The sequence below is a fragment of the Ixodes scapularis genome, unplaced genomic scaffold (genome assembly GCF_016920785.2).
Source record: "Ixodes scapularis isolate PalLabHiFi unplaced genomic scaffold, ASM1692078v2 PGA_scaffold8__174_contigs__length_109621045, whole genome shotgun sequence".
Classification (NCBI taxonomy): domain Eukaryota; kingdom Metazoa; phylum Arthropoda; class Arachnida; order Ixodida; family Ixodidae; genus Ixodes; species Ixodes scapularis.
Genome location: NW_024609883.1, coordinates 17732531 through 17804619, shown reverse-complemented (window position 1 = coordinate 17804619; position 72089 = coordinate 17732531). Strand labels below are relative to the sequence as shown.

General features: G+C 43.9%; 3 non-coding genes across 3 annotated transcripts; all 3 read left to right on the top strand.

Annotated features, from left to right (window-relative positions):
- The first annotated feature begins 34884 nt into the window (after positions 1-34884).
- On the top strand, positions 34885-34959 carry Trnak-uuu. The gene has a single exon. It is a non-coding gene; the product is annotated as a tRNA-Lys (tRNA).
- A 19565-nt stretch (positions 34960-54524) lies between these two features.
- On the top strand, positions 54525-54597 carry Trnat-cgu. The gene has a single exon. It is a non-coding gene; the product is annotated as a tRNA-Thr (tRNA).
- Positions 54598-57546: 2949 nt separating this feature from the next.
- Trnat-cgu lies at positions 57547-57619 on the top strand. The gene has a single exon. It is a non-coding gene; the product is annotated as a tRNA-Thr (tRNA).
- The last annotated feature ends 14470 nt before the right edge of the window (positions 57620-72089 follow it).

Sequence of the window (72089 nt, the reverse complement as noted above, 5' to 3'; positions counted from 1 at the left end):
TAATTTATTAACGAATATTAGTTAATTATCCAGTTTGCCATGAGGATTATTGACATGTCCAGTGTCCGCGGTACCTGATAAATAAATATTGCAGAGGTCACTTTTCTTACTCTCACTTTTGTTTAATAATATGTTTTAATTAAATAAAATAATCGTTTATTTTGAGCATCAATATGGTATTTTAATAATATCGTGTAGAACTCTTTCTTGAACACCTTCACAAACTTGAAATACTTGGCAGATTAGGAACTATCTTTAAACGATACAGGAAAAAAATAAGAGAGAGTGCGCATCAGTTAGAAGAAGAAACAAAAACCTCCATATGGAGGCAGCAAATTACACCATAACGTAGAGTGTATTTTTAGATAAAAACCTGTCTTTGTTTTTATTGTAAAATGCACGGTGTACCTGATATTGTACATTTCTGTAGAAATCGTCTCCCAAGAACGCCGTGTAGGAAGTCAACCCCAATGCAGACTGCATAAGATCAGATACATATTTTGTTGCACATGTTTCAATAATGCTCTCCTAAATGGCCGCCATCTGGCTGTCCGGCACTCGGAAAAATATTTTGATCACATCGGCAAATGTGTGCGCAAAGCCCAACTAAGAGGCCGCTCTCCAAACTTCCAGGCTGTGCAGTCCTGACGTTCGAAGATTCCGAGATATGTACGGCTGCGTTGTGCTTAAAGAAAAAAAAAAGACTAAAAAAAAAAAAAAAAAGACTGCGTTTCCCGTTTTCAGGATTGATGAGGTACCAATGCGTCATGTATCAGATAATTTGCAGACTCTTTAATGTATTAACAAGAAAAGCAACCAAACCGTGTTCCGAGCTTTTTGCACAAAGCTAGCCCGTGATGAGCAGCTTGTGTGGAAGGCTATAACGCGTTTTTGTTTTTCAGGTGGCACATACCTGGAGTTTCTCGATACACCTGAAAAGTAGACATGATCAGGTTGACGATCTTGCGCCTTTCGGTCGTACTTCTCGCTGCGCGAGGTTATTTACATGGTAAGTAGCCTGTTCAATGCTGAACATTGGCTCCTGCAGACTTTTTTCTATATGTCATACGTTTATTGTTCTCATTAAGTAGTAAAACAATTGACTCACTTGACAGGCCCAAACGGCTTCCTAATTGTAAGTCATAATTACCTTATCTGTTTTTACGATTCTGATCTTGGAGGTAAGTGAAACGAGTGCAAGAATGTGTGATTTGGGGCCTTCCCCAAATCACACATTCTGTGTAAACACACATTCACACATTCTGTATAAACCCCAAATCACACAAGAATGTGTGATTTGGGGTTTATACAGCCTAGAACCAAGTTCTAGGCTGTATAAACACACACACAACGCAATTTTTTTTTTCTTGGGCGTTTGTAATAGCTCGTCCAAAAAGGCTTAGCGAAGAGTAGGGGACGCTTGTTAGGGCTTCCGTCGCTAGCCGATCTCAGCACTTGCGAAAACGTAATCTTCTGTCAGCATAATATTTGAGTGAGAGATATATGATGACACGATGAAGACATCATAGTAACCATTGTGCAGTAGTGTGGTAGAATTTATTGCGTTTCCTTAAAAGTTCATGCGTCAAGGCTGGGCTCAATCTTTGATACTCCTGTGAGGGTGCGGCTTGCTTTTCGCCCAATGAAGTAACAAGAAGCGGACGTTTGGCAAACAAACTGTGTGTAAGGCTCCAGATGACCAAATTTCAGTTTTAGTTCACTGGGACTAGACGGGATTTTTGAAATTAAAATCAAAGATGCACCCGCGCTGTGATGTGACTAAGCCACGTCTTACTACGTTTGCATACGCACTCATAATATCCGGTGTTTCGGGAACCGAGGAAAGTGCCCCGGTCTTCGTTTTGTATCGCTCGAGAATGAGCGTATTGTACGTTCGTAAGCAGTCAGATAATCGAAAACGCAAGCAGCGCGTTCGTTCGCGGCGTGATACCATGAGATGAAGCTGCCCAGTGGAAACCGAAACTGAGTGGCCAACTAGTTCCCAGAGTGCACTGCGTCGTATCTCGCCGCGATGGGGCGCGTCGATTTTGGAAGAAGTGCATTCCGATGGACTCCGTGACAGTGATATATGCAATACCACATTGTTTTGTAATATCAACCCTATCTCTTTTTTTTTTAATATAGGGACAAGTGCTAATGATTTACAATATTAAACTAAGGTAAAATAATGTTTTATTTAAAAAAGATATTCAATACCTCTATTTAAATATCGCGTAGTTTGCTATGAAGGCGAAATCCTTATATGTCCCATTACGCGAAAAGGCGGCGTCTATGTTGTGCCCGAAAGCTGAACATAAAAATAAGTCATCAAGTACACGCCGCTCAAAGTCAACGCGGACGCGTCTCAGAAATAGAACACAAAGAAAAGCACAGCAACGCGGATGCTTCGTCACAGAAGCCGTGAAGCCGGCGGAAGCGTTCAATGTCAAAGCGTGCGCGCCTCAGAAATAAACAACAAAAAAAAGCACAGCAATGCAGATGCTTCGTCACGGAAGCCGTGAAGCCGGCGGGACCACCGCGTTAGCTCCTTGGGAGAGCCTGATGTTACCGCAGGAGCGCCGTGTGCAAAAGGAAGACGTGGCGTGCTGCGTGTTGGAATGCTTTTGCATTCCTACACTTAAGCAATCATAAATGTCTTCCGCGCGATATTTTTTTTTTTAGTTTTATTGTTGTGCCTGGATAAACCAGCAAACAAAGCTTATAGAAAAAAAGGATTTTGTAACTCTTACTTCTAAAGTTCATGCCGCGGTTTAACGGAAATTCGCATGGAATGCCCTGTTTTATAATCACTTAGGTTTCGTGGTTCCTACGATAGAAAACAGAGTAGTTTTTTTTTTTTTATGAAATGAAAGTGCGTAAATTTTTTAACTGCTCAGATAAACGAATCAATTATCGGCTCGGACAGATATTGCCTCTGCACTCTGAGCATAGCTGTCAATATGACATTATTGAGTACATTGAGCTACACCGGGTGCCTTGTTCAGCTCGCTTTTCAGAGAACTTGGTGTTTACCCAACATAAGCCCCATGGACGGGATGCTTCGAGTTATCTCTATCGATGAAGTGCGAGGCACAAATCGGAGTAACACTTCGTTACACGCACAACCAAAGCACGGCAGAAGGAACGATCGTGTACTGAAGGGGAAGTATCGATCTACGCAGTTCATGAGTTGTCATTGACTGTAAGCGAACGGTGATGTACAAAAGGTCATTAACAAAACTGTAGCGATGAATTTTGCCAAGGGGATTTCACTGGGGGCCGTGTAGGGCACATATATGACACCAGATTGAGGCAGCGTTCGGCTGGAACATGCCAATGACCACTGAGCGAACAGGCCCTGTTTCTGAAGTCGTCGCCAGCGGGCCACCTAGCCCTACAAGCAAGAAATTGTAAGTCCTCGGCAAGGGTTTAACAACAGCAGACTCTTAAGACGATTTAGGGCCAAAAGGACTTGGTAGTTGTACGAGGCGTTAATCATTTTGTCTAGTGGGGATGCCTGCGTCAAAGCGCCGACAATTGCCGTGACACACAAATAACTCAATCACTCCAGCCTCATAGCATAATGGACTGCGTCCTGCTGGGGCCTTTTAGTTCATATTTTTCCCAAACTTTATATATATATATATTTGTGAGGAAGACAGAGGATTGACGACTGGTTTCAATTATGTTTATTTTCGAACTGACCCGCGCTGCCCCGAGCGGGCAGCGCGAGCTATTGGCGATGGGGATGATGATGACGATAATGAGGGTAATGGCTGCACGGGACGATGAATGGGTCACATTACCTCCCCCCTCCCCGGGAGGGGAGGAGGTTTAGGAGGGTGTGGTGGTTAGGGGTGAAGGGATGTGATGGGTAGCGGTGGGTGGTAGGGTTTCAAGCGGTTCACATACAGAACCCCTGAAGTACGACGGCGGCCATCGCAGGAGGAGGACACGAATTCGGCAAGATACGACACGATGGATGTTTGCGCGATGACTCGGTAGGGGCCGATGTACTTGTGAACGAACTTGTGAATTCGGGCGGGTTGTGAGGCGGGGGTTCAAACCCACACAAGGGCACCCGGATCGTAGGAGGTATGCGTATGATGCTTGTCGTGGCGATACATGGCATATGTTTTTGTCGCGATGTGCGTAGCTGTGCGAGCTGGCGGCACTCGTCGGCACGGGAGATGAAATTGGTGAGGAAGTCATTTTGGTCAGCTGTCAGAGCAACGGGAAAGATGGCGTCCATAGTGCACGAAGCTTCGCGACCGTACAGTAATTGGAAAGCGAAGTAGCCTGTAGTAGAGTGGAGAGCAGTATTGTAAGCGAAAGTTACAAATGAGAGTATTGTGTCCCAGTTTGAATGATCACTGGAGATAGACATAGGTATCATCTCAGCGAGAGTCTTAGGAAAACGTTCGGTGAGCCCGTTTGTCTGAGGATGATATGATTATGTTGTCTTAAGAACTACCCGATAGGCTTTCAAAATGGCTGCAAGTGTGCTCAAAAGAAACTGCCGTCCGAGGTCGCTTAAGAGAACTGGTGGCGCGCCGTGACGTAGGAGTATATTATGTACAATGAATTGAGCTATTTATTCAGATGTCGCAGAGGTCAGCGTGGCGGTCTAAGCGTGTCTAGTCAAGTGGTCAATGGCTGTGACAATCCAACGATGACCGTGAAAGAAAACTGAGAATGGGCCAAACAAATCAATCCCCACTCTTTCGAAGGGCGCACTGGGGCAAACTAAAGGTTGGAGTAGTCCAGCAGGTGCTGTGGTTGGGCGTTTTCTACGCAGGCATATCAAGCAGAACTGGACGTATTTAAAAACGGACATCTGAAGGTGGGGCCGAAAGTAGCGTCGTCTAATTCGAGCGTATGTTTTTTTTTTTTTTCCCATGTGTTTTGAGGTGGGATCATCATGAAACGATTGAAGAATATCATTGCGTATTTGGCGAGGAACGACGACTAGCCATCTGTTGCATTCAGGGGAAAAGTTATGCCAGTAGAATACACCATCGTCACGGGAAAAATGCTGTAACTGTTTGCGCAACATTTTATTAAGAAAGTGAGTCGGTTTATTGAGGTGCTCGATTATTTCTTTGATAAATGGATCCTTGGATTGCTCTAAAGTAATATGTTCTCAGTTGACAGCGGAAACATAAAATGCGTCATCCATGTTTTCGAGACCTTCAGCAGGGTCGTCTACGGGGCATCGAGAGAGGCCGTCAGCGTCTGTATGTTGGCGACCAGATTTGTGTACTACTGTATAATTGTACTCCTGGAGTGCAAGAGTCCATCGGCCAAGTCTTCCAGTGAGGTCATTTAGGGGAGAGAGCCAACATAAGGTGTGGTGGTGTGTAACGATAGTGAAATGCCTACCATCAAGGTATGGCCGGAACATGTTTACGGCCCAAACGACAGCCAGACATCTTTTTTCTGTTAAGGTGTAATTTTCTTCAGCGGTAGAGTGCATTCGACTTGCACAAGCGATGACGTATTCTTTTGTTGTGTTGTGGTAACGCTGCAATATGACGACACCAAGGTCATAACTACTGGCATCGGTATGCAACTCCGTATGCGCAAAGTCATTAAGGTGCCCCAGGATGCGATCGGACTGGAGAGTGGTTTTAAGAGGATAAAATGAGTTAAGACATTCAGGGGACCAGATAAATTCTGTATTGGCTCGTAACAAACGAGTAAGTGGAGCAGCCAACTGTGCAAACTGAGGAAAAAAACGACGAAAATAAGATCAAAGTTCTAGAAAACTGCGAAGTTATTAGCCATCTTTATTTACAAGGTGGCAAAGGATCTTAATTTGTCGAGAGGCAAAGCGGCACTTTTTTGTGGTGAATACAAGGATAGCTTTCTTGAGACAAACGAGCACATTGGAGAGTCGACGGAGATGGTCGTCAAATGTACGATAAAAGATAATAATATCATCAAAGTAGCAAAGGCATATGTGCCATTTAAGACCACGGAGGACGTTATCTATCACTCCCTTAAACGTTGCCGGAGCGTTCCAAAGCCCGAAAGGCATAACATTGAACTTGAAAAGACCGTTCGATGTAATAAAATCAGTTTTTTTTTGTCCTCTTCCTTCATTGGTATTTGCCAGTAGCAGTACTTTAAACCTAGAAATGAAAAATATTCAGCTCCGTGTAACGTGTCTAATGTGTCATCTATCCGAGGAGTAGGGTATGCGTCCTTGCGAGTGATATTATTCAGTCTGCGATAATCAACACGGCAACGTATCCTGCCATCTTTCTTTTTTACAAGGACTACTGGTGAGGACCGGGGGCTCGATGATTGGCGAATAATACCTTTACGCAACATACCTGACACTTCTTGGTCTGTAACACGGCGTTCTGTAGGAGATACGCAATATGGACACTGATACACGATTTCTCCGCAAGGCGTATTAATCTCATGTGCCACTGACTTTGTCGAACCCGTAAAGGACGTATAAACATCGAAGCACTATGTGAAGCGATTGATTAAATGAATTATTTGCATTTTAGGAGTCTCTGCAAGGTTCGGATCGACGGCGTTCAATAATATTTCGTTGGAGGTAATGGGAAGCGCTGGAGGATCAAAATTACATGTAGATTAAAGTGACGCAAGTTCCAAACAGGCATAAAGTTCGATATTTGCGACGATTGTACTCTTTACGAAAACCAGTGGCAGATGTGTTACGTTACAGACAGGCAGCACTGTGCTCCCATGGGTAAGTGTAGAAATAGAATTGGGTATAATGAACCCGTGCGATACTAAGAGGTTTGAAAAAGGATTTACTAGAAAAGTGCCTGCAACACTTGGTTCACTCGAGAAATTCGTGACAAAAAATGCTTGAGGGGGAATAACTGTGCCTTCAAGGCAGGTAATTTGGTTTTAGGAATATTGGAGTTAGATTCGCAGCTATTTGAATCTCCCAAAACGAACCCTTTGCAGCTAACGACAGCTTTTGCAGAGTTAAGAAAATCCCAGCCGAGAATGAGATCGTGCGTACCAGATGATAAAACAACGAATTGAATGGTGTGGCACGTACGCTGTATGAAAACACGTGCCGTGCACTGGGCTATTGAGTGAATCATGTCAGTTGACGCTGCCCGCAATGAACAACCATGAAGGGGTGTTCTTTCTTTATGAAGACGGATGCAGATGTCCTCTCTAATCACAGAAGTAGCCGCCCTGTGTCAACCAAGGCGTACAGAAGTAAGCCGTCCATGTATATTTCAATGAGCTTAGATGGGTAGGGAGGAGGATGATGAAGACGTTTTTCTGACGCCGTTGCTCCTCCGGCAACTACGGTGACTAGTTTTCCGTGTTACACCTCGCGTCTCTGCTTGAGACCATGGGCGATTAGGATCGGGGATATGGGGACGGGGAGCGGCGGCGAGCAGCCTGTGGACGACGTGCTCGATAAGCGTCCCCGGGCGGGGATTGATCGCGCGGCTCCCTCCTGAACTGTCGGCGGCTTCGGTCTGGGTTGTATTAGCAGTGCCGGATTGCATGGTTCTGTTGTAGACTCCGGCAAACTCGTGCGATGTGGCCGGTAATTCCACAGTAACAGCAGACTGGCCTCTGTCGATATCCCCAAGATGCTTTGTTATCATAAGTGGGGCGACTGCGTCAGGCGGGTAAAGAACCCCCAGTGAAGGCAGGGGAGATGGCAGCCAGAGCAAGAGTATTCCAGATCATTTGAGGAATTCCTGAACGAAGAGTTTCATCGGAAGAACAGACGCTGTCCGTGATGAAAAAAGGAGTCGCTGTCGGTGGTACTACGGAAGCAAGCTCCTGTTGGATAGTACGTCGCAACCCGGTGTCGTCGTTCTCAGGCGTGGAGTTCCTTGTAGTTGGTCAGAGAAAAGGGGCAAGTTCGTCTGGTGCAATTTTTTTGTATTATCTGCTTGAGAGAGTCAGTGGGTATAGAATGCAGTACAATTGATGAGCTGTCATTCAGAGCTCGGACTTGAAGGCGGGAATTCCGGGCCTCATTTAGCCGCTGACAGTGCGTAGTGATGTCCTTCACTGTCGTCGGGATTTGCACGAGAAGGGCAATAAATGCCTCTTCAGAGATGCCTTTCATAACATGACGGACTCGGTCGGCCTCAGACATGTCTTTGTCATATCGGCGCCAAAGCGAAAGAATGTCTTCAATATGCGAAGTGTACGTCTCGCTAGATGTCTGGATCCTGGCTGCCAATTTACGCGGAGCTATAGCTTTACAATTAGTGGGTTTTTCGAAAATTTCTGGCAGCTGAGTTTTGAATCGGAGCCACGTCGCCATTTCATCTTCGTGGTTCGTGAATCGTATTTTCGCCACATCGGAGAGATAAAAATAGCGTTGCGCACCTTTGCTTGGTCGTCCCACTTGTTGTAAAGGCTCACCCGCTCATAGACGCCCAGCCAGTCCTCTACGTCATCCTCGCGGAGTCCCGCGAACGTTTTGGGATGTCGCAGCTGGCTGGGGGCAGGACTGACGGCAGCTGCAGGGACACCGGAGGTGGATTGGTTAGTGCTGGTCATCGTCGCTGGTCGCATTCTCGGACGAAGCTCCAGAGTGATAGGAACGCCGGTACTGGGATGTGGCTACCCCGGCACCTCCACCAATAATGTGAGGAAGACAGAGGCTTGACGATCGGTTTCAATTATGTTTATATTCGAACTGACCCGCGCTACCCGAGCGGGTGGCGTGAGCTATCGGCGATGGTGGTGCTGATGACGATAATGAGGCTGGTGGCTGCTTTCGTGCTTTCGTGCCTTTTTTGAAAAAGTATTTTTGATTATTTATTTATTTAATTTTGATCACGCATTGCTAAAAACCTTGTACCCTCAATAATTTCCCCTTATATGATACAAATGTAATTCACATTACGTGTAATATGTGTTTTCGAAGTATTTTTCTTTTCTTCTTTAGTTGCCCATTGATAGCACCGCGAACATCCTTATTCTCCTACTCTTTCGGGAGTTTTAGACGACAGTTGTTGGTTAGCGCACTTTCCTGTCAGCCTCCTTTTTCTTTCCTCGTCGTTTTGCGCTCTAATATATTAACTTGTACCCAATCACTGAGAACACGAGTGTCAGGGTTCGGCTGGCACACATTAAGTGGATAGGCGTGTCGTGTGAACAGGGAGAAGGACAGAGAAGGGAGGCAGGGGAGAGAAAGGGGTACAGAAGGCATTGCAGAAAGGGAAGGAGTGGGGAGTAAGTAAGAGACACGGAGAAGAAGGTGGAAGGAGAGAAGAAAAAAAAAATCGGGATACGGTGTGTCCTGTGACGTAAATTTCCCCCTAAGATTTGGTGTGGGAACTTGAATTGGTGTCAGGTGACAACTGAGAGGAAGGGAGCGAATGTGATGAGGCTACCACAGAAGGAAGGGGAAGATGAAGAGAAGGAGGAAATAGGGGAGGGAGAAGTAGGGTACTTGAGAAGCGAACTAGGAGGGATGGAAGAGGGTGGTGTGGTGAACGGAGGTAGATGGAAAGGACACCAAGAAGGGGGGGGGGGGGGGGAGGGGTATGGTTAGGATGGGAGGGGAGGCGGGAAACTGGATTGAGACTGGAGAGAGGTGTGTCAGACGACATATCTCTGCTCGGAACGTTTAGTGGAGATAATTCTTTGAACTCAGAAAAAAAAACCTACTCCAACAAGGTCGAAATAAATGCTGCGAAAAATTGTTCATTTATTAGAGCTAATATATCTGAAATTTTATGTTAAGGTATTATGTGGTAGTCAATAGTTCTGAACACTAAAGCCCAGAGCACGGCAGTGCGGGTAGAATCACAATTCTTTTCAGCACAAGCACATAAATACATAAAAATATTAGCCTCTCTTCATATCATTGTGGTCCTCTAGTAGCGAAACCCCAGTTCAACAGTAGAAGTTGTCACTTATCACGGGCTTAAGTTGGAAGCTTTTTCGTTTGTTAGTGACCCCGCAAAATATATATATATTTATATATATATATATATATGTGTGTGTGTGTGTGTGTGTGTGTGTGTGTGTGTGTGTGTGTGTGCGAACCAGAGTACTTTGAGAACAATGAACCGGGAAAATGTAATAAGTCAAAGATCTGTACTTTCGGAGTTGCTATGCTAGGAGTTTATTGTACGTACTACGACAGTTTCGCCGAGAGGCTCGGCTTCGTCAGGAGATGGGCCCCCCATACCATCTCATATTCCTCCTCCTGACGAAGCCGAGTCTCTCGGCGAAACTGTCGTAATACATACAATAAACTCCGAGCATAACAACTCCGAAAGTACGGATCTTTGACTTCTATATATTGTGCAAACCTGATTCCCTGATTCTCCTTCCGATGAGCATTCACATTTAAACCCTCGATTTTTAATAGCTGCTCCACCGTGTCAACCTCGTCATGTGGCAAAATCGAGGATATGTGTAGAAACCGTCCGACAGTTTGATAAAGCATCATTGCCAGTGGGTTAATATTTTAAGGAATGAAATACTTTTTCAAGGAATCCCCAATGCCAAAATTTGTTCGTCCGGGATCTATATACCAAAAGGGTTTCGCTGTCAAAGTCCGCCGGGTAATTGATGTCACGTTACTTGACGACACGTGAATTGCGCAACATGACCGATGCAGTTTCCCCCCTAAATATTGCAGAAAAATTGACTTAACATAACCTGACATCGCGTGACTTACACACTAATTCACTTTCTCCGCTAAATATAGCGTGAAATTTGATGTTACGGAACATGATGTCACGAGACTTATGCACCGACGCTTATTTTCCCCGCCATGTTTCCCGAAAAAAATTACGTCACTGGAACCGATGACTCATGACCTATACACCAATTCAGTTTCCCACTATATTTGGCTGGAAAATCGATGTCACGTGATATAATCATCTTCACCTTCTCCGTTAAATTAAGCGGGGGAACTCACGTCACGTGCCCTGACGACACGTGACACATGAATAATATTTCCCCACTAAAACTACTATAAAAAAAATTGCGGTGGCTTAGCTCGGCTCTGCCAGGATATACGTAGCGTGAGCTTATACGCACAAAATGAGTGGCGCTATCAAGCGGCTCCGGTGCAGTGTCAGACTTAGCTACTGCGCAACGGAGGCGCACAGCTGGGCAAGCGGCGGCGCCAGTGCGTCTTCCGCGGCTATGACGTCACTCCTCTGGAATGCGCAGACCGGCGAGGCGGGCGAGGCGGGCGCGGCGGCGGAGCGTGGCTTCCATAATGAGCCGTGCTCATTATGCGGAGCGCGCGGCGCCGTGCGCCGTTCTTAGAATGCGGAGCTCCGCCGCCGCCGCCGCGCACTTCGCATAATGAGCACGGCTCGCATAATGAGCACGTCTCATTATCAGGGCCACGCGAAACTGTTCAACCTCGGCCAGTGTAGCTAAGGCTACATAATGTATGTCCCGTGACCTTTAGAGCAATTTAGTTCGTCAGCTAAATTGAAAGTGGGAATCCAGGGAACCTGAAATACACCAACTTCTCCTGCTGACTGTACCGGGGATATTAATAAAAATAAAGGTTTTTCTTCATTTTCCGAAATGACGGTTTAATGTCTTCCTAATCCTGTAAAACAATCTCATCTTAAATAATTATTTTATGCATTATAGGGCTTTGGAGTAATGGTCGATGCCACATTTTTTAAAGTTCTTGCTATTAGTTCTATGTCCTAGTTTTATTGCACCTAAAAAGAAATGACTGAACAATGGTCAAGTCGGTTACCACTGTTGCGGTACTTCATACAATATATATATATATAAATATAAATATACATATATATATATATATATATATATATATATATATATATATATATATATTTATATATATATATATATATATATATATATTTGCCCGGCTTCGACCGTTTTAGTGTGGGAAATAGCCAGCTACGGCAAAGTTCATCAAAAGTTAAATCACGAAGTTGAATATTTGAGTGCCTACCATCAGGAACTGACAAAACTTCGAGTTAAAATTCACTCACAAAATAAGTTAATTTTGATAGTTTGTAAGAAAATGTTTCCCGATTTGAAGGTATGGAGCCGAGTCGCAGTAAAGTGTGTTTGGCCATTAAGGCACCACAAACAACAACGACGAAGATCAGAGATATGTTTCACCCAATTGTTAGTTCTAGGAGTGATTGGCCGCTGTAATGTCCAGAAAGAATTTAAATACAGTGAAGAAAATGTTTAATCTTGTTTCAACATAAAGGAGTCATTATATGAAAAGTCTCATCGAGGAGTCAAGTAGTGAATGCCCTATATTAATAGGAAAGTACGTAAGGCGAGAAGCATCATATCAATTTTTTTTATTACGAAAGCAGTTGTGTTTAAAGTTATCACACTTCAGAAATAAAAACAAGCAGCAATAAACTAGCCTTTTGAAAAAAAAAGTTCTCAAAAATTCAAAGAAACTGACAACGAAAAAGCGAAGAAGCATCTAAGTGCTCACGCGTAGTCCCGCAGTTGTGATTTAAGGCTTTATATCATCGCGCGATTGTTTCTCGGTAAATTTAACGCTTACTTCTAAAGTAAGCATTCTACGGGCTCATGCAGTCTGAGGCCCTGAACACTTTAAAGTTCTGTACAAGACCTAATCACACATTTGTTGATTTCATGCCACGGGACGAAAAACAAACACGTTTAAGCAGTCGTAGAATTACCTTTACATAAAATTAAACGTGCTCATCAAACCAGTCTCACCAGATCAATGAAGAACGTGTAAAGATAAATTATAAAAAGCCAAATTGTTACATTTGTGTCGGTGCCTTTAAGACTACAATTAATGTATTGTGAGGGGCATTGGCAAATAACATGGACTTACTTTTTTTATTTACCGCAGACGGGAAAGTGGAAAAAAGTAAAAAAATAGCGTCAAAGAGGCCTTGCAAGGACGTTTTTACTGGTTTTTGATTTGCACCAAACCTGAGCGCACTGAACGTAGTAACTTAATGACACATTTCTTTTCTCGAATTTCGCTTTATTTTAAAAGTTAGAGGCAAATTAAGATTACAAAAACAGACGAAAAAATCACCTCCTTCATGACGTCCTTGGTCGCTTGAGTGGCTGTTAACGATACTCCGCGACAAATTTTTTTGGCGATGCAGTGGAAAATACAGGCCCGCGTTCCCTCTCCCATTTTGAGTGTACGCAGGCTCTCCTCCTCTCCCCAGTTCCGGGGAAAGGAGGAGAGCCCGTGCACACTCAAAATGGGAGAGGGGACGTGGGCCTGTACTTTCCACTGCATTGCCAAGAAAAGTTTTCGCGGAGTACAGAGGAGGGATAGTGAGCTCAGCGCGCGTTCACGGCTGCCGCACTCCGTGTCGACGGCTCGAGAGGGCGCCACTAAAGCATCTCCTGGATAGGCTGTATGACGCGGGCAGCCAGGGCGGCTCGCATTGCATTTGCTGCGCGATTAAGGACTAATTCGGTATCACACTTCGTTGGCCAGAAACGACAGCAAACCCGGGGTAAAGATCAGATCATAACGGGGACCACTACGCGCTGCCATACCTCCAAACGGCCAAACCGCAAGCCAAACCTGCTCGCGAAGGCCTTTGGAACGGTCGAAACCGGTCGGATCCTCGAGCCCGTATATGGCCGCAGCGCCGCCGCGTCCGTTCGGAACTTTACTACGCTCGCCGCTCATCGGTGCCTGATCCCACTACACCTTTCTAGTATGCGCTGCCTTTTCCACCGCTTGGTGGCAGGCATGTCGACGGGTCATTTCTCGTTTCGATACTGTATAAACTGCATTTGTTTCTTCTCTGGTCTAAAATGCTGAATAAAAACTACTTTGATAAATAATTGAAACGTCTGGCGCCACTTATATTTTGTATTGCGACTAAAAAGAAGCTTTTAGCGGCTCTGACCAGTAGTAAGCCCAGGACCAAAGACCTCACATATTGCGCGCTTTCGGCACCGCAAATCGCCCCGTAGCTGAAGGAGGTTTCCGCGTCGTCCGGTTAAAATATGACGCACTGATATTTAGTTACTCTCTCCGTACCCGCTCGCTTGACCGAGCCCCAAGACGTGGAAATGCAAAAAAGGCAGAAGCTCAAATATAATTACAGGGTCCCTTTAAGGGTTAGCGGCACCCTTCAACGGCAAAAAGGGAAGTGCTGATGGAAAAAAAAGATATTACTTTGCTGCATTATCTGGGGGTATATAAAAACACTCTGAAAATCAATTTTTTGGTCATTACTATGCTATATTCAAGTTTCATGTTGAGAGAAATAAAATTGTTAATTAAAATAGAAGAATGCTTTCTAATTGTTTCGCGTGTGAACTGGGTTTATGAGGCACCATCTTCCAAGATTTAATAAGGCCGATAAGTTGTAGGCTTGATCATTTATGGTCAGCATTACATGAATATCTATAAATGGAGGTGTTTTGGCTGTATTAAAGGATAACTGCAGAGAAAAAAAAGTGTTTTTATAAACAACCTAGTTAGGAGAAGCGTGTCACAAAACAATGTTTGTGCGGAAGCAAATTCTACAGCAATATTTATAACGCTGACTGACTTTGGTTTGCGGCAATTTTGTCCGTTTAAATCGCGCGCCACAAAGTAGGTTTCATAGGTCACATAGGCTGTGTTCCAAATCTTACCCAAATGGATCCGAGTTACTCCGGCAGATCGTATCACGTGACAGCACAGATAGAAAAACGCTGGACGCGGGTAGGTTTTAGAACGCCAAGGGAACAAAACCCTTACCCTGGAGTAAGATCGAGTAAATTTTGGAACACGGCCAGAGTGGCCGTTTTACGTCACAGAATGACGTGCCGTAGCAACTATTGTCATTGGCAAAGAGATTTATTGAAAGGTATGATCTTGGTTTTTAAACCTTTTAGATATGTTGTTATTTCCTTTTGAGTGGCCTATTTTTACGTTTAAAACATAGCCCATCTGATGAGAGATAATATTTTTCTTTACAAAAGGTTTACAAGACGAGCACTTCTGTTTGGATTCATACTATAACTAACAAAAGCAGGGCCGCCTGTGTCGCCTCCCTCGACTAGTCGTTTCGCCTAAGTAATCAGTGATTCCTTTTGACTCAAATGCTTGAGTCAGACTTCCTGGAGTTAAGTACTGTGTGTTTAGCAGCTGTCGCAGGTGTTAGTGATAGGAAGCGACGCGAGGTCTTGGCTTTCAGAGCGCGGTTTGTTACTTTCGTTTTCATGGGGTGTTTTCTTTGCTTTCGTAGCGCTTTTTCATTGCTTTCTCAGCGTGCTTTTTTTTTTTTTTTTTTTCTCGCGCGTGCTATTGTTGATTTTTTGGAAATGTATGCTCCTGTAAAGCAGCGCCGTTACTCTGCAAAGTGCTGCCAGATTTGTGATCGCGAAAGCGAATCTTCGAGCAGGCATGTCGCCGCGAAGAATGTCAACCAGAATGCAATTTGGTTGGACGCAATCGGACGTTCATGTAGCGACAAACGTGTCGACGTATGTTATCGTTCTTTTTCTCCGGAGGCCTTCGAGATTCGTACCGGGTATCGAACGTCCGCGACTGAGTCACAGGGTGGTCCCGACGCTTTTCCTACCGAGCACGCCGAAGGCTCTGGAGGCTCAGACGCTGCGCCGACTTCGTTGCTGGCAGCCGTCCTCCACGGTGTATCTTCGTATGGCCGAAGACCCAGTTGCATCCACCGGCCCAGAAGATGGTGCTTCAATTGACCTTTTTCAGAGATCGCTGGGAGCATGCGCCGGCTCTGAGAGAGGAGAGGAAAGGGAAAGGCGCCATTTTTGGTGGCTCTCTCGCCTGCTCGGTCGCTCAGACAGTGCTGGTTATGCTTGACTCCTCCGGTATTCTCGCGGCTTTGCTTCATAGTCGTCATGCCTCACCACCGCGTAGCAGAAGGTTGCACAAATAGAAGGAAAGATTGTTAGAATGCCAAATTTTATAAAATTCTTGTAGCCCTTGGCGGGTGGTGCATGAAATCACCCGATGTCAAACGCCCCGCCCTTTTTGCCCTGCTTTCAAATGCCTATGACGAGAGTCCCCTGTGTCAGGTGGCTGGATCATCAATGTGACGGCCGGACATTCTGCTTTTAACTAAAATACAGTAAATGTGAACATTATGATATACCTGAAATTGGGGTAGGAAAAGGAAAACGCAAAAGGACACAGAAAAAGAACAGGCAACGTCTCTTGATACATTGCCCTTTTTTCCTTTGCGTTTTCCTTTTCCTACCTCAGTGTCAGGTTTAATAATTTAAAATGAGAGTGTTCATGAATAGATACAAATACATGAAATGATAAAACATCAAAGACGGGGACAGATACAGGACTTTTTGAAAGAAGTACTCTTTCCGTCCCTCTCCTCAATGTTCCATCAAGCTTTCATGTATTCATATATCAAGTTTTCCACCAAGTTAAACTTACACCAGCTCGCCTGCACTCAGACCATTTTTTGTCAATAGTAAACGTGCAAACGAGGTTGTGTGACGTAATCATGCCGTACCCGGTACTTAATTAAAAAATAACAGCATAACGCTTTCCGTTCTTCAGGCGTTCGCTATACACACTCGCACCTTGCCACGTTAAAAAAAAGTGACAAAACATTTAAAGCGAGCGAAACGAATTTAAGCCTTCATGACAGACTCTTCATGAAATTTCTTGGCAACCAACCGTGAACCCCCTGTTTGCTGGGTCCACTTTGTCGAAGGTTCATAAACGAGCCGAATTCAAAGATGGATTGTTTCTAACATACCGTTCCTTACTTTTTGACGGTGCAGGCAATCCTTCGCATTATTAAGACGGCCCGGATTTCGCAGCGTCCGAGTTTGTTTACACATTCCCGAATACGGCAATGTCCCGTGCCCTCGCGCGGTACACAGGACGGTGAAGTGACGGACGCGATAAGCATGAATAACTTAAGCGATCGAGGAGAGTAAAATCAGCTGTTTGAAGTGGCCGGACCGCGTAAACGGAGCTCACAAGCTGCGCACAAGGTGCATGGTTGGGTCGGTATCCAAGCTGGTCACCATTACTTTCCTTACATAACACTCTGCGACTCTGCTTTGAAAGCAGACCCCTTTTTTAGTTGCTTGCAAGACGCGACACCGAAGTGACGATGAAGTGACTCCGAGTCGATGGTAAGAACCGGTGCGGCGTCGGCGGTCTATCCACCCGGGAGGTATAAAAACGAACGAGGTCCCCTGTATCCTAGATATTGACTTTTGTTAATCCTTTGGGTCGTTCCCAGCCATTTCGAAGAAAATATGCGCGCGAAGCGACGACAGAAAGACACACGTTCAGATTGCTGAAGGACGGAACAACACCACCAGAGAACACACGCAAACACATGGACCGGGAGCCAAGCCAGGCCTGGCGCGGACGACGGAGAAACGTTCCCGGAGCCACCAAAAGTGTTTCGAGCGATTCCCGCGAGGGCGCGCCACGATCGTGGTCAAACTTTGAAAAAGGTCAATTCAGAGTCCATTTTGCGGGCAGTTCGCACAGAACAGAGAAGTTGCAAAAGGCTGTGGTATGCACACAAGATGCACCGGGAATCAAGACCCTGCGTATGTCGTTCAACTCTGCAGCCAAGTCAATCCAAGAGCAAATCCAAGAGCGAGGGGCGAGGCGTATTTCTCCTCCGCCCTGGTCGAAAAAAGCGGGAGTTTCAAATGAGGAGAGGTTGTGACTCCGACTAAATAACGTCCTGTGGCGTAAATATTGCCAAAACAATTTTTTTTTTCAAAAAATTTGTTTTGTGGCGTGCATTTCCCAATTAGCTGTTTAAAAGAAAAACACTTTTTTTGCAATTAACTTTTAAATAACATTCATAGACTTATATTGTAATGACTCTGGCATGTACGTTATATATATATATATATATATATATATATGTCAAACAAAACTTTAGTATGGAAATCGCATAAAGTTTAATCTAGTAACGAGCCTCTTCATCAATACTGGGTCCTTAAAGGAAATCTAACGATAACGTTTCATTTCCAAAATCCTACCGTGTATAAAATGCAGTATTAAAGCAGCGATCGTTCAGAGTTAATTAGAAAATAATCTATATACTCGTTTCGCAGAATGAAGAAACCATTATTTAAATCACCTGGCTTAGACATATCTTCATCCGCAATGAAGGTGAATAGCACTTGATGCGATTGATGGGATGGGGCTTGGCCGTGTTTTTCTCATCATTGGCGGCCACTGAAGGAGGAGCTGAGAGATGGAAAGAATGGGAGGAAAAGTTACGTGGGCTGGGAGACGGTCTTCGGGGGAGGAGAGGAGGAGGCAGAGAAGGAAGGGACGAGAAGGAAGGGGCGGCAGTTGTGGAGAGGAGAGATACATGGGAAGAGTAACGAAGAGGGAAAAGGGAAGGGGCAGGAGGATGGAGTAAAGAGGGCGTAAGTGGGAAGTGAGGGCAGAAGAGAAGAGAAATTCTGGAAGAAGGCAGAGGGAGGGAAAAGTTGGAAGAAGGAGATAGTGTTCGGGAGAGGAACCAAGAGGGAGAGAAGATGGGGAAATGTAGGCGGGTGTTAAAAGAGGACGGAGCAATAGCAAACGAAAAGAAGGCAAAAAGAGAAGAAAGCAGAGGTAGGTGAGAAGGGAGAAAAAAGGGATGGGTAGAGGGAGAGATGGAGAGAAGAAGAAAGAAGGAGGAGGGAGGAAGGAAGGAAGGAGGGGGACGAAGGTGGGGATAGAGTACGGGAGAGAAATGAAGGGCATGAAGAAGGGGGAGGATAGGAAGAAAAGTTGGAGGATAAAGGGAAGAGGAGGTGTAAGCATTCTCACGTGACGTGAGTTGCGTTATTCACTAGACATCAATTTAGCTGTTAAATTTAGCGGCAAAACTGAATTTGTGCATAGGTCGCACGACGTCGAACACACTGCTGAATTCATTTGTGAAACTGAAGGGGTGTAGACGACACATGACGTTAATTACCCCACTAGATTTAGGAGGGAACCAAAATTATTGTATCGATCAGGTGACTCCAGCTCATCCGCTCAATTAAGCAAGGAAACCGAATTTGTGCTTAGGTGTCGTAAAGTGAGGTCACCTGACCCATTTTACCCGCCAGATTTAACGGCAAGTGCTGGGGCAAACGGACGGATATTTGGGTGGATGGGCAACATTTTAGAATTGGTAAGGAGGGGAGATTCCTTTAAAAACAGTACACGAAAAACGACGAAGTTCAACAGATACTGCAATGTATAGCTCACGTCATCATTTACGTCGACGTCCTTCGTTTGTGGGGTCTTTATTCACAGTTAGAATTATTCTTTCGCCACTTTTTTTTTTGTAGTGAGTTTAGGGCCTTAAAAATTCCGAAGTTCAGTTTGATGTACGTTGCCTTGTTGCATGCCCAACCCAAATTTAGGGTTTCTAAAATATGAAACTACACTAACTGTTAGATAGACGAGGCAAGTTCTGAAGCACTGTCGATTTTTGCTTGCGGCTGTCGTTCGCTGGTGTCTGCCTCGCACTAGCGGTGGCGTCCTTCTATATCTGGGTTCGGGGTAACGTTCCCTTGATTCTTGTGACACTTGGGTAATTATGTGGCTGACCTGAGTGCGTGAAAACATAGCTTTTAAGTCGGGGTGGGCAAATATTCGAAATTTCCAATACAAATTGAATACTATACATTCAATATTCGTACTCAATTCGTAAACTAAGTCTGGTATCTTTTGAATATTCGTCGCAAGACGAATATTCCAAATTAATGGAATATTCGAAAACGTATTCGGCAGGTGTAAGTTTTGCTTTCAGTTTCAGTTACGGTAAGCAAGGCCCATTGACAGCGATATAGCTGCATGGCGGCTTCAGCGTAAACTGGTGGCGTCGGTATCGGTAGCGGTAATCTGCAAGTTTCTGTTCCTTTGTGACTCCTGACTTTTTAAACTGTGCTCACTTTCGCGTTCGCCCACCGGTGTTATGGCGGATGGAGGTGATTGCCGGGAACCGTCTGCGAAACGGAGGGACGAGCGGGAAGAGGCACCAAAACGAAGAGAGAGGAGTGCTATTTGGAAATATTTTGCGAGGGTGACGACATCGATGGCGCAAATTACGGCATGCGAGTCAGCGCTTAAAACGCCCACATGTACCGCAAAGCCCCTTGTCAATCATCTCAAAGTACATCATGCTTTGTTGAAAGAGTATCGTGGGATTACCGCTAGTTCGCCAGGAAAATGTCAACAGACGCTGACGGACTTCGTGCTCTGCACGGAGCCCCTGCCAGAACAGGGCGTGCGAGCGCTAAATACCAAGGTGTCCGCCATGGTGGCGTTTTATTCACAGCCATACAGCATTGTGGAAGATCGCGGCTTCAAAGAACTTCTGACAAAAGCCGTTCTCAACTATCGCCTACCATGCCGCTCCCCACTCTCGCGCGTGCTTGTGCCACGTACGTATTACGACACCCGAAAGAATGTGAAAACAGAGTTCAGCAGTGCCTTTGAAGGCGGCACTACCGCTGTTGCCTTCACAAGCGACATGTGGTCATCGCGCGCTAACGAAAGTTACGTGAGCTTTACCTGCCATCTTCCCACTCCAACATTAATGATGAAGCGGTTCACATTGAACCCTCGACAGATGGCTGCTAGTCACACTGCTGTGAAAGTCACAATTATTCTGGACGAAATATGCCGTGACTGGGGGATGCCCAAAAAAAGTGAGAGACTCATCGTGACGGATAGCGGCCGCAAAATCCGTGGTGCGGTAAGGAGTCTTCCGTGGTCTTAAAGAGCGTGCTTCGCGCATACGCTTCAAGTGGCGATTAATGACTCGAGACCCCGGTCGCGGGCCATTGATCGCCTGTGCAAGAAAGTGAGGCATATTGTGGGACATTGCAAGCACAGTTCATCAGCTCAGAAAAGGCTTGAGGAGTGCTAACAGAAGATGAGAAAGGACGCTCTACGTCTGGTGCAAGACGTGCAGACGAGATGGAACAGTCAGTATCTAATGTTGTCTCGCCTACTGGAACTCAATGAAGCAGTCACTGTGGAGCTTGCTACCTCGGACTGTGACATCGATGAAATTGGTTCATTAAAATGGAAAGATGCTTCTGAATATGTACAACCATTGAAGGCATTGCTTGATGCTTCTGTTATTGCAAGTGCTGAGAAGTATCTGTCCTTGTGTTCCCTAGTTCCTATGATTTTCGGTATGCTCCAATGTCCGGGTAACTGTGCTGAGGCATCAGGATTTCCTGCAGAACTGATAAGATTCACCACGGCAAGGTTCACTCTGAATGAGGAGGACAAGGAAGAATGCCTTTCTATGTTCTTGGACCCACGCTTCAAGTCCACTATTTTTAAAGCCGAAAAGGAAAACTTATTATGGCTGAGAGCTGAGGTGCTGCAAGAGCTAACCTTATGTGACGCTACTGAATAAACCGAGCCGGTAGCTACAACACAGTCACAAGAGCAAGGCTAAAAACCGTCAGCTGATGTTTGGCAGTCATTTGACCAATCAGCCGAAAATGAAATGGAAAGCAAAGTGGTTTCAGCTATAGAATGGGAAGTTCTAGCGTATGCGGAGGAGGCACTGCTAAGGAGAGAGAGAGTGATTCGTGTGAGTGGTGGCGAACTGTCGGGTGCTTAACATATTCGAGTTTAGCGAAGCTTTGCATCAAATACCTGGCAATACCTGCCACTTCAGTGCCGAGTGAGGGAGCTTTTTCTGTGGCTGAAGGTGTAGTTTCCGCTCGAAGGGAGCGCCTTCTACTGACGATGTGCAGCAGTTGATGTTTCTGCATGACAACTTGTAATCTTCCCTATAAATAGAATTGTCGTTCTGGTGTTTTTATTCTCGGGCAGATTGCAAGTTGCCATGCGGAAAAATCAACTACAGTTCTGCAGTTAAGAAAAAAGTAACTTCAATTGCGGCAGGAGAATATGAAAATGCTGTGAAAAAAATGCACCTGCCTTCAACTATTCGATATTCTATTTGATATTCAAAGCTAACTATTCGTATTCGATCTGTAACCAAAAATATTGATATTTGCTCACCCTTACTTTTAAGGAGTGCAATCCCTCTTTTCCATAGCGACCTGAAGTGGAAGGGGAGGGTGTTTGACACAGTTCTGGAGACCCGCCATCCGAAAGTGCGCGAGTAGCTTTTCTGTGGCGGGCCAGGGAAGCGCCAAAGCAAAAAAGGAACCCTGGAACTAACTAACGGCTTGTGCCAAAACTCCATTAGGTCCAACGAAGACCATTAGGATTGCCAAGCCTGCGTCACGGCAGGCTTGTCGCTGGCCTTCTACCTGGGGGGCCTTTCGTGGGGGAGAAATCAATCCTCCCCCCTTTCCAAACAGAAAAAAAAAACAAAAACAAAACAAAAAACAAGGGGCGTGCAGGGAAACAAATGTGAACGACCGTCCTAAGAGCAATTTCTTAGTGAGCGCTAAATTATATCCAAATCTCTCAAATTATTTATACATGTTTTCGTGTTTTTTTTTTCGACTGGTCAGGTCATTTGGTTCCTCCTGTATGTTTATAAATTTGTTGTATGTGTTTTGGGCACCTCTAGACTACTGATGTAAAGCTTTAGCTTTAGTAGATAGAATTATCTTAACCTAGCTGGCGTTGTAAGCAATAACCTCTAATAAAGCCTTGAAATAATTTACTATTGTGCTACAAAGAGTTTTACGTGTTGATGTAATAACCTTCCGTTCGCGCAAGAAGTAAAATGTATATATTTCTGCAGCCCAACCACCGAAAGAGGACGCAGAAAGATGCAGTCGGGGACTTGGAGATTTTATAACGACGGTATGCTCCAGCTCTGTCGCCACGGTAAGCGCCTGACTTAGCTTAAAAGCATGAATATCTTGGACTGTTAGTAAATCAGGTAAAACGGTCTGGCAAATTCTGCTTCAAGGACCGGCTCAAGAATGAGCTGAAGCATCAATGGGTCATTCCAATGTTTTAAACAAACTGTATTGCTCCTTATTTATTCTTCTTTTAGTTCTAGGCAAGTGATTGTGGAGGTGCATTTTTTCCCTGTATTTAAGCTCTTTAAGTTGAATGGCCTGTATATTAAAACGCTTAACTATACTCGTTCTGATATTTCTGTGTTATTATATATAACGTTTGCGCTCGTAGCTGATAAAGAAAAGCTTAGACAAGAAAAATTTACTATTTTAAACACAACACCAGCGAACTGTAATTTCATTCTTAAATTGTTTTACTGCTTCCTAAAACGACATATCGTGTGAAACGACGCTCGGTATGTTTTCTTTGCGTAACCTCATGAAGAGTAATACCTTAAAATATGTAAATGACAGAGAACTAACATTTACAGATAACTAAAGCCAGATGGTCACTTTTATACCAGGGAGACCAGGAATGAAAAACGAATCGAATGAACAGTTAACTCGGTTGATTAGCGATCGTCATCTGGCCTAGCTTTTTCATCAGGAACACGTATTTCGCTAGAGTAATAACTCGAAAGAACACTGAAATTAGTTTTTTTTTTTTTTTTTGCAATTAGACATACACTATTTCTTATTGGCGTCTTCCCAGACCTTCTAGGAATGCTAAGTGTCCGAGACAGGCTTCACAGTACCATAAACCAATAAAGAGGGCCGAAATAGAGGCAAAAGTACAGTGGTGAAAATCTCTTGACAATACAAAGTGAACAGGAACTTCGTAACTCCACCAAAATGCTTAAGGCCCTGTCACATTGAGGCAAGACGATGGCATCAGCAACCCAACACGTTGTCCAACAGTCGGGAAACTTGTTGCTCGCTCCTCGTGTTGTCCGACAAACCTGTCACATCGCGCAAACAACAGCACAACATGGACGTCAACGAAAATGTTGCCTTGGTATGACAGCTTTCGGCAACAAAAACAGCAACCTGTATTGCACAACGCCTGTTGCCCTGATCGCTGGCTGAGCGAATTTCGGGCCGGCAACCCGACAACACAAATAGCTTCGATGACTTACCTAGTGCCCCATCAATAACGTCTTACTCAAATAAAGTCGTGGAAAACGTTATTTAACAATAATTAGGGCTGGCGTGCTGGTAAAATAATTTGAGGAAAGTTTTTATTACGTAATTACGGAAAGCAACTGTCGAAATGGTCAAGCTATGGTCGTGAACGTTCAGACTGGTGTTAAAATCAGAACTGCCAGACCAGTTCACAATACTGTTATGAAATAAAATGGCGTGCCTACTCACCCGCTAATGAAGCATATTAATACTAATCCAGGAAAGGCAATTGGATTAAAAAGTCGAAACATAAAAACGACCACTTTGATCATGATTGTTGGTGCTCGGAATTTGGAAACGGCCGCTATCGGACACCTGATTTGTTTTATCAGTACCCAGGACGTTTTGGGGAATGAATCGATCACGTAGCAGGCGGTAGGCAAATAAACAGCGTTGAAAATTTTTATTCCACCGATTGTTATGAAGGCCGATCGTGGCTGTGTCTCAGTTTTTAAGCACTGTCAGTTGGCTCAACACCACGCTTCAAAAGACGTTTAGGGCTACTGCGAGCAAAAACTCAATTTCACCGCAGAAATAGGGATTGCACGAAAGAAAGATCCGGACAGAAACACTTCATAAGGTGGCGTAGATCCCGAATATATATCAGCGATCTCATTTTCCTTGGTTAGGGCTATCCACTTTGTCAGCAAATGAAGAACATTTTGGTAAAATAAAGGTTACAGTAGAGTCCCCGTGCCAAGTTTTCTAATCACAGTCACTGGTTGATGCCGTCCCGTGGTAATTTCCGGCTCTTCGCACGCGCTAGCATTTTGTAAAGTCACATTTCCAGCAACGCCGCCCCGCACGCGAACGAAGGTATAAAATCAAGAGGGCGGAGTATTCCGCGTGTTGTTCCCACAGTCAGCAGGGTGTGACAGGGCTGTCGGACAACAAATCGGCCAACACGGTTGCCGGGTGGCAACAACATGTTGCCCGGCTGTTGTTGCCTTGATGGGACAGGGTCGCTGGCAACACGATTTTCTCGTGTTGCCGGATAGGGTTGTCCAACTGTTGCCTGAGTGTGACCCGGCCTTTAGAGAAAAAAAAAAAGAACCTCGGCCGCCGCAATATACCGTGGAACCTACATACCTTTGGCTCTACGGAGTGCTTTTCTCGGATGGATACGCAAGATAAAAATACAAGTTCCCGGCATATTTTTTTTCTTTTTTTTACAATAAGGCGTTTTACAACAATCATTCACACGTGCTTCCCCGTTCGAGTGGATTTTCGTATAATCACTTGAAAAGTGGCTAAGATAAAAATTCAGTTTTTTTTTATTCTTGTAGTGTCTTAGTGCTAGAAAACCACTTATGGGTACAGGTCTTACAACTAAAATAAAGTATCCCAGCTTTATTATTCGTAAAACAATTAAACTCATCAGTCAAAAAAAAAGTTTCAAATTTGTTGTAGAATTTGTGTTACATATATATGCACTAGTGCATCTAATTGACCTGGGTAGACGCTATATGGATAATTAAATTACATCCTGCATTCTAAACTTTGTAAGTTCAATGATTTCTAATTATTGACTCATTGGTTACGTTTACATGTCATAAAGTATTTTATTAAAATTTTCTGAAACTGTTCCATTTCAGCTTCATAGTTTTTCTAAATGCTCATACACATGTACAAAGAATAGCGATAATGGTCAATCTACCTGGACTAAGCATTTTTTGCCGAACGGCTTGCCTTCTGGAGAATGTCAGGTGAGTAAGGTCAAAATACACAGACGACACGACAAAGACCGAACAAATCTGCAGATTTCTTGTCTCCGGAAAATTCAAAATGATGAAGTGTAAAGACAAAGTTTCCGTAATCCTGTTACTGTTAACAGGAATTTCTAGTAAGATGTTTTGCATTTCTGATCGGCTGAGTCGAGTCCCTCTGCGATTCCAAAATGACATACACATAATGCGTCCTCTCTTCGATAACGAAAGCGCCATTTCTCTCGTCGAAATGGGACAAAGTGGCTGTAAATATGACCGAAATGAATGCTATTCGCACACTTGACGTGCAATGCGTACAGTTTTTGTTAAAAATATCGCAAGAAAAAATAATGGCAAAACTATATACATAGAAACTTCATCAGTCGACATGACCAAAAGAGTTTTAAGTACACCACAAACAACCGATTGTAACATCTGCGGGTATGCCAAACTCGAAAACACCAGGATCTGATGGGCTAGACGCTGGTCTTTGAAAGAGGTATAAGTATGCATTGTTATGTTCTTTATTAGAACTAGTATGCTAAACGCATCAATGGGAAACGCTGTCGCAGTTCTTTACTCGAGCATACACTGTTCACACTTTTAAAAGTGACGATGTGCAGAACCTGTGCAAGGCGACTAACTTTCACCCAATTGCGTTGTGCAACACTGATCAAAAAATTTTTCTTGAAAAGTATAAAACGGTGAGTTTTGAGCGTGGCCTGTGAGCCTATTTAAACCTATGGACCTGTAGGATTCAAGGCAGATCAATTACAACCAAGATGAAGTTTGTGCTCAAAGTATTCGAGCCATGCGACGTGTCGTGGGCTAAGTTGATATAATGCAATCGGATTTAGACAAGTCATTTTAACTTGTAAGGAATTACCGTATTTTCAATGTTTTAAAATGTTGAAAATTTGCAATTTCATTTTGAAGAGTCGAAATGGCCTTTTAAGGAGGCACCTCAAAGCTTATCGTATGCAAGGAGTGGGCATAGCCGATTCATGCTCGATCATGCTAAAACGAGAATGCATTATGTCGCCCTTATTTTTTTTTTCAATTTATATTGAGATATTTTTTTTTCTAAGCATCTGAAAAAAAAGAACAAGATCGAAGCTTTCGGTAAGAAAACAAAAAGTTTCCTCTTTTCGTCTTTTTTTATGGATTAGCGACGTGTCAGTGGCACGATTACTTTTCCCAATCACCTGTGTGGGCAACCGGGCTGCCATAAACTGGAACAAGGGCCGCTAGCTTTGCCACGAAGCGTTGACCACAACGCCTTCAGTGTTCGAAAACGTGTGCTGGATTGCGTGCCTTGCAAGTACCTTGGCGTGCCGCTTGAAATGTATCGATTTTATAAATCCAATTAGTCGGGAGTCGCCCCCGACCTGGAGAGGAACCATTTTCTTTGGAATAGGCGTCATCTGTCAATATTTTTCCGAGTGACGGTATGCAATCTGTTTCTCGCCGCAAGGGTATTATACGTTCAGCAAACAATACACTGTGCCCGTACGAACGTGCAGGAATTTCATCCAGTGTTTGCTACTTTTATCTCAAGATCGAGTGTCAAACAGAGGAGGCTTGTTATTATTTTTTTATTGTCTGCGTGGCATAGGTTAGCGATTGACAGATTCGTTTGTGAGACAGCTGGTGTCGAACTTTACGTTTCTGCACGATCAAGAGCACCCCTTCTTACGCGGGCTTATATAGACCAGACTGCCACCTCACTTGCCGCCTTTCCTTGTCCTCGTGAGGCGACGAGTCAGGAAAGCTCTTGGTTTTCAAGGTGATGTCTGGGATGACCTGAGTTTTCGTGTGCCCGTTTGTTTAGAGTAGCTGTCCGGGGTGAATAGGACAAAGCTTTGTCGAGACTTGTTGATCAGTATTTTCCCAACACCCTTGTATCCGAGAGTCGTTTGTCAAGGTTGTAACAATGTGCTGAAGCAACTAAATTGTTTGCGTATTCCTTCCTCGGTATAGGCATGCTTCCTCAAATTACTCGCCAATACCTTATCTGCCAAGGTGTGCCTTAGAGGAAAAGGCAGAGATCTGCCAGAGGTGACTGAGTATCTTTACTGAAAACAACCAAAACCACTTATGTATGTTTTTATATTTGGCTGGGACGCTGTATTTCCTACACGTCCTCCAGCACTCGTTGAGAAATTAATTGAACATATGTCGTGTGGGATACGTCTCTTGAACGTGATCAGTGATGACTGTGTTCCATACGACATGTTTTTTCTTTAGGAACTTTGCAGCCTATGGCGAGCACGCTGGGCAGTCAAGTGTGCCGCCGTTAGCATGAAAAAAAATTGCGTTTTTTTATTTTTTTTAATCCGAATTATGCAAGTGGAAAGTATGTTTTCTACACTAGAGTCCAAGCCCGATTGGCTCGGCATGTCTAATGTACTTATCGAAATGCGCACTGTCTGTGCACCATGCAAGAATGGCAAACTCATGCAGTGCGTTTGTAATATAAAGAGACTTGTGCAATCACCTCTTACAAGGAAGTAAATAATCTACGTTGTGGTAGAATGGTCTGGAGCCTCGATTTCTCGCGACAATGTGTGCGATGTGCTGAGATCAAGTCCTTTCGGGATCATGTATATTATATATTGTTTTGTTTATTTAATTTCACCCTTCTCGGGGATATTTCGAACACAAATATACGTTGAGAATCTAATATTCATTCTTCGTACCTCCTTAGTGCTACTACTATCGCTTCAGTTGCAGCAGTTTCCAACAAGTGTTTTGTTCGGTATCGTTGGTGTTTGCTTGACCGCTTAAAATCATATTGGTTGTTCTTTAAAGAAAGGGGCATATTCCTGCCAATTTTTGGACGAGACCCTGTGGCATAAACCCCTCTAGCCCATCACTGTTTCTTTACTGGCTTTGTCGCAAAGTATGGGTGCAGCACAACATACAAGCTCTGATCGACCATATGTCCATATACAACTGGTCGCAGCGCATGAAACCGGTCGTCACTACACTCAGCTGCATTGGGGCCGGCACATGAGGCAGATTGAGAATGGTGATCGTCATCGCACTTTAAACACGTTTTAGTACTTTCCTGTCGCGTTGTCAACATTTTATTATAAGGGAGCAAGGTGCAGCGAATCAACAAAAAAAACGTAAAAAAACAAGTACGATCAAAGCACAAATGCATGGGACCTCAAGTGTACCAAGCATGCTATTCAGGTAGTAATAAAAAATTTAAGTGTCGAAAAATTATTTCTTTAGCTACGAAATCCTTTTTCAGCTTTCTTTTTAAAACTTCTCAGCACAAAATAACCTGCATTAACACATAAAACAAAAACATGCGTAAACGTTTCAGTTGTCTTGCAATGCCTGAAGTCGATTGGCCATAGTTTTTTAACACCTCAGGATTCGATCTATTTTTCCATTGGCTCAGTGCTTGAATAAAAGTGAAAGGAGAGCGTCTTGAATATTGGCTGTGTCGACATTCACTCAACCCTTTCATTAGGCCCACATGACGTTTATGATGTGGTTTAAAACGGCATGAACGACGCAACGGATCTGGGAGCGAGAACAAAACTTGTTTTACTAAACTCTTTCTTGAGCAAGAAAAAAAAAAGATTCATTAAGTCGAACTCTTAAAAGATAGAGGGTGTCGGCTACGTTGTTATAAAATGTTAGACCGTTATATTGTGCGGGTAATCTGTTTGGATCTCTGGTTCAAAGATTTTGTAACACATTAATATTTGCAATATTACATGAACGGGTGTTTTGGTTGTTGAATGAACTTTCATTTAACTATTACCTGCAGTAAGAAAATTGGCCATAACCCAAACCAACCCCCACCCCCACTTTTAGCAGACTGACGTAAATTCTATTTTAGCATCAGTTCATTAAATGAAATCCAAAAGAATGTCGCGTAAATTCTATGAAACATGTTAGCCGTCATCCTTCAGCAATACGAGATCAGAGCAGGTACGTTAATTTTTACAACTAAGATGTTACATAGTGAAACTCGGCAAAATATTAAAGGGTATATCATCTTCTATACGCAAAGAGCCGCATTCATACTCGTTCCGACGTTATCCGATATTGACTTGGGATTGTCCATAGCACTGCCTGGTACTCGTAAATTATGACGTCTTCAGATGTGAATGGCGTTGTTTCCCTCTTCACGCACCAGGAGCCAAAGCTATTTTACTTGTTGATTGCCGTACCAGAACAAGCACAAAACTCCGCATTGCACTGCATTGCTACTTCTATTTTGTGTTTATCCGCGCGCACAATCACAAGGTCGTCGACATCAGCCTGGATCTTCACCTCACAACCAGGGGCAAGAGCCGTACACGAATCTGTCGCTTTCGATGTGTCTCCAGAGGGGCTCGAAATCTATGTCGAAGAGGAGTGGCCAAAGTGGTCATTATTGACGCACCGATTCTCGAACTTGAAGGAATCATGAGAATGTTTTGTAAATAATATTTTGTTGACATATTGCCACGCGCGTCGCCGAGCGAGTGCATGGCCAAATAGTTATCGCGCTTGACTGTCGCGCGGAAGGTGTCGGTTCCATTCCAATCAGCTGAATGTTCTTTTCTTTATTCTTCCAACTTGGCGCTCTCGCAAGTTCGAGGACATTGTGGTCTAATCGAGCTCGGAATGTTCTACGCGCCGAAACTTCTACGCCGAGTGTTCATGAAAACTACGTGGGTGCATAAGGGACTCATCCTGGCGAGCGAAGTCAGTCTCACCCCAGCGTTCGGTCCTGCTGTTTCGCCGAAGTCGACGCCTGCGACGTTAACCTTCAATTTTGTTTTCGGCACAAGCTCGCCTTATTAAACGTTTGGTTCCACAGTTATTTGCCGCCTCAACATTTGTCATTCGTCAAAATGTTATGGTTACAAAGTTGCACGCCCTTAACAATACTTTCGGCTGTGTAAATATATACGAGAATTCAAAAAAGACAAAGGTCAGTTTGTAATTTCACAACTGTTTGGAGGGTTCTTTGGTATATCTCCAGTATAGACCGTACAATCCGTGGGCTTGTTCGCATTTCCCTTCTTTTTAGGGAACAGGTTTGGGGGTCACCTACAGTTGTAGTTGATTTTGTGGACTTTGGAATCGACCAGCAAGTTGTCAGGCAAATAATTTATAGTCACAATTAAGAACGCTAATTTACCTCTTGCCTTCAACCTGCAGCTTTTTCTGGTATTTTGACTTCCGAATAGTACCCTGTGTGCTCTTTAAAATGAGCGTGTTAAAATGCCTTTTTCGGATGACTCATTGAACACAGTAAGAGTTGGGGGAAGTTATTTTTTTCTACTTCCTGTAAAAAAATTTTGACAGTTCGTCCGGGCCTGAAGCGCTCGGGCTCTTTATTTTAACGATATTTCACTAAGTTCCATCAGCAATGAGATATTCGTTGCTTCTTTGTTTCAATAATTTTTTTTTAATTTCGCTTGGCCTATGGTGCGCAGAGCTGGGTGATTAAGCAAACATTTGTTATATTTAATTATTCAAAATATCCGTAATGCAGGGAGTACATAAAACAAAAATGCATTAAATAGAAGAAATAATTAAACATGACAGCGATACAAACTTAAAAAAATCTAAACCGATACATCAGAGATATATAAATATAATACACATAAGTAAACAAGAAACAAACTAGAAATTATTATCACTGCACAACAGTTCACGAAAATGTGTTACATCATCTTTGATGGTCGTGTTGGTTGCAGATGATTCCAATAATAATAATAGCTTCATTTACAATAAAAAGTGTGACAGGAGCAGAGGAAAACAACCGACCAAACAGCTTGACTGGCCCTCAGACCCCCACAGGTACACACCAGTTGACAAGAACATCCACATTACATTGCATAATCCAAATACTTAGAAAACAGTAAAATGAAGAAATGAAAACAAAAGTATACTGAATATGCGATACACTAAATAAATTAATTTTTATAAAACAAAATATTACCTAATCTTCCGTGTGCTACAAGAATTTATATCAAGTTTATAGACCGCAACCGTGTTTATTAATGTCGGCAAGGTTCATTTTAATTACCTGAAGGTCATAATATGTGCGTGATGCCCGTACGACATAGATATCTGAGAGAAACTTCATGGTATTTAAAAAGAGAAACTTCATGGTATTTAAACATTTTTAAAACATTCAGCTTCTGAAAAAGTTGGCTAGTACGATGACCAGAAGGCACGCAGCACATGGTTTGTATCACTCTTTTCTAAAGTAAAAATTGTTTTTGAAGATTAGTTTTGGTTGTTATACACCACACTAAATTAACGTAGTTTACATGGTATACAAATAGGAGCTATATACCAGCCACTTTACTCCAGTGGGAACGATTTGACGATGTCTGTGTAGTATAGCATTGATACACGCGTGTTCAGAAAGGATGTAATTCACTTGTTTAGTCCAAGTACGCTTCGTGAAAATCACCTTTAAAGTTTTAAACGTACTACCTATTTCATGGGCGAGGTGTCTAAATTCATATCAATTCGAAAGTCAATTTTCCTACTTTGGCAGCCGAAAAAGGCGGCCATTGTTTTATTTTAATTACTCATAAAACTATTTGCCCTAGCCCATATTTCGAGACATTTATGGTGTGATTAGCTTCACGAGAAAGCTCATTTCAAGATTTAGCTGAAAAAAGACGCTATCCTTTTCATCAATGAAGTCTCTGATTGTTCGTAAACGACCAAGCAATTTGTGTCTGGCGTATACATTTCTGTGTGAATGTATCTTATTCTCGGTTCTTCTGCCTCAATTATTCGGAGAGTTGGTGTTCCTGCAGCAGCGCCCTCAAACGCCTCATGTCATGTTCTTCCAGCTGTTAATTTATATCTTCGGTCTCTTCTATATACTTCCCTTGTTGGGGGCACTTAAGTTAGTACAGACACAACCGATCATCAGTCAAGCGCCTTCCCTAGGCTTTTTTTCAAAATATACTAAATGAAGAGGTTTTGATGGCAGTATTTTATTTGAAGCTTAAAGAATTCCTGTTTACGGCACAACCGATATGTTGTATGTTTCAGTTCTTTGATTAAATTCCCTTCGCGTTGTTTAGAGCCGTCGTTTTGCAGACGGCTTTAAACAACGCCCTTTATTCATATTTAAAATCGACCACGACGGTGACATCTCCTTTACTGTAGTTCTACTTAAGCCTACATTTACCATCGATATGCAATAACGGGACAAAAATACTGGTATCATAATATAATCGTGAAGCCCATTGCAAACTGAGCGAGAATTCGACCTAACCGTCCTTGGGACGATCCTTGGAAGTGTGTGTATATCACGGCACTATTTGCGAACGTTAAATCTAATACAGCACGCAGATAAAATCTCAAAGGAAAATTGTATTACATTTTTTTTCTATCCGCATGTATTCATACTTGATTGAACACGATTTTCTTTGGATCGCTTTGTTTTACACATACACAATAACTATGCGCCAAGATGTGTTTTGGGATAAGAACGTTAGCGACCAAATGCCTACCAGCGTCAGTGCCTTCAAGTACACTGCACATCCTACAATTAGAATTTTTTTTTAATTGTGCATTCAGCAGAATAACTAATTGCTGGTCAATGATGATATCTTATGAGTTGACTCGCGCACCGTTAGATTGCATTATTATTCATAACCTTAAAATTGCAAGCTTCACCCTTGTTGGTGTTAGACTCTTGGCAGCTAATAAAACCCGTTTGCACTAATGATGTCTAACCCCTGGTTAGCTCAGTTGGTAGAGTGCTCCACCTGTACTGGAGTGGTCCCGGGCTCGATACCTAGACCAGGTGGATTTTGTCGGTCGCGCACCAGTCACCCACAGTGTTTGGAGATTTGTGTTTGTCATTTGTCCCTCTTTTCCCCTTCTCCGTGAATTATTTTCGTTATTCTTGTGCAGCTCGTTTGAACCTTTTCATTTAAGTGCATTATTATTCATAACCTTAAAATTGCAAGCTTCACCCTTGTTGGTGTTAGACTCTTGGCAGCTAATAAAACCCGTTTTCTCTATTGATGTCTAACCCCTGGTTAGCTCAGTTGGTAGAGTGCTCCACCTGTACTGGAGTGGTCCCGGGCTCGATACCTGGACCAGGTGGATTTTGTAGGTCGCGCACCAGTCACCCACAGTGTTTGGAGATTTGTGTTTGTCATTTGTCCCTCTTTTCCCCTTCTCCGTGAATTATTTTCGTTATTCTTGTGCAGCTCGTTTGAACCTTTTCATTTAATTGCATTAATATTCATAACCTTAAAATTACAAGCTTCACCCTTGTTGGTGTTAGACTCTTGGCAGCTAATAAAACCCGTTTGCTCTTTTGATGTCTAACCCCTGGCTAGCTCAGTTGGTAGAGCGCTCCACCTGTAATGGAGTGGTCCCGGGCTCGATACCTGGACCAGGTCGATTTTGTCGGTCGCGCACCAGTCACCCACAGTGTTTGGAGATTTGTGTTTGTCATTTGTCCCTCTTTTCCCCTTCTCCGTGAATTATTTTCGTTATTCTTGTGCAGCTCGTTTGAACCTTTTCATTTAATTGCATTATTATTCATAACCTTAAAATTGCAAGCTTCACCCTTGTTGGTGTTAGACTCTTGGCAGCTAATAAAACCCGTTTGCTCTATTGATGTCTAACCCCTGCTTAGCTCAGTTGGTAGAGCGCTCCATCTGTAATTGAGTGGTCCCGGGCTCGATACCTGGACCAGGTGGATTTTGTCGGTCGCGCACCAGTCACCCACTGTGTTTGGAGATTTGTGTTTGTCGTTTATCCCTCTTTTCCCCTTCTCCGTCGATTATTTTTGTTATTCTTGTGCAGCTCGTTTGAATCTTTTCATTTAATTGCATTATTATTCATAACCTTAAAATTACAAGCTTCACCCTTGTTGGTGTTAGACTCTTGGCAGCTAATAAAACCCGTTTGCTCTTTTGATGTCTAACCCCTGGTTAGTTCAGTTGGTAGAGCGCTCCACCTGTAATGGAGTGCTCCCGGGCTCGATACCTGGACCAGGTGGATTTTGTCGGTCGCGCACCAGTCACCCACTGTGTTTGGATATTTGTGTTTGTCATTTGTCCCTCTTTTCCCCTTCTCCGTGGATTATTTTCGTTATTCTTGTGCAGCTCGTTTGAACCTTTTCATTTAATTGCATTATTATTCATAACCTTAAAATTACAAGCTTCCCCCTTGTTGGTGTTAGACTCTTGGCAGCTAATTAAACCCGTTTGCTCTTTTGATGTCTAACCCCTGGTTAGCTCAGTTGGTAGAGCGCTCCACCTTTAATGGAGTGGTCCCGGGCTCGATACCTGGACCAGGTCGATTTCGTCGGTCGCGCACCAGTCACCCACAGTGTTTGGAGATTTGTGTTTGTCATTTGTCCCTCTTTTCCCCTTCTCCGTGAATTATTTTCGTTATTCTTGTGCAGCTCGTTTGAACCTTTTCATTTAATTGCATTATTATTCATAACCTTAAAATTGCAAGCTTCACCCTTGTTGGTGTTAGACTCTTGGCAGCTAATAAAACCCGTTTGCTCAATTGATGTCTAACCCCTGCTTAGCTCAGTTGGTAGAGCGCTCCAACTGTAATGGAGTGGTCCCGGGCTCGATACCTGGACCAGGTGGATTTTGTCGGTCGCGCACCAGTCACCCACTGTGTTTGGATATTTGTGTTTGTCATTTTTCCCTCTTTTCCCCTTCTCCGTGGATTATTTTCGTTATTCTTGTGCAGCTCATTTGAACCTTTTCATTTAATTGCATTATTTTTCATAACCTTAAAAATTGCAAGCTTCACCCTTGTTGGTGTTAGACTCTTGGCAGCTAATTAAACCGGTTTGCTCTATTGATGTCTAACCCCTGGTTATCTCAGTTGGTAGAGTGCTCCACCTGTACTGGAGTGGTCCCGGGCTCGATACCTGGACCAGGTGGATTTTGTCGGTCGCGCACCAGTCACCCACAGTGTTTGGATATTTGTGTTGGTCATTTGTCCCTCTTTTCCCCTTCTCCGTGAATTATTTTCGTTATTCTTGTGCAGCTCGTTTGAACTTTTTCATTTAATTGCATTATTATTCATAACCTTAAAATTACAAGCTTCCCCCTTGTTGGTGTTAGACTCTTGGCAGCTAATAAAACCCGTTTGCTCTATTGATGTCTAACCCCTGGTTAGCTCAGTTGGTAGAGCGCTCCACCTGTAATGGAGTGGTCCCGGGCTCGATACCTGGACCAGGTGGATTTTGTCGGTCGCGCACCAGTCACCCACAGTGTTTGGAGATTTGTGTTTGTCGTTTATCCCTCTTTTCCCCTTCTCCGTGGATTATTTTTGTTATTCTTGTGCAGCTCGTTTGAATCTTTTCATTTAATTGCATTATTATTCATAACCTTAAAATTACAAGCTTTACCCTTGTTGGTGTTAGACTCTTGGCAGCTAATAAAACCGGTTTGCTCTATTGATGTCTAACCCCTGGTTATCTCAGTTGGTAGAGTGCTCCACCTGTACTGGAGTGGTCCCGGGCTCGATACCTGGACCAGGTCGATTTCGTCGGTGGCGCACCAGTCACCCACTGTGTTTGGAGATTTGATTTTGTCGTTTATCCCTCTTTTCCCGTTCTCCGTGGATTATTTTTGTTATTCTCGTGCAGCTCGTTTGAATCTTTTCATTTAATTGCATTATTATTCATAACCTTAAAATTACAAGCTTCACCCTTGTTGGTGTTAGACTCTTGGCAGCTAATAAAACCCGTTTGCTCTATTGATGTCTAACCCCTGGTTAGCTCAGTTGGTAGAGCGCTCCACCTGTAATGGAGTGGTCGCGGGCTCGATACCTGGACCAGGTGGATTTTGTCGGTCGCGCACCAGTCACCCACTGTGTTTGGATATTTGTGTTTGTCATTTGTCCCTCTTTTCCCCTTCTCCGTGAATTATTTTCGTTATTCTTGTGCAGCTCGTTTGAACTTTTTCATTTAATTGCATTATTATTCATAACCTTAAAATTACAAGCTTCCCCTTGTTGGTGTTAGACTCTTGGCAGCTAATAAAACCCGTTTGCTCTTTTGATGTCTAACCCCTGGTTAGCTCAGTTGGTAGAGCGCTCCACCTGTAATGGAGTGGTTCCGGGCTCGATACCTGGACCAGGTGGATTTTGTCGGTCGCGCACCAGTCACCCACTGTGTTTGGATATTTGTGTTTGTCATTTGTCCGTCTTTTCCCCTTCTCCGTGAATTATTTTCGTTATTCTTGTGCAGCTCGTTTGAACTTTTTCATTTAATTGCATTATTATTCATAACCTTAAAATTACAAGCTTCCCCCTTGTTGGTCTTAGACTCTTGGCAGCTAATAAAACCCGTTTGCTCTATTGATGTCTAACCCCTGGTTAGCTCAGTTGGTAGAGCGCTCCACCTGTAATGGAGTGGTCCCGGGCTCGATACCTGGACCAGGTGGATTTTGTCGGTCGCGCACCTGTCACCCACTGTGTTTGGAGATTTGTGTTTGTCATTTGTCCCTCTTTTCCCCTTCTCCGTGAATTATTTTCGTTATTCTTGTGCAGCTCGTTTGAACGTTTTCATTTAATTGCATTATTATTCATAACCTTAAAATTACAAGCTTCCCCCTTGTTGGTGTTAGACTCTTGGCAGCTAATAAAACCCGTTTGCTCTTTTGATGTCTAACCCCTGGTTAGCTCAGTTGGTAGAGCGCTCCACCTGTAATGGAGTGGTTCCGGGCTCGATACCTGGACCAGGTGGATTTTGTCGGTCGCGCACCAGTCACCCACTGTGTTTGGATATTTGTGTTTGTCATTTTTCCCTCTTTTCCCCTTCTCCGTGGATTATTTTCGTTGTTCTTGTGCAGCTCTTTTGAACCTTTTCATTTAATTGCATTATTATTCATAACCTTAAAATTACAAGCTTCACCCTTTTTGGTGTTAGACTCTTGGCAGCTAATAAAACCCGTTTGATCTATTGATGTCTAACCCCTGGTTAGCTCAGTTGGCAGAGCGCTCCACATGTAATGGAGTGGTCCCGGGCTCGATACCTGGACCAGGTGGATTTTGTCGGTCGCGCACCAGTCACCCACTGTGTTTGGATATTTGTGTTTTCATTTGTCCCTCTTTTCCCCTTCTCCGTGGATTATTTTCGTTATTCTTGTGCAGCTCGTTTGAACCTTTTCATTTAATTGCATTATTTTTCATAACCTTAAAAATTTCAAGCTTCACCCTTGTTGGTGTTAGACTCTTGGCAGCTAATAAACCCCTTTTGCTCTTTTGATGTCTAACCCCTGGTTAGCTCAGTTGGTAGAGCGCTCCACCTGTAATGGAGTGGTCCCGGGCTCGATACCTGGACCAGGTTGATTTTGTCGGTCGCGCACCAGTCACCCACTGTGTTTGGAGATTTGTGTTTGTCAATTGTCCCTCTTTTCCCCTTCTCCGTGAATTATTTTCGTTATTCTTGTGCAGCTCTTTTGAATCTTTTCATTTAATTGCATTATTATTCATAACCTTAAAATTACAAGCTTCACCCTTGTTGGTGTTAGACTCTTGGCAGCTAATAAAACCCGTTTGCTCTATTGATGTCTAACCCCTGGTTAGTTCAGTTGGTAGAGCGCTCCACCTGTAATGGAGTGGTCCCGGGCTCGATACCTGGACCAGGTTGATTTTGTCGGTCGCGCACCAGTCACCCACAGTGTTTGGAGATTTGTGTTTGTCAATTGTCCCTCTTTTCCCCTTCTCCGTGAATTATTTTCGTTATTCTTGTGCAGCTCTTTTGAATCTTTTCATTTAATTGCATTATTATTCATAACCTTAAAATTACAAGCTTCACCCTTGTTGGTGTTAGACTCTTGGCAGCTAATAAAACCCGTTTGCTCTATTGATGTCTAACCCCTGGTTAGTTCAGTTGGTAGAGCGCTCCACCTGTAATGGAGTGGTCCCGGGCTCGATACCTGGACCAGGTTGATTTTGTCGGTCGCGCACCAGTCACCCACAGTGTTTGGAGATTTGTGTTTGTCAATTGTCCCTCTTTTCCCCTTCTCCGTGAATTATTTTCGTTATTCTTGTGCAGCTCTTTTGAATCTTTTCATTTAATTGCATTATTATTCATAACCTTAAAATTACAAGCTTCACCCTTGTTGGTGTTAGACTCTTGGCAGCTAATAAAACCCGTTTGCTCTATTGATGTCTAACCCCTGGTTAGCTCAGTTGGTAGAGCGCTCCACCTGTAATTGAGTGGTCCCGGGCTCGATACCTGGACCAGGTTGATTTTGTCGGTCGCGCACCAGTCACCCACAGTGTTTGGAGATTTGTGTTTGTCAATTGTCCCTCTTTTCCCCTTCTCCGTGAATTATTTTCGTTATTCTTGTGCAGCTCGTTTGAACCTTTTCATTTAATTGCATTATTATTCATAACCTTAAAATTACAAGCTTCACCCTTGTTGGTGTTAGACTCTTGGCAGCTAATAAAACCCGTTTGCTCTATTGATGTCTAACCCCTGGTTAGCTCAGTTGGTAGAGCGCTCCACCTGTAATGGAGTGGTCCCGGGCTCGATACCTGGACCAGGTTGATTTTGTCGGTCGCGCACCAGTCACCCACAGTGTTTGGAGATTTGTGTTTGTCAATTGTCCCTCTTTTCCCCTTCTCCGTGAATTATTTTCGTTATTCTTGTGCAGCTCTTTTGAATCTTTTCATTTAATTGCATTATTATTCATAACCTTAAAATTACAAGCTTCACCCTTGTTGGTGTTAGACTCTTGGCAGCTAATAAAACCCGTTTGCTCTATTGATGTCTAACCCCTGCTTAGCTCAGTTGGTAGAGCGCTCCATCTGTAATTGAGTGGTCCCGGGCTCGATACCTGGACCAGGTGGATTTTGTAGGTCGCGCACCAGTCACCCACAGTGTTTGGAGATTTGTGTTTGTCATTTGTCCCTCTTTTCCCCTTCTCCGTGAATTATTTTCGTTATTCTTGTGCAGCTCGTTTGAACCTTTTCATTTATTTGCATTATTATTCATAACCTTAAATTGCAAGCTTCACCCTTGTTGGTGTTAGACTCTTGGCAGCTAATAAAACCCGTTTGCTCTATTGATGTCTAACCCCTGCTTAGCTCAGTTGGTAGAGCGCTCCATCTGTAATTGAGTGGTCCCGGGCTCGATACCTGGACCAGGTGGATTTTGTCGGTCGCGCACCAGTCACCCACTGTGTTTGGAGATTTGTGTTTGTCGTTTATCCCTCTTTTCCCCTTCTCCGTCGATTATTTTTGTTATTCTTGTGCAGCTCGTTTGAATCTTTTCATTTAATTGCATTATTATTCATAACCTTAAAATTACAAGCTTCACCCTTGTTGGTGTTAGACTCTTGGCAGCTAATAAAACCCGTTTGCTCTTTTGATGTCTAACCCCTGGTTAGTTCAGTTGGTAGAGCGCTCCACCTGTAATGGAGTGCTCCCGGGCTCGATACCTGGACCAGGTGGATTTTGTCGGTCGCGCACCAGTCACCCACTGTGTTTGGATATTTGTGTTTGTCATTTGTCCCTCTTTTCCCCTTCTCCGTGGATTATTTTCGTTATTCTTGTGCAGCTCGTTTGAACCTTTTCGTTTAATTGCATTATTATTCATAACCTTAAAATTACAAGCTTCCCCCTTGTTGGTGTTAGACTCTTGGCAGCTAATAAAACCCGTTTGCTCTTTTGATGTCTAACCCCTGTTTAGCTCAGATGGTAGAGCGCTCCATCTGTAATTGAGTGGTCCCGGGCTCGATACCTGGACCAGGTGGATTTTGTAGGTCGCGCACCAGTCACCCACAGTGTTTGGAGATTTGTGTTTGTCATTTGTCCCTCTTTTCCCCTTCTCCGTGAATTATTTTCGTTATTCTTGTGCAGCTCGTTTGAACCTTTTCATTTATTTGCATTATTATTCATAACCTTAAATTGCAAGCTTCACCCTTGTTGGTGTTAGACTCTTGGCAGCTAATAAAACCCGTTTGCTCTATTGATGTCTAACCCCTGCTTAGCTCAGTTGGTAGAGCGCTCCATCTGTAATTGAGTGGTCCCGGGCTCGATACCTGGACCAGGTGGATTTTGTCGGTCGCGCACCAGTCACCCACTGTGTTTGGAGATTTGTGTTTGTCGTTTATCCCTCTTTTCCCCTTCTCCGTCGATTATTTTTGTTATTCTTGTGCAGCTCGTTTGAATCTTTTCATTTAATTGCATTATTATTCATAACCTTAAAATTACAAGCTTCACCCTTGTTGGTGTTAGACTCTTGGCAGCTAATAAAACCCGTTTGCTCTTTTGATGTCTAACCCCTGGTTAGTTCAGTTGGTAGAGCGCTCCACCTGTAATGGAGTGCTCCCGGGCTCGATACCTGGACCAGGTGGATTTTGTCGGTCGCGCACCAGTCACCCACTGTGTTTGGATATTTGTGTTTGTCATTTGTCCCTCTTTTCCCCTTCTCCGTGGATTATTTTCGTTATTCTTGTGCAGCTCGTTTGAACCTTTTCGTTTAATTGCATTATTATTCATAACCTTAAAATTACAAGCTTCCCCCTTGTTGGTGTTAGACTCTTGGCAGCTAATAAAACCCGTTTGCTCTTTTGATGTCTAACCCCTGTTTAGCTCAGTTGGTAGAGCGCTCCACCTGTAATGGAGTGGTCCCGGGCTAGATACCTGGACCAGGTGGATTTCGTCGGTCGCGCACCAGTCACCCGCAGTGTTTGGAGATTTGTGTTTGTCATTTTTCCCTCTTTTCCCCTTCTCCGTGGATTATTTTCGCTTTTCTTGTGCAGCTCGTTTGAACCTTTTTCATTTAATTGCATTATTATTCATAACCTTAAAATTACAAGCTTCACCCTTGTTGGTGTTAGACTCTTGGCAGCAAATAAAACCCGTTTGCTCTTTTGATGTCTAACCCCTGGTTAGCTCAGTTGGTAGAGCGCTCCACCTGTAATGGAGTGGTCCCGGGCTCGGTACCTGGACCAGGTGGATTTTGTCGGTCGCGCACCAGTCACCCGCAGTGTTTGGAGATTTGTGTTTGTCATCTGTCCTTCTTTTCCCCTTCTCCGTGAATTATTTTCGTTATTCTTGTGCAGCTCGTTTGAACCTTTTCATTTAATTGCATTATTATTCATAACCTTAAAAATTGCAAGCTTCACCATTGTTGGTGTTGGACTCTTGGCAGCTAATAAAACCCGTTTGATCTATTGATGTCTAACCCCTGGTTAGCTCGTTTTGTAGAGTGCTCCACCTGTACTGGAGTGGTCCCGGGCTCGATGCCTGGACCAGGTGGATTTTGTCGGTCGCGCACCAGTCACCCACAGTGTTTGGAGATTTGTGTTTGTCATCTGTCCTTCTTTTCCCCTTCTCCGTGAATTATTTTCGTTATTCTTGTGCAGCTCGTTTGAACCTTTTCATTTAATTGCATTATTATTCATAACCTTAAAATTACAAGCTTCACCCTTGTTGGTGTTAGACTCTTGGCAGCAAATAAAACCCGTTTGCTCTTTTGATGTCTAACCCCTGGTTAGCTCAGTTGGTAGAGCGCTCCACCTGTAATGGAGTGGTCCCGGGCTCGGTACCTGGACCAGGTGGATATTGTCGGTCGCGCACCAGTCACCCGCAGTGTTTGGAGATTTGTGTTTGTCATTTTTCCCTCTTTTCCCCTTCTCCGTGGATTATTTTCGCTTTTCTTGTGCAGCTCGTTTGAACCTTTTTCATTTAATTGCATTATTATTCATAACCTTAAAATTACAAGCTTCCCCCTTGTTGGTGTTAGACTCTTGGCAGCTAATAAAACCCGTTTGCTCTTTTGATGTCTAACCCCTGTTTAGCTCAGTTGGTAGAGCGCTCCACCTGTAATGGAGTGGTCCCGGGCTAGATACCTGGACCAGGTGGATTTCGTCGGTCGCGCACCAGTCACCCGCAGTGTTTGGAGATTTGTGTTTGTCATTTTTCCCTCTTTTCCCCTTCTCCGTGGATTATTTTCGCTTTTCTTGTGCAGCTCGTTTGAACCTTTTTCATTTAATTGCATTATTATTCATAACCTTAAAATTACAAGCTTCACCCTTGTTGGTGTTAGACTCTTGGCAGCAAATAAAACCCGTTTGCTCTTTTGATGTCTAACCCCTGGTTAGCTCAGTTGGTAGAGCGCTCCACCTGTAATGGAGTGGTCCCGGGCTCGGTACCTGGACCAGGTGGATTTTGTCGGTCGCGCACCAGTCACCCGCAGTGTTTGGAGATTTGTGTTTGTCATCTGTCCTTCTTTTCCCCTTCTCCGTGAATTATTTTCGTTATTCTTGTGCAGCTCGTTTGAACCTTTTCATTTAATTGCATTATTATTCATAACCTTAAAAATTGCAAGCTTCACCATTGTTGGTGTTGGACTCTTGGCAGCTAATAAAACCCGTTTGATCTATTGATGTCTAACCCCTGGTTAGCTCGTTTTGTAGAGTGCTCCACCTGTACTGGAGTGGTCCCGGGCTCGATGCCTGGACCAGGTGGATTTTGTCGGTCGCGCACCAGTCACCCACAGTGTTTGGAGATTTGTGTTTGTCATCTGTCCTTCTTTTCCCCTTCTCCGTGAATTATTTTCGTTATTCTTGTGCAGCTCGTTTGAACCTTTTCATTTAATTGCATTATTATTCATAACCTTAAAATTACAAGCTTCACCCTTGTTGGTGTTAGACTCTTGGCAGCAAATAAAACCCGTTTGCTCTTTTGATGTCTAACCCCTGGTTAGCTCAGTTGGTAGAGCGCTCCACCTGTAATGGAGTGGTCCCGGGCTCGGTACCTGGACCAGGTGGATATTGTCGGTCGCGCACCAGTCACCCACAGTGTTTGGAGATTTGTGTTTGTCATCTGTCCTTCTTTTCCCCTTCTCCGTGAATTATTTTCGTTATTCTTGTGCAGCTCGTTTGAACCTTTTCATTTAATTGCATTATTATTCATAACCTTAAAATTACAAGCTTCACCCTTGTTGGTGTTAGACTCTTTGCAGCAAATAAAACCCGTTTGCTCTTTTGATGTCTAACCCCTGGTTAGCTCAGTTGGTAGAGCGCTCCAACTGTAATGGAGTGGTCCCGGGCTTGGTACCTGGACCAGGTGGATTTTTTCGGTCGCGCACCAGTCACCCACAGTGTTTGGAGATTTGTGTTTGTCATCTGTCCTTCTTTTCCCCTTCTCCGTGAATTATTTTCGTTATTCTTGTGCAGCTCGTTTGAACCTTTTCATTTAATTGCATTATTATTCATAACCTTAAAATTACAAGCTTCACCCTTGTTGGTGTTAGACTCTTGGCAGCTAATAAAACCCGTTTGCTCTTTTGATGTCTAACCCCTGGTTAGCTCAGTTGGTAGAGCGCTCCACCTGTAATGGAGTGGTCCCGGGCTCGGTACCTGGACCAGGTGGATATTGTCGGTCGCGCAACAGTCACCCACAGTGTTTGGAGATTTGTGTTTGTCATCTGTCCTTCTTTTCCCCTTCTCCGTGAATTATTTTCGTTATTCTTGTGCAGCTCGTTTGAACCTTTTCATTTAATTGCATTATTATTCATAACCTTAAAATTACAAGCTTCACCCTTGTTGGTGTTAGATTCTTGGCAGCAAATAAAACCCGTTTGCTCTTTTGATGTCTAACCCCTGGTTAGCTCAGTTGGTAGAGCGCTCCACCTGTAATGGAGTGGTCCCGGGCTCGGTACCTGGACCAGGTGGATATTGTCGGTCGCGCAACAGTCACCCACAGTGTTTGGAGATTTGTGTTTGTCATCTGTCCTTCTTTTCCCCTTCTCCGTGAATTATTTTCGTTATTCTTGTGCAGCTCGTTTGAACCTTTTCATTTAATTGCATTATTATTCATAACCTTAAAATTACAAGCTTCACCCTTGTTGGTGTTAGATTCTTGGCAGCAAATAAAACCCGTTTGCTCTTTTGATGTCTAACCCCTGGTTAGCTCAGTTGGTAGAGCGCTCCACCTGTAATGGAGTGGTCCCGGGCTCGGTACCTGGACCAGGTGGATTTTGTCGGTCGCGCAACAGTCACCCACAGTGTTTGGAGATTTGTGTTTGTCATCTGTCCTTCTTTTCCCCTTCTCCGTGAATTATTTTCGTTATTCTTGTGCAGCTCGTTTGAACCTTTTCATTTAATTGCATTATTATTCATATCATAACCTTAAAATTACAAGCTTCACCCTTGTTGGTGTTAGACTCTTGGCAGCAAATAAAACCCGTTTGCTCTTTTGATGTCTAACCCCTGGTTAGCTCAGTTGGTAGAGCGCTCCACCTGTAATGGAGTGGTCCCGGGCTTGGTACCTGGACCAGGTGGATTTTGTCGGTCGCGCACCAGTCACCCACAGTGTTTGGAGATTTGTGTTTGTCATCTGTCCTTCTTTTCCCCTTCTCCGTGAATTATTTTCGTTATTCTTGTGCAGCTCGTTTGAACCTTTTCATTTAATTGCATTATTATTCATAACCTTAAAATTACAAGCTTCACCCTTGTTGGTGTTAGACTCTTGGCAGCAAATAAAACCCGTTTGCTCTTTTGATGTCTAACCCCTGGTTAGCTCAGTTGGTAGAGCGCTCCACCTGTAATGGAGTGGTCCCGGGCTCGGTACCTGGACCAGGTGGATATTGTCGGTCGCGCAACAGTCACCCACAGTGTTTGGAGATTTGTGTTTGTCATCTGTCCTTCTTTTCCCCTTCTCCGTGAATTATTTTCGTTATTCTTGTGCAGCTCGTTTGAACCTTTTCATTTAATTGCATTATTATTCATAACCTTAAAATTACAAGCTTCTCCCTTGTTGGTGTTAGATTCTTGGCAGCAAATAAAACCCGTTTGCTCTTTTGATGTCTAACCCCTGGTTAGCTCAGTTGGTAGAGCGCTCCACCTGTAATGGAGTGGTCCCGGGCTCGGTACCTGGACCAGGTGGATATTGTCGGTCGCGCAACAGTCACCCACAGTGTTTGGAGATTTGTGTTTGTCATCTGTCCTTCTTTTCCCCTTCTCCGTGAATTATTTTCGTTATTCTTGTGCAGCTCGTTTGAACCTTTTCATTTAATTGCATTATTATTCATAACCTTAAAATTACAAGCTTCACCCTTGTTGGTGTTAGACTCTTGGCAGCAAATAAAACCCGTTTGCTCTTTTGATGTCTAACCCCTGGTTAGCTCAGTTGGTAGAGCGCTCCACCTGTAATGGAGTGGTCCCGGGCTCGGTACCTGGACCAGGTGGATATTGTCGGTCGCGCAACAGTCACCCACAGTGTTTGGAGATTTGTGTTTGTCATCTGTCCTTCTTTTCCCCTTCTCCGTGAATTATTTTCGTTATTCTTGTGCAGCTCGTTTGAACCTTTTCATTTAATTGCATTATTATTCATAACCTTAAAATTACAAGCTTCACCCTTGTTGGTGTTAGACTCTTGGCAGCAAATAAAACCCGTTTGCTCTTTTGATGTCTAGCCCCTGGTTAGCTCAGTTGGTAGAGCGCTCCACCTGTAATGGAGTGGTCCCGGGCTCGGTACCTGGACCAGGTGGATATTGTCGGTCGCGCAACAGTCACCCACAGTGTTTGGAGATTTGTGTTTGTCATCTGTCCTTCTTTTCCCCTTCTCCGTGAATTATTTTCGTTATTCTTGTGCAGCTCGTTTGAACCTTTTCATTTAATTGCATTATTATTCATAACCTTAAAATTACAAGCTTCACCCTTGTTGGTGTTAGATTCTTGGCAGCAAATAAAACCCGTTTGCTCTTTTGATGTCTAACCCCTGGTTAGCTCAGTTGGTAGAGCGCTCCACCTGTAATGGAGTGGTCCCGGGCTCGGTACCTGGACCAGGTGGATATTGTCGGTCGCGCAACAGTCACCCACAGTGTTTGGAGATTTGTGTTTGTCATCTGTCCTTCTTTTCCCCTTCTCCGTGAATTATTTTCGTTATTCTTGTGCAGCTCGTTTGAACCTTTTCATTTAATTGCATTATTATTCATAACCTTAAAATTACAAGCTTCACCCTTGTTGGTGTTAGACTCTTGGCAGCAAATAAAACCCGTTTGCTCTTTTGATGTCTAACCCCTGGTTAGCTCAGTTGGTAGAGCGCTCCACCTGTAATGGAGTGGTCCCGGGCTCGGTACCTGGACCAGGTGGATATTGTCGGTCGCGCAACAGTCACCCACAGTGTTTGGAGATTTGTGTTTGTCATCTGTCCTTCTTTTCCCCTTCTCCGTGAATTATTTTCGTTATTCTTGTGCAGCTCGTTTGAACCTTTTCATTTAATTGCATTATTATTCATAACCTTAAAATTACAAGCTTCACCCTTGTTGGTGTTAGATTCTTGGCAGCAAATAAAACCCGTTTGCTCTTTTGATGTCTAACCCCTGGTTAGCTCAGTTGGTAGAGCGCTCCACCTGTAATGGAGTGGTCCCGGGCTCGATACCTGGACCAGGTGGATTTTGTCGGTCGCGCAACAGTCACCCACAGTGTTTGGAGATTTGTGTTTGTCATCTGTCCTTCTTTTCCCCTTCTCCGTGAATTATTTTCGTTATTCTTGTGCAGCTCGTTTGAACCTTTTCATTTAATTGCATTATTATTCATAACCTTAAAATTACAAGCTTCACCCTTGTTGGTGTTAGACTCTTGGCAGCAAATAAAACCCGTTTGCTCTTTTGATGTCTAACCCCTGGTTAGCTCAGTTGGTAGAGCGCTCCACCTGTAATGGAGTGGTCCCGGGCTCGGTACCTGGACCAGGTGGATATTGTCGGTCGCGCAACAGTCACCCACAGTGTTTGGAGATTTGTGTTTGTCATCTGTCCTTCTTTTCCCCTTCTCCGTGAATTATTTTCGTTATTCTTGTGCAGCTCGTTTGAACCTTTTCATTTAATTGCATTATTATTCATAACCTTAAAATTACAAGCTTCACCCTTGTTGGTGTTAGATTCTTGGCAGCAAATAAAACCCGTTTGCTCTTTTGATGTCTAACCCCTGGTTAGTTCAGTTGGTAGAGCGCTCCACCTGTAATGGAGTGGTCCCGGGCTCGGTACCTGGACCAGGTGGATTTTGTCGGTCGCGCACCAGTCACCCACAGTGTTTGGAGATTAGTGTTTGTCATTTGTCCTTCTTTTCCCCTTCTCCGTGAATTATTTTCGTTATTCTTGTGCAGCTCGTTTGAACCTTTTCATTTAATTGCATTATTATTCATAACCTTAAAATTACAAGCTTCACCCTTGTTGGTGTTAGACTCTTGGCAGCAAATAAAACCCGTTTGCTCTTTTGATGTCTAACCCCTGGTTAGCTCAGTTGGTAGAGCGCTCCACCTGTAATGGAGTGGTCCCGGGCTCGATACCTGAACCAGGTGGATATTGTCGGTCGCGCACCAGTCACCCACAGTGTTTGGAGATTTGTGTTTGTCATTTGTCTCTCTTTTCCCCTTCTCCGTGATTTATTTTCGTTATTGTTGTGCAGCTCGTTTGAACCTTTTCATTTAATTGCATTATTATTCATAACTTTAAAATTACAAGCTTCACCCTTGTTGGTGTTAGACTCTTGGCAGCAAATAAAACCCGTTTGCTCTTTTGATGTCTAACCCCTGGTTAGTTCAGTTGGTAGAGCGCTCCACCTGTAATGGAGTGGTCCCGGGCTCGGTACCTGGACCAGGTGGATATTGTCGGTCGCGCAACAGTCACCCACAGTGTTTGGAGATTTGTGTTTGTCATCTGTCCTTCTTTTCCCCTTCTCCGTGAATTATTTTCGTTATTCTTGTGCAGCTCGTTTGAACCTTTTCATTTAATTGCATTATTATTCATAACCTTAAAATTACAAGCTTCACCCTTGTTGGTGTTAGACTCTTGGCAGCAAATAAAACCCGTTTGCTCTTTTGATGTCTAACCCCTGGTTAGCTCAGTTGGTAGAGCGCTCCACCTGTAATGGAGTGGTCCCGGGCTCGGTACCTGGACCAGGTGGATATTGTCGGTCGCGCAACAGTCACCCACAGTGTTTGGAGATTAGTGTTTGTCATTTGTCCTTCTTTTCCCCTTCTCCGTGAATTATTTTCGTTATTCTTGTGCAGCTCGTTTGAACCTTTTCATTTAATTGCATTATTATTCATAACCTTAAAATTACAAGCTTCACCCTTGTTGGTGTTAGACTCTTGGCAGCAAATAAAACCCGTTTGCTCTTTTGATGTCTAACCCCTGGTTAGTTCAGTTGGTAGAGCGCTCCACCTGTAATGGAGTGGTCCCGGGCTCGGTACCTGGACCAGGTGGATATTGTCGGTCGCGCAACAGTCACCCACAGTGTTTGGAGATTTGTGTTTGTCATCTGTCCTTCTTTTCCCCTTCTCCGTGAATTATTTTCGTTATTCTTGTGCAGCTCGTTTGAACCTTTTCATTTAATTGCATTATTATTCATAACCTTAAAATTACAAGCTTCACCCTTGTTGGTGTTAGACTCTTGGCAGCAAATAAAACCCGTTTAATCTTTTGATGTCTAACCCCTGGTTAGCTCAGTTGGTAGAGCGCTCCACCTGTAATGGAGTGGTCCCGGGCTCGATACCTGAACCAGGTGGATATTGTCGGTCGCGCACCAGTCACCCACAGTGTTTGGAGATTTGTGTTTGTCATTTGTCTCTCTTTTCCCCTTCTCCGTGATTTATTTTCGTTATTGTTGTGCAGCTCGTTTGAACCTTTTCATTTAATTGCATTATTATTCATAACTTTAAAATTGCAAGTTTCACCCCTGTTGGTGTTAGACTCTTGGCAGCTAATAAAACCCGTTTGCTCTTTTGATGTCTAACCCCTGGTTAGCTCAGTTGGTAGAGCGCTCCACCTGTAATGGAGTGGTCCCGGGCTCGATACCTGGACCAGGTGGATTTTGTCGGTCGCGCACCAGTCACCCGCAGTGTTTGGAGATTTGTGTTTGTCATTTGTCCCTCTTTTCCCCTTCTCTGTGAATTATTTTCGTTATTCTTGTGCAGCTCGTTTGAACCTTTTCATTTAATTGCATTATTATTCATAACCTTAAAATTACAAGCTTCCCCCTTGTTGGTGTTAGACTCTTGGCAGCTAATAAAACCCGTTTGCTCTTTTGATGTCTAACCCCTGGTTAGCTCAGTTGGTAGAGCGCTCCACCTGTAATGGAGTGGTCCCGGGCTCGATACCTGGACCAGGTCGATTTCGTCGGTCGCGCTCCAGTCACCCACAGTGTTTGGAGATTATTGTTTGTCATTTGTCCCTCTTTTCCCCTTCTCCATGAACTATTTTCGTTATTCTTGTGCAGCTCGTTTGAACCTTTTCCTTTAATTGCATTATTATTCATAACCTTAAAATTACAAGCTTCCCCCTTGTTGGTGTTAGACTCTTGGCAGCTAATAAAACCCGTTTGCTCTATGATGTCTAACCCCTGGTTAGCTCAGTTGGTAGAGCGCTCCACCTGTAATGGAGTGGTCCCGGGCTCGATACCTGGACCAGGTGGATTTTGTCGGTCGCGCACAAGTCACCAACTGTGTTTGAATATTTGTGTTTGTCATTTGTCCCTCTTTTCCCCTTCTCCGTGGATTATTTTCGTTATTCTTGTGCAGCTCGTTTGAACCTTTTCATTTAATTGCATTATTTTTCATAACCCTAAAAATTGCAAGCTTCACCCTTGTTGGTGTTAGACTCTTGGGAGCTAATAAAACCCGTTTGCTCTAATGATGTATAACCCCTGGTTAGCTCGGTTTGTAGAGTGCTCCACCTGTACTGGAGTGGTCCCGGGCTCGATGCCTGGACCAGGTGGATTTTGTCGGTCGCGCACCAGTCACCCACTGTGTTTGGAGATTTGTGTTTGTCATTTGTCCCTCTTTTCCCCTTCTCCGTGAATTATTTTCGTTATTCTAGTGCAGCTCGCTTGAACCTTTTCATTTAATTGCATTATTATTCATAACCTTAATATTACAAGCTTCACCCTTGTTGGTGTTAGACTCTTGGGAGCTAATAAAACCCGTTTGCTCTATTGATGTCTAACCCCTGGTTAGCTCAGTTGGTAGAGCGCTCCACCTGTAATGGAGTGGTCCCGGGCTCGATACCTGGACCAGGTGGATTTTGTCGGTCGCGCACAAGTCACCAACTGTGTTTGAATATTTGTGTTTGTCATTTGTCCCTCTTTTCCCCTTCTCCGTGGATTATTTTCGTTATTCTTGTGCAGCTCGTTTGAACCTTTTCATTTAATTGCATTATTTTTCATAACCCTAAAAATTGCAAGCTTCACCATTGTTGGTGTTAGACTCTTGGCAGCTAATAAAACCCGTTTGCTCTAATGATGTATAACCCCTGGTTAGCTCGGTTTGTAGAGTGCTCCACCTGTACTGGAGTGGTCCCGGGCTCGATGCCTGGACCAGGTGGATTTTGTCGGTCGCGCACCAGTCACCCACAGTGTTTGGAGATTTGTGTTTGTCATTTGTCCTTCTTTTCCCCTTCTCCGTGAATTATTTTCGTTATTCTTGTGCAGCTCGTTTGAACCTTTTCATTTAATTGCATTATTATTCATAACCTTAAAATTACAAGCTTCACCCTTGTTGGTGTTAGACCCTTGGCAGCTAATAAAACCCGTTTGCTCTTTTGATGTCTAACCCGTGGTTAGCTCAGTTGGTAGAGCGCTCCACCTGTAATGGAGTGGTCCCGGGCTCGATGCCTGGACCAGGTGGATTTTGTCGGTCGCGCACCAGTCACCCACAGTGTTTTGAGATTTGTGTTTGTCATTTGTCCCTCTTTTCCCCTTCTCCGTGAATTATTTTCGTTATTCTTGTGCAGCTCGTTTGAACCTTTTCATTTAATTGCATTATTATTCATAACCTTAAAATTGCAAGCTTCACCCTTGTTGGTGTTAGACTCTTGGCAGCTAATAAAACCCGTTTGCTCTTTTGATGTCTAACCCCTGGTTAGCTCAGTTGGTAGAGCGCTCCACCTGTAATGGAGTGGTCCCGGGCTCGATACCTGGACCAGGTGGATTTTGTCGGTCGCGCACCAGTCACCCACATTTTTTGGAGATTTGTGTTTGTCATTTGTCCCTCTTTTCCCCTTTTCCGTGAATTATTTTCGTTATTCTTGTGCAGCTCGTTTGAACCTTTTCATTTAATTGCATTATTATTCATAACCTTAAAATTGCAAGCTTCACCCTTGTTGGTGTTAGACTCTTGGCAGCTAATAAAACCCGTTTGCTCTATTGATGTCTAACCCCTGGTTAGCTCAGTTGGTAGAGCGCTCCACCTGTAATGGAGTGGTCCCGGGCTCGATACCTGGACCAGGTGGATTTTCTCGGTCGCGCACCAGTCACCCACTGTGTTTGGAGATTTGTGTTTGTCATTTGTCCCTCTTTTCCCCTTCTCCGTGAATTATTTTCGTTATTCTTGTGCAGCTCGTTTGAACCTTTTCATTTAATTGCATTATTATTCATAACCTTAAAAATACAAGCTTCACCCTTGTTGGTGTTAGACTCTTATCAGCTAATAAAACACGTTTGCTGTATTCATGTCTAACCCCTGGTTAGCTCAGTTGGTAGAGCGCTCCACCTGTAATGGAGTGGTCCCGGGCTCGATACCTGGACCAGGTGGATTTTGTCGGTCGCGCACCAGTCACCCACAGTGTTTGGATATTTGTGTTTGTCATTTGTCCCTCTTTTCCCCTTCTCCGTGGATTATTTTCGTTATTCTTGTGCAGCTCGTTTGAACCTTTTCATTTAATTGCATTATTATTCATAACCTTAAAATTGTTAGCTTCACCCTTGTTGGTGTTAGACTCTTGGCAGCTAATAAAACCCGTTTGCTCTTTTGATGTCTAACCCCTGGTTAGCTCAGTTGGTAGAGCGCTCCACCTGTAATGGAGTGGTCCCGGGCTCGATACCTGGACCAAATGGATTTTGTCGGTCGCGCACCAGTCACCCACAGTGTTTGGAGATTGGTGTTTGTCATTTGTCCCTCTTTTCCCCTTCTCCGTGAATTATTTTCGTTGTTCTTGTGCAGCTCTTTTGAACCTTTTCATTTAATTGCATTATTATTCATAACCTTAAAATTACAAGCTTCACCCTTGTTGGTGTTAGACTCTTGGCATCTAATAAAACCCGTTTGCTCTATTGATGTCTAACCCCTGGTTAGCTCAGTTGGCAGAGCGCTCCACCTGTAATGGAGTGGTCCCGGGCTCGATACCTGGACCAGGTGGATTTTGTCGGTCGCGCACCAGTCACCCACTGTGTTTGGATATTTGTGTTTTCATTTGTCCCTCTTTTCCCCTTCTCCGTGGATTATTTTCGTTATTCTTGAGCAGCTCGTTTGAACCTTTTCATTTACTTGCATTATTTTTCATAACCTTAAAAATTTCAAGCTTCACCCTTGTTGGTGTTAGACTCTTGGCAGCTAATAAACCCCTTTTGCTCTTTTGATGTCTAACCCCTGGTTAGCTCAGTTGGTAGAGCGCTCCACCGGTAATGGAGTGGTCCCGGGCTCGATACCTGGACCAGGTGGATTTTGTCGGTCGCGCACCAGTCACCCACAGTGTTTGGAGATTTGTGTTTGTCATTTGTCCCTCTTTTCCCCTTCTCCGTGAATTATTTTCGTTATTCTTGTGCAGCTCGTTTGAACCTTTTCATTTAATTGCATTATTATTCATAACCTTAAAATTGCAAGCTTCACCCTTGTTGGTGTTAGACTCTTGGCAGCTAATAAAACCCGTTTGATCTATTGATGTCTAACCCCTGATTAGCTCAGTTGGTAGAGCGCTCCATCTGTAATTGAGTGGTCCCGGGCTCGATACCTGGACCAGGTGGATTTTGTCGGTCGCGCACCAGTCACCAACTGTGTTTGGAGATTTGTGTTTGTCGTTTATCCCTCTTTTCCCCTTCTCCGTCGATTATTTTTGTTATTCTTGTGCAGCTCGTTTGAATCTTTTCATTTAATTGCATTATTATTCATAACCTTAAAATTACAAGCTTCACCCTTGTTGGTGTTAGACTCTTGGCAGCTAATAAAACCCGTTTGCTCTTTTGATGTCTAACCCCTGGTTAGCTCAGTTGGTAGAGCGCTCCACCTGTAATGGAGTGGTCCCGGGCTCGATACCTGGACCAGGTGGATTTTGTCGGTCGCGCACCAGTCACCCCCTGTGTTCGGATATTTGTGTTTGTCGTTTGTCCCTCTTTTCCCCTTCTCCGTGGAATATTTTTGTTTTTCTTGTGCAGCTCGTTTGAACCTTTTCATTTAATTGCATTATTATTCATAACCTTAAAATTGTTAGCTTCACCCTTGTTGGTGTTAGACTCTTGGCAGCTAATAAAACCCGTTTGCTCTTTTGATGTCTAACCCCTGGTTAGCTCAGTTGGTAGAGCGCTCCACCTGTAATGGAGTGGTCCCGGGCTTGATACCTGGACCAGGTGGATTTTGTCGGTCGCGCACCAGTCAGCCACAGTGTTTGGAGATTGGTGTTTGTCATTTGTCCCTCTTTTCCCCTTCTCCGTGAATTATTTTCGTTGTTCTTGTGCAGCTCTTTTGAACCTTTTCATTTAATTGCATTATTATTCATAACCTTAAAATTACAAGCTTCACCCTAGTTGGTGTTAGACTCTTGGCAGCTAAAAAAACCCGTTTGCTCTATTGATGTCTAACCCCTGGGTAGCTCAGTTGGCAGAGCGCTCCACCTGTAATGGAGTGGTCCCGGGCTCGATACCTGGACCAGGTGGATTTTGTCGGTCGCGCACCAGTCACCCACTGTGTTTGGATATTTGTGTTTGTCATTTGTCCCTCTTTTCCCCTTCTCCGTGGATTATTTTCGTTATTCTTGTGCAGCTCGGTTGAACCTTTTCATTTAATTGCATTATTTTTCATAACCTTAAAAATTCCAAGCTTCACCCTTGTTGGTGTTAGACTCTTGGTAGCTAATAAACCCCGTTTGCTCTTTTGATGTCTAACCCCTGGTTAGCTCAGTTGGTAGAGCGCTCCACCCGTAATGGAGTGGTCCCGGGCTCGATACCTGGACCAGGTGCATTTTGTCGGTCGCGCACCAGTCACCCACAGTGTTTGGAGATTTGTGTTTGTCTTTTCTCCCTCTTTTCCCCTTCTCCGTGAATTATTTTCGTTATTCTTGTGCAGCTCTTTTGAATCTTTTCATTTAATTACATTATTATTCATAACCTTAAAATTACAAGCTTCACTCTTGTTGGTGTTAGACTCTCGGCAGCTAATAAAACCCGTTTGCTCTATTGATGTCTAACCCCTGTTTAGCTCAGTTGGTAAAGCTCTCCACCTGTAATGGAGTGGTCCCGGGCAGGATACATGGACCAGGTGGATTTTGTAGGTCGCGCACCAGGCACCCACTGTGTTTGGATATTTGTGTTTGTCATTTGTCCCTCTTTTCCCCTTCTCCGTGGATTATTTTCGTTATTCTTGTGCAGCTCGTTTGAACCTTTTCATTTAATTGCATTATTATTCATAAACTTAAAATTGTTAGCTTCACCCTTGTAGGTGTTAGACTCTTGGCAGCTAATAAATCCCGTTTGCTCTTTTGATGTCTAACCCCTGGTTAGCTCAGTTGGTAGAGCGCTCCACCTGTAATGGAGTGGTCCCGGGCTCGATACCTGGACCAGGTGGATTTTGTCGGTCGCACACCAGTCACCCACAGTGTTTGGAGATTGGTGTTTGTCATTTGTCCCTCTTTTCCCCTTCTCCGTGAATTATTTACGTTGTTCTTGTGCAGCTCTTTTGAACCTTTTCATTTAATTGCATTATTATTCATAACCTTAAAATTACAAGCTTCACCCTTGTTGGTGTTAGACTCTTGGCAGCTAATAAAACCCGTTTGCTCTATTGATGTCTAACCCCTGGTTAGCTCAGTTGGCAGAGCGCTCCACCTGTAATGGAGTGGTCCCGGGCTCGATACCTGGACCAGGTGGATTTTGTCGGTCGCGCACCAGTCACCCACTGTGTTTGGATATTTGTGTTTTCATTTGTCCCTCTTTTCCCCTTCTCCGTGGATTATTTTCGTTATTCTTGTGCAGCTCGTTTGAACCTTTTCATTTAATTGCATTATTTTTTATAACCTTAAAAATTTCAAGCTTCACCCTTGTTGGTGTTAGACTCTTGGCAGCTAATAAACCCCTTTTGCTCTTTTGATGCCTAACCCCTGGTTAGCTCAGTTGGTAGAGCGCTCCACCTGTAATGGAGTGGTCCCGGGCTCGATACCTGGACCAGGTGGATTTTGTCGGTCGCGCACCAGTCACCCACAGTGTTTGGAGATTGGTGTTTGTCATTTGTCCCTCTTTTCCCCTTCTCCGTGAATTATTTTCGTTATTCTTGTGCAGCTCTTTTGAATCTTTTCATTTAATTGCATTATTATTCATAACCTTAAAATTACAAGCTTCACCCTTGTTGGTGTTAGACTCTTGGCAGCTAATAAAACCCGTTTGCTCTATTGATTTCTAACCCCTGGTTAGCTCAGTTGGCAGAGCGCTCCACCTGTAATGAAGTGGTCCCGGGCTCGATAGCTGGACCAGGTGGATTTTGTCGGTCGCGCACCAGTCACCCACTGGGTTTGGATATTTGTGTTTGTCATTTGTCCCTCTTTTCCCCTTCTCCGTGGATTATTTTCGTTATTCTTGTGCAGCTCGTTTGAACCTTTTCATTTAATTGCATTATTTTTCATAACCTTAAAAATTGCAAGCTTCATCCTTGTTGGTGTTAGACTCTTGGCAGCTAATAGAACCCGTTTTCTCTATTGATGTCTAACCCCTGGTTAGCTCAGTTGGTAGAGTGCTCCACCGGTACTGGAGTGGTCCCGGGCTTGATACCTGGACCAGGTGGATTTTGTAGGTCGCGCACCAGTCACCCACAGTGTTTGGAGATTTGTGTTTGTCATTTGTCCCTCTTTTCCCCTTCTCCGTGAATTATTTTCGTTATTCTTGTGCAGCTCGTTTGAACCTTTTCATTTAATTGCATTATTATTCATAACCTTAAAATTACAAGCTTCACCCTTGTTGGTGTTAGACTCTTGGCAGCTAATAAAACCCGCTTGCTCTTTTGATGTCTAACCCCTGGCTAGCTCAGTTGGTAGAGCGCTCCACCTGTAATGGAGTGGTCCCGGGCTCGATACCTGGACCAGGTCGATTTCGTCGGTCGCGCACCAGTCACCCACAGTGTTTGGAGATTTGTGTTTGTCATTTGTCCCTCTTTTCCCCTTCTCCGTGAATTATTTTCGTTATTCTTGTGCAGCTCGTTTGAACCTTTTCATTTAATTGCATTATTATTCATAACCTTAAAATTGCAAGCTTCACCCTTGTTGGTGTTAGACTCTTGGCAGCTAATAAAACCCGTTTGCTCTATTGATGTCTAACCCCTGCTTAGCTCAGTTGGTAGAGCGCTCCATCTGTAATTGAGTGGTCCCGGGCTCGATACCTGGACCAGGTGGATTTTGTCGGTCGCGCACCAGTCACCCACTGTGTTTGGAGATTTGTGTTTGTCGTTTATCCCTCTTTTCCCCTTCTCCGTCGATTATTTTTGTTATTCTTGTGCAGCTCGTTTGAATCTTTTCATTTAATTGCATTATTATTCATAACCTTAAAATTACAAGCTTCACCCTTGTTGGTGTTAGACTCTTGGCAGCTAATAAAACCCGTTCGCTCTTTTGATGTCTAACCCCTGGTTAGCTCAGTTGGTAGAGCGCTCCACCTGTAATGGAGTGCTCCCGGGCTCGATACCTGGACCAGGAGGATTTTGTCGGTCGCGCACCAGTCACCCACTGTGTTTGGATATTTGTGTTTGTCATTTGTCCCTCTTTTCCCCTTCTCCGTGGATTATTTTCGTTATTCTTGTGCAGCTCGGTTGAACCTTTTCATTTAATTGCATTATTTTTCATAACCTTAAAAATTCCAAGCTTCACCCTTGTTGGTGTTAGACTCTTGGTAGCTAATAAACCCCGTTTGCTCTTTTGATGTCTAACCCCTGGTTAGCTCAGTTGGTAGAGCGCTCCACCCGTAATGGAGTGGTCCCGGGCTCGATACCTGGACCAGGTGCATTTTGTCGGTCGCGCACCAGTCACCCACAGTGTTTGGAGATTTGTGTTTGTCTTTTCTCCCTCTTTTCCCCTTCTCCGTGAATTATTTTCGTTATTCTTGTGCAGCTCTTTTGAATCTTTTCATTTAATTACATTATTATTCATAACCTTAAAATTACAAGCTTCACTCTTGTTGGTGTTAGACTCTCGGCAGCTAATAAAACCCGTTTGCTCTATTGATGTCTAACCCCTGTTTAGCTCAGTTGGTAAAGCTCTCCACCTGTAATGGAGTGGTCCCGGGCAGGATACATGGACCAGGTGGATTTTGTAGGTCGCGCACCAGGCACCCACTGTGTTTGGATATTTGTGTTTGTCATTTGTCCCTCTTTTCCCCTTCTCCGTGGATTATTTTCGTTATTCTTGTGCAGCTCGTTTGAACCTTTTCATTTAATTGCATTATTATTCATAAACTTAAAATTGTTAGCTTCACCCTTGTAGGTGTTAGACTCTTGGCAGCTAATAAATCCCGTTTGCTCTTTTGATGTCTAACCCCTGGTTAGCTCAGTTGGTAGAGCGCTCCACCTGTAATGGAGTGGTCCCGGGCTCGATACCTGGACCAGGTGGATTTTGTCGGTCGCACACCAGTCACCCACAGTGTTTGGAGATTGGTGTTTGTCATTTGTCCCTCTTTTCCCCTTCTCCGTGAATTATTTACGTTGTTCTTGTGCAGCTCTTTTGAACCTTTTCATTTAATTGCATTATTATTCATAACCTTAAAATTACAAGCTTCACCCTTGTTGGTGTTAGACTCTTGGCAGCTAATAAAACCCGTTTGCTCTATTGATGTCTAACCCCTGGTTAGCTCAGTTGGCAGAGCGCTCCACCTGTAATGGAGTGGTCCCGGGCTCGATACCTGGACCAGGTGGATTTTGTCGGTCGCGCACCAGTCACCCACTGTGTTTGGATATTTGTGTTTTCATTTGTCCCTCTTTTCCCCTTCTCCGTGGATTATTTTCGTTATTCTTGTGCAGCTCGTTTGAACCTTTTCATTTAATTGCATTATTTTTTATAACCTTAAAAATTTCAAGCTTCACCCTTGTTGGTGTTAGACTCTTGGCAGCTAATAAACCCCTTTTGCTCTTTTGATGCCTAACCCCTGGTTAGCTCAGTTGGTAGAGCGCTCCACCTGTAATGGAGTGGTCCCGGGCTCGATACCTGGACCAGGTGGATTTTGTCGGTCGCGCACCAGTCACCCACAGTGTTTGGAGATTGGTGTTTGTCATTTGTCCCTCTTTTCCCCTTCTCCGTGAATTATTTTCGTTATTCTTGTGCAGCTCTTTTGAATCTTTTCATTTAATTGCATTATTATTCATAACCTTAAAATTACAAGCTTCACCCTTGTTGGTGTTAGACTCTTGGCAGCTAATAAAACCCGTTTGCTCTATTGATTTCTAACCCCTGGTTAGCTCAGTTGGCAGAGCGCTCCACCTGTAATGAAGTGGTCCCGGGCTCGATACCTGGACCAGGTGGATTTTGTCGGTCGCGCACCAGTCACCCACTGGGTTTGGATATTTGTGTTTGTCATTTGTCCCTCTTTTCCCCTTCTCCGTGGATTATTTTCGTTATTCTTGTGCAGCTCGTTTGAACCTTTTCATTTAATTGCATTATTTTTCATAACCTTAAAAATTGCAAGCTTCATCCTTGTTGGTGTTAGACTCTTGGCAGCTAATAGAACCCGTTTTCTCTATTGATGTCTAACCCCTGGTTAGCTCAGTTGGTAGAGTGCTCCACCTGTACTGGAGTGGTCCCGGGCTTGATACCTGGACCAGGTGGATTTTGTAGGTCGCGCACCAGTCACCCACAGTGTTTGGAGATTTGTGTTTGTCATTTGTCCCTCTTTTCCCCTTCTCCGTGAATTATTTTCGTTATTCTTGTGCAGCTCGTTTGAACCTTTTCATTTAATTGCATTATTATTCATAACCTTAAAATTACAAGCTTCACCCTTGTTGGTGTTAGACTCTTGGCAGCTAATAAAACCCGCTTGCTCTTTTGATGTCTAACCCCTGGCTAGCTCAGTTGGTAGAGCGCTCCACCTGTAATGGAGTGGTCCCGGGCTCGATACCTGGACCAGGTCGATTTCGTCGGTCGCGCACCAGTCACCCACAGTGTTTGGAGATTTGTGTTTGTCATTTGTCCCTCTTTTCCCCTTCTCCGTGAATTATTTTCGTTATTCTTGTGCAGCTCGTTTGAACCTTTTCATTTAATTGCATTATTATTCATAACCTTAAAATTGCAAGCTTCACCCTTGTTGGTGTTAGACTCTTGGCAGCTAATAAAACCCGTTTGCTCTATTGATGTCTAACCCCTGCTTAGCTCAGTTGGTAGAGCGCTCCATCTGTAATTGAGTGGTCCCGGGCTCGATACCTGGACCAGGTGGATTTTGTCGGTCGCGCACCAGTCACCCACTGTGTTTGGAGATTTGTGTTTGTCGTTTATCCCTCTTTTCCCCTTCTCCGTCGATTATTTTTGTTATTCTTGTGCAGCTCGTTTGAATCTTTTCATTTAATTGCATTATTATTCATAACCTTAAAATTACAAGCTTCACCCTTGTTGGTGTTAGACTCTTGGCAGCTAATAAAACCCGTTCGCTCTTTTGATGTCTAACCCCTGGTTAGCTCAGTTGGTAGAGCGCTCCACCTGTAATGGAGTGCTCCCGGGCTCGATACCTGGACCAGGAGGATTTTGTCGGTCGCGCACCAGTCACCCACTGTGTTTGGATATTTGTGTTTGTCATTTGTCCCTCTTTTCCCCTTCTCCGTGGATTATTTTCGTTATTCTTGTGCAGCTCGTTTGAACCTTTTCATTTAATTGCATTATTTTTCATAACCTTAAAAATTGCAAGCTTCACCCTTGTTGGTGTTAGACTCTTGGCAGCTAATAAAACCGGTTTGCTCTATTGATGTCTAACCCCTGGTTATCTCAGTTGGTAGAGTGCTCCACCTGTACTGGAGTGGTCCCGGGCTCGATACCTGGACCAGGTGGATTTTGTCGGTCGCGCACCAGTCACCCACAGTGTTTGGAGATTTGTGTTTGTCATTTGTCCCTCTTTTCCCCTTCTCCGTGAATTATTTTCGTTATTCTTCTGCAGCTCGTTTGAACTTTTTCATTTAATTGCATTATTATTCATAACCTTAAAACTACAAGCTTCCCCCTTGTTGGTGTTAGACTCTTGGCAGCTAATAAAACCCGTTTGCTCTTTTGATGTCTAACCCCTGGTTAGCTCAGTTGGTAGAGCGCTCCACCTGTAATGGAGTGGTCCCGGGCTCGTTACCTGGACCAGGTGGATTTTGTCGGTCGCGCACCAGTCACTCGCAGTGTTTGGAGATTTGTGTTTGTCATTTGTCCCTCCTTTCCCCTTCTCCGTGAATTATTTTCGTTATTCTTGTGCAGCTCGTTTGAACCCTTTCATTTAATTGCATTATTATTCATAACCTTAAAACTACAAGCTTCACCCTTGTTGGTGTTAGACTCTTGGCAGCTAATAAAACCCGTTTGCTCTATTGATGTCTAACCCCTGGTTAGCTCAGTTGGTAGAGCGCTCCACCTGTAATGGAGTGGTCCCGGGCTCGATACCTGGACCAGGTGGATTTTGTCGGTCGCGCACCAGTCACCCACTGAGTTTGGATATTTGTGTTTGTCATTTTTCCCTCTTTTCCCCTTCTCCGTGGATTATTTTCGTTTTTCTTGTGCAGCTCGTTTGAACCTTTTCATTTAATTGCATTATTATTCATAACCTTAAAATTGCAAGCTTCACCCTTGTTGGTGTTAGACTCTTGGCAGCTAATAAAACCCGTTTGCTCTTTTGATGTCTAACCCCTGGTTAGCTCAGTTGGTAGAGCGCTCCACCTGTAATGGAGTGGTCCCGGGCTCGATACCTGGACCAGGTGGATTTTGTCGGTCGCGCACCAGTCACTCGCAGTGTTTGGAGATTTGTGTTTGTCATTTGTCCCTCCTTTCCCCTTCTCCGTGAATTATTTTCGTTATTCTTGTGCAGCTCGTTTGAACCCTTTCATTTAATTGCATTATTATTCATAACCTTAAAATTACAAGCTTCACCCTTGTTGGTGTTAGACTCTTGGCAGCTAATAAAAGCCGTTTGCTCTATTGATGTCTAACCCCTGGTTAGCTCAGTTGGTAGAGCGCTCCACCTGTAATGGAGTGGTCCCGGGCTCGATACCTGGACCAGGTGGATTTTGTCGGTCGCGCACCAGTCACCAACTGTGTTTGAATATTTGTGTTTGTCATTTGTCCCTCTTTTCCCCTTCTCCGTGGATTATTTTCGTTATTCTTGTGCAGCTCGTTTGAACCATTTCATTTAAGTGCATTATTTTTCATAACCTTAAAAATTGCAAGCTTCACCATTGTTGGTGTTAGACTCTTGGCAGCTAATAAAACCCGTTTGATCTATTGATGTCTAACCCCTGGTTAGCTCGTTTTGTAGAGTGCTCCACCTGTACTGGAGTGGTCCCGGGCTCGATGCCTGGACCAGGTGGATTTTGTCGGTCGCGCACCAGTCACCCACAGTGTTTGGAGATTTGTGTTTGTCATTTGTCCTTCTTTTCCCCTTCTCCGTGAATTATTTTCGTTATTCTTGTGCAGCTCGTTTGAACCTTTTCATTTAATTGCATTATTATTCATAACCTTAAAATTACAAGCTTCACCCTTGTTGGTGTTAGACCCTTGGCAGCTAATAAAACCCGTTTGCTCTTTTGATGTCTAACCCCTGGTTAGCTCAGTTGGTAGAGCGCTCGACCTGTAATGGAGTGGTCCCGGGCTCGATACCTAAACCAGGTCGATTTCGTCGGTCGCGCAACAGTCACCCACAGTGTTTGGAGATTTGTGTTTGTCATTTGTCCCTCTTTTCCCCTTCTCCGTGAATTATTTTCGTTATTCTTGTGCAGCTCGTTTGAACCTTTTCATTTAATTGCATTATTATTCATAACCTTAAAATTACAAGCTTCCCCCTTGTTGGTGTTAGACTCTTGGCAGCTAATAAAACCCGTTTGCTCTTTTGATGTCTAAACCCTGGTTAGCTCAGTTGGTAGAGCACTCCACCTGTAATGGAGTGGTCCCGGGCTCGATACCTGGACCAGGTGGATTTTGTCGGTCGCGCACCAGTCACCCGCAGTGTTTGGAGATTTGTGTTTGTCATTTGTCCCTCTTTTCCCCTTCTCCGTGAATTATTTTCGTTATTCTTGTGCAGCTCGTTTGAACCTTTTCATTTAATTGCATTATTATTCATAACCTTAAAATTACAAGCTTCCCCCTTGTTGGTGTTAGACTCTTGGCAGCTAATAAAACCCGTTTGCTCTTTTGATGTCTAACCCCTGGTTAGCTCATTTGGTTGAGCGCTCCACCTGTAATGGAGTGGTCCCGGGCTCGATACCTGGACCAGGTCGATTTCGTCGGTCGCGCACCAGTCACCCACAGTGTTTGGAGATTTGTGTTTGTCATTTGTCCCTCTTTTCCCCTTCTCCGTGAATTATTTTCGTTATTCTTGTGCAGCTCGTTTGAACCTTTTCATTTAATTGCATTATTATTCATAACCTTAAAATTACAAGCTTCCCCCTTGTTGGTGTTAGACTCTTGGCAGCTAATAAAACCCGTTTGTTCTATTGATATCTAACCCCTGGTTAGCTCAGTTGGTAGAGCGCTCCACCTGTAATGGAGTGGTCCCGGGCTCGATACCTGGACCAGGTGGATTTTGTCGGTCGCGCACCAGTCACCCGCAGTGTTTGGAGATTTGTGTTTGTCATTTGTCCCTCTTTTCCCCTTCTCCGTGAATTATTTTCGTTATTCTTGTGCAGCTCGTTTGAACCTTTTCATTTAATTGCATTATTATTCATAACCTTAAAATTACAAGCTTCACCCTTGTTGGTGTTAGACTCTTGGCAGCTAATAAAACCCGTTTGCTCTATTGATGTCTAACCCCTGGTTAGCTCGGTTTGTAGAGTGCTCCACCTGTACTGGAGTGGTCCAGGGCTCGATGCCTGGACCAGGTGGATTTTGTCGGTCGCGCACCAGTCACCCACAGTGTTTGGAGATTTGTGTTTGTCGTTTTTCCTTCTTTTCCCCTTCTCCGTGAATTATTTTCGTTATTCTTGTGCAGCTCGTTTGAACCTTTTCATTTAATTGCATTATTATTCATAACCTTAAAATTACAAGCTTCACCCTTGTTGGTGTTAGACCCTTGGCAGCTAATAAAACCCGTTTGCTCTTTTGATGTCTAACCCGTGGTTAGCTCAGTTGGTAGAGCGCTCCACCTGTAATGGAGTGGTCCCGGGCTCGATACCTGGACCAGGTGGATTTTGTCGGTCGCGCACCAGTCACCCACAGTGTTTGGAGATTTGTGTTTGTCATTTGTCTCTCTTTTCCCCTTCTCCGTGATTTATTTTCGTTATTCTTGTGCAGCTCGTTTGAACCTTTTCATTTAATTGCATTATTATTCATAACTTTAAAATTGCAAGCTTCACCCTTGTTGGTGTTAGACTCTTGGCAGCTAATAAAATCCGTTTGCTCTATTGATGTCTAACCCCTGGTTAGCTCAGTTGGTAGAGTGCTCCACCTGTACTGGAGTGGTCCCGGGCTCGATATCTGGACCAGGTGGATTTTGTCGGTCGCGCACCAGTCACCCACAGTGTTTGGAGATTTGTGTTTGTCATTTGTCCCTCTTTTCCCCTTCTCCGTGAATTATTTTCGTTATTCTTGTGCAGCTCGTTTGAACGTTTTCATTTAATTGCATTATTATTCATAACCTTAAAATTACAAGCTTCACCCTTGTTGGTGTTTGACTCTTGGCAGCTAATAAAACCCGTTTGCTCTTTTGATGTCTAACCCCTGGTTAGCTCAGTTGGTAGAGCGCTCCACCTGTAATGGAGTGGTCCCGGGCTTGATACCTGGACCAGGTGGATTTTGTCGGTCGCGCACCAGTCAGCCACAGTGTTTGGAGATTGGTGTTTGTCATTTGTCCCTTTTTTCCCTTCTCCGTGAATTATTTTCGTTGTTCTTGTGCAGCTCTTTTGAACCTTTTCATTTAATTGCATTATTATTCATAACCTTAAAATTACAAGCTTCACCCTAGTTGGTGTTAGACTCTTGGCAGCTAATAAAACCCGTTTGCTCTATTGATGTCTAACCCCTGGGTAGCTCAGTTGGCAGAGCGCTCCACCTGTAATGGAGTGGTCCCGGGCTCGATACCTGGACCAGGTGGATTTTGTCGGTCGCGCACCAGTCACCCACTGTGTTTGGATATTTGTGTTTGTCATTTGTCCCTCTTTTCCCCTTCTCCGTGGATTATTTTCGTTATTCTTGTGCAGCTCGGTTGAACCTTTTCATTTAATTGCATTATTTTTCATAACCTTAAAAATTCCAAGCTTCACCCTTGTTGGTGTTAGACTCTTGGTAGCTAATAAACCCCGTTTGCTCTTTTGATGTCTAACCCCTGGTTAGCTCAGTTGGTAGAGCGCTCCACCAGTAATGGAGTGGTCCCGTGCTCGATACCTGGACCAGGTGCATTTTGTCGGTCGCGCACCAGTCACCCACTGTGTTTGGATATTTGTGTTTTCATTTGTCCCTCTTTTCCCCTTCTCCGTGGATTATTTTCGTTATTCTTGTGCAGCTCGTTTGAAATTTTTCATTTAATTGCATTATTTTTCATAACCTTAAAAATTTCAAGCTTCACCCTTGTTGGTGTTAGACTCTTGGCAGCTAATAAACCCCTTTTGCTCTATTGATTTCTAACCCCTGGTTAGCTCAGTTGGCAGAGCGCTCCACCTGTAATGAAGTGGTCCCGGGCTCGATACCTGGACCAGGTGGATTTTGTAGGTCGCGCACCAGTCACCCACAGTGTTTGGAGATTTGTGTTTGTCATTTGTCCCTCTTTTCCCCTTCTCCGTGAATTATTTTCGTTATTCTTGTGCAGCTCGTTTGAACCTTTTCATTTAATTGCATTATTATTCATAACCTTAAAATTACAAGCTTCACCCTTGTTGGTGTTAGACTCTTGGCAGCTAATAAAACCCGCTTGCTCTTTTGATGTCTAACCCCTGGCTAGCTCAGTTGGTAGAGTGCTCCACCTGTACTGGAGTGGTCCCGGGCTTGATACCTGGACCAGGTGGATTTTGTAGGTCGCGCACCAGTCACCCACAGTGTTTGGAGATTTGTGTTTGTCATTTGTCCCTCTTTTCCCCTTCTCCGTGAATTATTTTCGTTATTCTTGTGCAGCTCGTTTGAACCTTTTCATTTAATTGCATTATTATTCATAACCTTAAAATTACAAGCTTCACCCTTGTTGGTGTTAGACTCTTGGCAGCTAATAAAACCCGCTTGCTCTTTTGATGTCTAACCCCTGGCTAGCTCAGTTGGTAGAGCGCTCCACCTGTAATGGAGTGGTCCCGGGCTCGATACCTGGACCAGGTCGATTTCGTCGGTCGCGCACCAGTCACCCACAGTGTTTGGAGATTTGTGTTTGTCATTTGTCCCTCTTTTCCCCTTCTCCGTGAATTATTTTCGTTATTCTTGTGCAGCTCGTTTAAACCTTTTCATTTAATTGCATTATTATTCATAACCTTAAAATTGCAAGCTTCACCCTTGTTGGTGTTAGACTCTTGGCAGCTAATAAAACCCGTTTGCTCTATTGATGTCTAACCCCTGCTTAGCTCAGTTGGTAGAGCGCTCCATCTGTAATGGAGTGCTCCCGGGCTCGATACCTGGACCAGGTGGATTTTGTCGGTCGCGCACCAGTCACCCACTGTGTTTGGAGATTTGTGTTTGTCGTTTATCCCTCTTTTCCCCTTCTCCGTCGATTATTTTTGTTATTCTTGTGCAGCTCGTTTGAATCTTTTCATTTAATTGCATTATTATTCATAACCTTAAAATTACAAGCTTCACCCTTGTTGGTGTTAGACTCTTGGCAGCTAATAAAACCCGTTTGCTCTATTGATGTCTAACCCCAGCTTAGCTCAGTTGGTAGAGCGCTCCATCTGTAGTGGAGTGGTCCCGGGCTAGATACCTGGACCAGGTGGATTTTGTCGGTCGCGCACCAGTCACCCACTGTGTTTGGAGATTTGTGTTTGTCGTTTATCCCTCTTTTCCCCTTCTCCGTCGATTATTTTTGTTATTCTTGTGCAGCTCGTTTGAATCTTTTCATTTAATTGCATTATTATTCATAACCTTAAAATTACAAGCTTCAACCTTGTTGGTGTTAGACTCTTGGCAGCTAATAAAACCCGTTTGCTCTTTTGATGTCTAACCCCTGGTTAGCTCAGTTGGTAGAGCGCTCCACCTGTAATGGAGTGCTCCCGGGCTCGATACCTGGACCAGGAGGATTTTGTCGGTCGCGCACCAGTCACCCACTGTGTTTGGATATTTGTGTTTGTCATTTGTCCCTCTTTTCCCCTTCTCCGTGGATTATTTTCGTTATTCTTGTGCAGCTCGTTTGAACCTTTTCATTTAATTGCATTATTTTTCATAACCTTAAAAATTGCAAGCTTCACCCTTGTTGGTGTTAGACTCTTGGCAGCTAATAAAACCGGTTTGCTCTATTGATGTCTAACCCCTGGTTATCTCAGTTGGTAGAGTGCTCCACCTGTACTGGAGTGGTCCCGGGCTCGATACCTGGACCAGGTGGATTTTGTCGGTCGCGCACCAGTCACCCACAGTGTTTGGAGATTTGTGTTTGTCATTTGTCCCTCTTTTCCCCTTCTCCGTGAATTATTTTCGTTATTCTTCTGCAGCTCGTTTGAACTTTTTCATTTAATTGCATTATTATTCATAACCTTAAAACTACAAGCTTCCCCCTTGTTGGTGTTAGACTCTTGGCAGCTAATAAAACCCGTTTGCTCTTTTGATGTCTAACCCCTGGTTAGCTCAGTTGGTAGAGCGCTCCACCTGTAATGGAGTGGTCCCGGGCTCGATACCTGGACCAGGTGGATTTTGTCGGTCGCGCACCAGTCACCCACTGAGTTTGGATATTTGTGTTTGTCATTTTTCCCTCTTTTCCCCTTCTCCGTGGATTATTTTCGTTTTTCTTGTGCAGCTCGTTTGAACCTTTTCATTTAATTGCATTATTATTCATAACCTTAAAATTACAAGCTTCACCCTTGTTGGTGTTAGACTCTTGGCAGCTAATAAAACCCGCTTGCTCTTTTGATGTCTAACCCCTGGCTAGCTCAGTTGGTAGAGCGCTCCACCTGTAATGGAGTGGTCCCGGGCTCGATACCTGGACCAGGTCGATTTCGTCGGTCGCGCACCAGTCACCCACAGTGTTTGGAGATTTGTGTTTGTCATTTGTCCCTCTTTTCCCCTTCTCCGTGAATTATTTTCGTTATTCTTGTGCAGCTCGTTTGAACCTTTTCATTTAATTGCATTATTATTCATAACCTTAAAATTGCAAGCTTCACCCTTGTTGGTGTTAGACTCTTGGCAGCTAATAAAACCCGTTTGCTCTATTGATGTCTAACCCCTGCTTAGCTCAGTTGGTAGAGCGCTCCATCTGTAATGGAGTGCTCCCGGGCTCGATACCTGGACCAGGTGGATTTTGTCGGTCGCGCACCAGTCACCCACTGTGTTTGGAGATTTGTGTTTGTCGTTTATCCCTCTTTTCCCCTTCTCCGTCGATTATTTTTGTTATTCTTGTGCAGCTCGTTTGAATCTTTTCATTTAATTGCATTATTATTCATAACCTTAAAATTACAAGCTTCACCCTTGTTGGTGTTAGACTCTTGGCAGCTAATAAAACCCGTTTGCTCTATTGATGTCTAACCCCTGCTTAGCTCAGTTGGTAGAGCGCTCCATCTGTAATGGAGTGCTCCCGGGCTCGATACCTGGACCAGGTGGATTTTGTCGGTCGCGCACCAGTCACCCACTGTGTTTGGAGATTTGTGTTTGTCGTTTATCCCTCTTTTCCCCTTCTCCGTCGATTATTTTTGTTATTCTTGTGCAGCTCGTTTGAATCTTTTCATTTAATTGCATTATTATTCATAACCTTAAAATTGCAAGCTTCACCCTTGTTGGTGTTAGACTCTTGGCAGCTAATAAAACCCGTTTGCTCTATTGATGTCTAACCCCTGCTTAGCTCAGTTGGTAGAGCGCTCCATCTGTAATGGAGTGCTCCCGGGCTCGATACCTGGACCAGGTGGATTTTGTCGGTCGCGCACCAGTCACCCACAGTGTTTGGAGATTTGTGTTTGTCATTTGTCCCTCTTTTCCCCTTCTCCGTGAATTATTTTCGTTATTCTTGTGCAGCTCGTTTGAACCTTTTCATTTAATTGCATTATTATTCATAACCTTAAAATTACAAGCTTCACCCTTGTTGGTGTTAGACTCTTGGCAGCTAATAAAACCCGTTTGCTCTATTGATGTCTAACCCCTGCTTAGCTCAGTTGGTAGAGCGCTCCATCTGTAATGGAGTGCTCCCGGGCTCGATACCTGGACCAGGTGGATTTTGTCGGTCGCGCACCAGTCACCCACTGTGTTTGGAGATTTGTGTTTGTCATTTGTCCCTCTTTTCCCCTTCTCCGTGAATTATTTTCGTTATTCTTGTGCAGCTCGTTTGAACCTTTTCATTTAATTGCATTATTATTCATAACCTTAAAATTACAAGCTTCACCCTTGTTGGTGTTAGACTCTTGGCAGCTAATAAAACCCGTTTGCTCTATTGATGTCTAACCCCTGCTTAGCTCAGTTGGTAGAGCGCTCCATCTGTAATGGAGTGCTCCCGGGCTCGATACCTGGACCAGGTGGATTTTGTCGGTCGCGCACCAGTCACCCACTGTGTTTGGAGATTTGTGTTTGTCGTTTATCCCTCTTTTCCCCTTCTCCGTCGATTATTTTTGTTATTCTTGTGCAGCTCGTTTGAATCTTTTCATTTAATTGCATTATTATTCATAACCTTAAAATTGCAAGCTTCACCCTTGTTGGTGTTAGACTCTTGGCAGCTAATAAAACCCGTTTGCTCTATTGATGTCTAACCCCTGCTTAGCTCAGTTGGTAGAGCGCTCCATCTGTAATGGAGTGCTCCCGGGCTCGATACCTGGACCAGGTGGATTTTGTCGGTCGCGCACCAGTCACCCACTGTGTTTGGAGATTTGTGTTTGTCGTTTATCCCTCTTTTCCCCTTCTCCGTCGATTATTTTTGTTATTCTTGTGCAGCTCGTTTGAATCTTTTCATTTAATTGCATTATTATTCATAACCTTAAAATTACAAGCTTCACCCTTGTTGGTGTTAGACTCTTGGCAGCTAATAAAACCCGTTTGCTCTATTGATGTCTAACCCCTGCTTAGCTCAGTTGGTAGAGCGCTCCATCTGTAGTGGAGTGGTCCCGGGCTCGATACCTGGACCAGGTGGATTTTGTCGGTCGCGCACCAGTCACCCACTGTGTTTGGAGATTTGTGTTTGTCGTTTATCCCTCTTTTCCCCTTCTCCGTCGATTATTTTTGTTATTCTTGTGCAGCTCGTTTGAATCTTTTCATTTAATTGCATTATTATTCATAACCTTAAAATTACAAGCTTCACCCTTGTTGGTGTTAGACTCTTGGCAGCTAATAAAACCCGTTTGCTCTTTTGATGTCTAACCCCTGGTTAGCTCAGTTGGTAGAGCGCTCCACCTGTAATGGAGTGCTCCCGGGCTCGATACCTGGACCAGGAGGATTTTGTCGGTCGCGCACCAGTCACCCACTGTGTTTGGATATTTGTGTTTGTCATTTGTCCCTCTTTTCCCCTTCTCCGTGGATTATTTTCGTTATTCTTGTGCAGCTCGTTTGAACCTTTTCATTTAATTGCATTATTTTTCATAACCTTAAAAATTGCAAGCTTCACCCTTGTTGGTGTTAGACTCTTGGCAGCTAATAAAACCGGTTTGCTCTATTGATGTCTAACCCCTGGTTATCTCAGTTGGTAGAGTGCTCCACCTGTACTGGAGTGGTCCCGGGCTCGATACCTGGACCAGGTGGATTTTGTCGGTCGCGCACCAGTCACCCACAGTGTTTGGAGATTTGTGTTTGTCATTTGTCCCTCTTTTCCCCTTCTCCGTGAATTATTTTCGTTATTCTTCTGCAGCTCGTTTGAACTTTTTCATTTAATTGCATTATTATTCATAACCTTAAAACTACAAGCTTCCCCCTTGTTGGTGTTAGACTCTTGGCAGCTAATAAAACCCGTTTGCTCTTTTGATGTCTAACCCCTGGTTAGCTCAGTTGGTAGAGCGCTCCACCTGTAATGGAGTGGTCCCGGGCTCGATACCTGGACCAGGTGGATTTTGTCGGTCGCGCACCAGTCACCCACTGAGTTTGGATATTTGTGTTTGTCATTTTTCCCTCTTTTCCCCTTCTCCGTGGATTATTTTCGTTTTTCTTGTGCAGCTCGTTTGAACCTTTTCATTTAATTGCATTATTATTCATAACCTTAAAATTGCAAGCTTCACCCTTGTTGGTGTTAGACTCTTGGCAGCTAATAAAACCCGTTTGCTCTTTTGATGTCTAACCCCTGGTTAGCTCAGTTGGTAGAGCGCTCCACCTGTAATGGAGTGGTCCCGGGCTCGATACCTGGACCAGGTGGATTTTGTCGGTCGCGCACCAGTCACCCGCAGTGTTTGGAGATTTGTGTTTGTCATTTGTCCCTCCTTTCCCCTTCTCCGTGAATTATTTTCGTTATTCTTGTGCAGCTCGTTTGAACCCTTTCATTTAATTGCATTATTATTCATAACCTTAAAATTACAAGCTTCACCCTTGTTGGTGTTAGACTCTTGGCAGCTAATAAAACCCGTTTGCTCTATTGATGTCTAACCCCTGGTTAGCTCAGTTGGTAGAGCGCACCACCTGTAATGGAGTGGTCCCGGGCTCGATACCTGGACCAGGTGGATTTTGTCGGTCGCGCACCAGTCACCAACTGTGTTTGAATATTTGTGTTTGTCATTTGTCCCTCTTTTCCCCTTCTCCGTGGATTATTTTCGTTATTCTTGTGCAGCTCGTTTGAACCATTTCATTTAAGTGCATTATTTTTCATAACCTTAAAAATTGCAAGCTTCACCATTGTTGGTGTTAGACTCTTGGCAGCTAATAAAACCCGTTTGATCTATTGATGTCTAACCCCTGGTTAGCTCGTTTTGTAGAGTGCTCCACCTGTACTGGAGTGGTCCCGGGCTCGATGCCTGGACCAGGTGGATTTTGTCGGTCGCGCACCAGTCACCCACAGTGTTTGGAGATTTGTGTTTGTCATTTGTCCTTCTTTTCCCCTTCTCCGTGAATTATTTTCGTTATTCTTGTGCAGCTCGTTTGAAACTTTTCATTTAATTGCATTATTATTCATAACCTTAAAATTACAAGCTTCACCCTTGTTGGTGTTAGACCCTTGGCAGCTAATAAAACCCGTTTGCTCTTTTGATGTCTAACCCCTGGTTAGCTCAGTTGGTAGAGCGCTCGACCTGTAATGG